This window comes from Lactuca serriola, chromosome 2 (genome assembly GCF_051521515.1).
Source record: "Lactuca serriola cultivar US96UC23 chromosome 2, Lser_US96UC23_V15, whole genome shotgun sequence".
Taxonomy (NCBI): domain Eukaryota; kingdom Viridiplantae; phylum Streptophyta; class Magnoliopsida; order Asterales; family Asteraceae; genus Lactuca; species Lactuca serriola.
This window is the reverse complement of record NC_136409.1, coordinates 178949053-179005514: the sequence shown is the minus strand read 5'-3', so window position 1 is coordinate 179005514 and position 56462 is coordinate 178949053. Positions and strand designations below refer to the sequence as shown.

The following is a 56462-nucleotide window of genomic DNA, read 5'->3' as shown; positions in this document are numbered from 1 at the left end:
TGTAATGTTAATAATCCTCGGCTATCATAGTCAAAGGAGGAAACCTGACCCACCACACGCTCGCTCTTCCGATGTTCCTCCTTGATAGCCTCCTGCTGAGCCTCCCGAATTTGCTCCAACAGGGGAGTCACCACGGTCATCCTCAAGCAAACATCCCTGATCGCCGCCGCCTTGTGGCTAAGCGCATCGGCCACCACGTTGGCCTTCCCCGGGTGGTAAAGGATCTCGCAATCATAATCCTTCACCACATCCAACCACCGACGCTGCCTCATGTTCAGATTCGGCTGATCCATGAGGTACCTCAAACTCTTGTGGTCCGTGTAGATGGTACATCGAACCCCGTAGAGGTAATGTCGCCAAATCTTGAGGGCAAAAACCACCGCCCCCAACTCCAAATCATGCGTCGGGTAGTTCGCCTCGTGAGGCTTGAGCTGCCTCGAAGCGTAGGCAATGACATGCCCCCTCTGCATTAGTACCGCGCCCAACCCAGAAATGGACGCATCACAATAAACCACAAAATCCTCTACGCCCTCTGGCAGGGCTAAGATTGGCGCCTCGCACAATCTCTGTCTCAGCGTCTCAAATGCAGCCTGCTGCTCGGGTCCCCACCGAAAGACCACGACTTTCTTCGTCAGCCGCGTCAGGGGCACGACTATCTTGGAGAAATCCTGAATAAATCTCCGATAGTAGCCTGCCAATCCCAGGAAACTCCAAATCTCAGATGGAGACTTCGGAACCTCCCATCTCATCACGGCCTCGACCTTGGCCGGATCGACCAGAATCCCGTTCTGGTTGACGAGGTGTCCAAGAAATTGCACCTCGCGCAACCAGAACTCACACTTGGAGAACTTGGCATACAATCTCTCCCTCCTCAGGGTCTCCAACACCTCCCTCGGGTGTTCCTCATGCTCCTCCTGAGTCTTGGAATATACCAAGATGTCATCGATAAAGACTATCACAGACCGATCCAACATCGGTCTGCACACGCGGTTCATGAGGTCCATGAACGCGACAGGAGCATTGGTGAGCCCAAACGACATCACCACAAACTCATAGTGGCCATAGCGCGTCCGAAATGCTGTCTTCTGCGCATCCTCCTCCCTGACCCTCATCTGATGATAACCCGAACACAAGTCAATCTTGGAGAACCAAGATGCTCCCTGAAGCTGATCAAAGAGGTCATCAATCCTCGGGAGTGGGTAACGGTTCTTCACCGTTACCTTGTTCAGCTCCCGGTAATCTATACACATCCGATGTGACCCATCCTTCTTTTTCATAAATAGTATCGGGGCTCCCCAAGGCGAACTGCTCGGACGAATGAATCCCTTGTCTAGCAGCTCCTGCAGTTGCGTAGACAACTCCTGCATCTCGGGAGGAGCCAACCGATACGGTGCTTTGGCTATCGGAGCCGCACCGGGGATAAGGTCAATCCTGAACTCCACCTGTCGCTCCAGAGGTATCCCAGGTAGCTCCTCCGGGAAGACATCTGCAAAATCTCGAACCACCGGAACCTCGCTCACTGTCGCCTTGCCCGCCTCCCGGGTATCCATCACATACGCGACATATCCTGTGCATCCCTGCTGAAGATAGCGCCTAGCCCTCGCTGCTGAACATACAATGGGTCCACACTGAGGCCTCTCACCATGAATCACTAACTCTCCCCCGCTTGGGGTCCTGACCCGCACTAGCTGCTGCGCGCAATCTATCACCGCCCTATTAGGGCTCAACCAATCCATGCCAATGATCACCTTGTTCCCGCGCAACGGAATGGGAACCAAGTCTACCAAGTAACGCTCCTCAAACAAACGCAGCACGCAATCTCGAAATACCATCGATGCTCGCACCGATCGATCATCAGCAATCTCTACCTCTAAAGGGCAATCTAATTCGCCCGAAGTCTCATGAAACTTCTTGCTAAGCGCAAGAGAAACAAACGATCGGGATGCACCCGAGTCGAACAATACCTGAACTGGGATGCCGTTCACATGGAACGATCCTAATGCATACATATACATACGGAGCACATATCAATATCACAACATCATAAAATAAAAATAGAGGGAAAGAATCATACCCGTCACCACATCGGGTGCGGCGCGTGCCTCCTCGGTAGTCAACTGGAATGCTCGGCTCCTCACCACCGGAGCCTCTACCTTGCCCTGCCGGCCATCTGTGATCCGCAGGGTCGCTGGAGCTGGCGCCTTTACCGGCGCTGAAACTGTCAACTGGGGGCAATTGGCCTTCTTGTGGCCCCTCTGGTTACATTGAAAACACAACAACTTTGATGTCTGAATGACTGCTGCCGGAGCAGTGCAATCCCTGCTGATGTGCCCAGGCTTGCCGTACTTGTAGCAGCCTGACGATCCCATCCTGCACGCCCCCTCGTGCGGCCTGCCGCATTTCCTGCAGCGGCTCGGTCCTGATTGGCCTTTCGGCCTACCATCTGATCCCTTGGGCTTCTTCCCCGAAGCCCCTTCTGCCTGTCCCTCCTCTAATTTCCGTTTCCGGATGTGCTCCAAATCTATCTCCCTCTCCCGCGCCCTGGAAATCATAGAGTCCAAGGTAGGGCAAGCAGAAAAGCTAACATGCTCCCTGATGTCAGCTCGTAGCATATCGTGATAACGAGTCCTCCTCATATCCTCGTCACCAGCATACTGGGGCACCAACAAAGCCCTCTCCCGGAACTTGGCGGTGATCTCCGCCACAGTCTCCGTCGTCTGTCTCATATCCAGAAACTCCCTGGCCAGCTGCTGAAGCTCGACAGCCGGTGCAAACTCTGCCCTGAACCTGGTCACGAAGTCCGACCAGGTCATAGCCTCGATAACTGAGGATCCCAACGAGTCACCCACTGACTCCCACCAATCCCGGGCTCGGTCCTGTAAACACCCTGCTGCATACCTCACCTTCGACCCCTCGGGGCAGAAGCTAGTCAACTGGGCAGACTCGATGTCTGCAATCCATCGCCTGGCAGCAATGGGGTCTTTCACCCCATGGAAATCCGGCGCACCACTGCCCCGAAAGTCCTTGAAGGACAGTGTGCGAGATCCTGACTGGCTAGATGCCAAATCACTCCTAAATGCCCGCAGGCGATCCTCCATCAACTCCATGATCCCTTCCTTGATCGACCCAAAGAGGATGGGGGTCGACTCAAGGGTGCCCCTGGTGATCTCTGACGCGATGAACTCGCGTAGTCCCTCATCTAACGGCTCGGAACTTGATCCCGAACCTGATCCCTCTCCTGAACCGCCATCTACCGGCCTCGATCGAAGTACCACCATTCTGCAATACATCACAACAATAATTAGAGATACTGATACTTCCTGAGGGATCACAACTACTTACAAGTTCCCTGGTCTTGTCTTGGCCTTCCTTGGTTCGGGTACGGATCCTCTGCTTTTAGTAGTACGGGCCCATACTACCTTCCACATCTATCCGTACCTTCTTCAAGGACTGCCTCGACTCCACCAGATCCCTTTCCCTATTGCTGATCACTACTATACTCATCCCAGGATCGCTCTAGGAAATCTCCGACTCTACTCGATCCAGTCCTCAGCTGCTGCAAACCTCCTCGTAATGCCAATTAGCCATCACCTAAATACCATCACATGCGACGAGACTCAGATAATCCTTCGAGTACCCGACTCGTCCCTACAACGGTTGGACTCAAACAAGAGCTGCGCAGTAGGATCAAGTCCGTCACTCTAAGATTATTCAACTCTGATCGCATGTGACGTGACGTATTCGTCTAATGGCTAATTCCCATTATTCGGAGTCCCACATAGCACAAAGCAAGCAGCATCCAGACAAGGGAAACAACCTCAAGCAACTCCGCTCTCATGGAGGGAAACTGAACTAGCACACAGTGCTAACTCACACTATCGGGCACAACCCTAACAGGCTACCCTATTGCTGTCTACTTGATACTAGCATGCAATTCTCATACAGCTGGAACACATAAAGCAGGCACATAAGGCATCACTCCTAGATCCTTAGTCCTATTCTAGCACGCTGTTCTACAAAAACTGATAAACATAACATAAACTTATATGAGTACTTTGGGGAATACTTACTTGAGCTCGGTCGGTCGCGCACATCACACACTTCGTTCTTTCTTAAACTCTTTTCTCAATTTTTTAGGAAACATATTCTTTTAGAAATTCTTTTAATCCCTCGATTTGAGTTCAGACACCCCCGAAGGTGAGTCCGAATCCCTCAAACCAGGGCTCTGATACCAACTTGTAACGACCCAAATTTCACGTCCAAAAATTTCGTTTTAAAAACATTACTTTAGAAAATATTAATAGTTAAAAACATTGTTTGATCAAACCATAACAAAACGTAAACCATGTCTAAAAGTCAAATCATACAACCATCAAAATATCAGAGTATAAATCCCAGAGAATCTCGTAAGTGCGGAAGACAGTGTGTGTGCATGATGTGCCGCTACCGCGCCGGCTCCTTCCCCTTCGACGAAGAGGTACCTGAAACCAAAACTGCAAACTGTAAGAACAAAGCTTAGTGAGTTCCCCCATCGTACCACATACCCTACAAACAAATAACACGCATACTGCCAGGCTATTCTGGGGTGCCTGACTACCCGGTACGACCATTCTGGGGTGCCGACTACCCGTGTCAAGCCATTCTGAGGTGCCGACTACCCATGTCAAGCCATTCTGGGGTGCTGACTACCCATGTCAAGCCATTCTGGGGTGCTGACTACCCATCGGTCCTAACAACCGACCTGCGGGGACTAGTCCCCTCCTACTACCACTATCGCAAATAACATAACAGGCCAGCATGCAACCATATCATCACGTACTGTCAGACGTTTCTGGGGTGTCTAACTACCCTCCGGTCCTAACAACCGAACTCTACTATTATCACATATAACATATCATGCTAGCATATAACATATCAGATAGTAGCAACCTAGATGATATCACAAAGACAATCATCTAACATACGACTCCTACTGGTGGGCCGACATTGTGGTCGTAGACCCACCGCTACTGGAAGGTAACTCACCCCGAAGTAGCTGCTGATCTGAGCGGGAACTGACTGTCTACTATTGCTGCTGCTGCTCCGGAAATCCTCCGGCTGCAATTCCCACAACATACTCAATCAAACACTGCTAACTGTCCTTTGGGTAAAATGACCATTTTACCCCTGATCATGACCTAAGTCAAAATCAGAGTCAACTTTCAGTTGACCCGACTCGCCGAGTTGGCTTTCCAACTCGCCGAGTCCCTACCTAAACGTTTGCCCTGAATCCCGTTCCTACTCGTCGAGTTAGGCGACGACTCGACGAGTTCTCCTTCTTAACAGATACTCAAGTCCTTCATCCTACTCGCCGAGTTGTATGAACAACTTATCGAGTTCATCTTCATCCGATGAACACTTATGCTAAGACTCGCCGAGTTGTATGAACAACTCGCCGAGTCTGTTCTTGATCTAAGGAGATTGCCTTGAACTCGCCGAGTCAGGGCATTGACTCGCCGAGTACCTCCATAGATGAGTTCAGATTCCGACTCACTGAGTCACACCCCGTGACTCACTGCTCACTCGACACTACGAAACGGGGACAAACTCGGAGACTCGCGAACAGACTCGCCGAGTCGTTGCCATGCACCCACTGAATACACAGATTTGCTCGATTCCAGTCCATGCCATTCACAGATCTGGGCTTCTAGGACACGAATCACACGTAAAGTTTCCAACTTTACGTGTAGATATTCACCAATATGGATTTTAGGGTTCAAAATGCCTCAAAAGGGTAGCTCTAGGGTGAACAAGCAACATGGGTCCATAAAGCTAACAGATCTGAGCTCCTGGAGCTCAATCTTGCCTAGATCTAGAAGCCAATCGACTTATTACGAAATATTATGCACATACAAGCTTGGGGGATGGCTCAAGAATGTCTTAAATAAAGCCTTAAGCATAGAAACAGGGGAAAATGGGATATACCTCAATGGAACTGCTGAAATAACATAATGATGCTTGGATGGCTTCCCTTCTTCTGGATCTACTTCCCTTCTTCTTCAAAACCTTCAAGAGCACACAACAAATGCTTCAACTCTTCAAAGAACAAGCTTAAACGAGGGTTGGGAGCTTTGGGGGGGGGGGGAATGGGGGCTGGCCTGGGGCGGATGTGTTGCTTAAATAGGGTGCAAACCCCTGAAACTTAGGGTTTCATCCAACAGCTGTGACTCGCCGAGTCCAGGATATGGACTCACCGAGTCGACAACTTAAACGTGTCCCGGGTCCTGCATCTACTCGGCGAGTCGGACCTGTGACTCGCCGAGTCCAAGGCTAAAAGAAGAGAAATACTCAAATAAGATTTACGTACCAGGAACCAGGTGCTACAACAACATCCAAAGGGATTTCTTATACTCAAAACTTGTTAAAACTCTTTTAAATCTTTTATAAACTTCTTTTATATTAAATCATATTTGTCTATCTATTTACGTATAAGTATGCTTTAACAAACTTAGGACTATTGCTAGATACCTTGACTCCTATTCCTTGTTTGGTTGTGGGCTTGGGGTAGGATGACTAGTCTGAATGTCGGTGAAATCATAGTTATACTTATTAAATACATATATGAATATTAAACCCATTTTTAAGGATTATAATTAACTTAGTTACTTATGTGAGTAATTGAGTCTTTCCTACAATCAGTAACATTTCAAACAATCATTCTAGTAAACTATAATAGGTATAGTTTAGAGGATTTATACTTACTACTTCTAGATCAGTGAAACTTACATGAGTCAGTTCATACATGAGTCGGTTCATACATACTATAACAAGAACAGGAAGGAACATACATACTATAACTAGAATAGGAAGGAGCATACATGCTATAACTAGAATAGGAAGGAACATATATACTATAACAAGAACAAGATAACAATAATGCGAGACACTACTGTAACGACCCAATTTTCACATCCAAAAATTTTTGTTTAAAAACGTTTCATTGTAAAATATTAATAACTAAAAACATCGTTTGAACAACCATAACATAAAATGAACCGTGTCTGAAAACCAAGACATACAACTAATCAGAATATCAGAGTATCGATCCCAGAGAAACTCATAATGCAGAAACCGGAGAGTGTGTGTCTGTGACATGCTGCTACCGCGCCAGCTCCTTTCCCCTAGCTGAGGAGGTACCTGAAACCAAAACTGAAAACTGTAAGCACAAAGCTTAGTGAGTTCCCCCATAATACCCCATACCATGCATACACATAATCAACCAATGTTCAGCTATGAGTTACGGGCCTTGCCCACACTCGGGAAGATACGGGCTCTGCCCACGCTTCGCTAGCCGGGAGATACGGGACTCGCCCACACTTGTGAAGATACGGGCCCTGCCCACACTTCGCCATCTGGGAGATACGGGCCTAGCCCACACTCCAATCCTCGGAGAGATACGGGCCTTGCCCACACTCAACCGCTAACCCATAATATACAAGTATCACACAGACAACAAGTATAAGCAACTCTATCATACTAACGCATATATCGTACTTAACTACAACAGAGATACGGGCTTGGCCCACACTCTAGTACTAGCATCTCGTCTACACGGGTCGGCCTTGGTGCCTTAGACCCGTTCCTACTGGAAAGGAAACTCACCTCGAAATAGTTGCTGGTCTGTGTGGGAACTGATCACCTACTACTGCTGCTGCTGCTGCTCCGGAAACCCTCCGGCTGCAATTCCCACAATATATTCAATCAACACCTTGCTCACCGACTTTTGGGTAAAAATGACCATTTTACCCCTGACCTTGCCCTAAGTCAAAGTCAGAGTCAACTTTCAGTTGACCCGACTCGCCGAGTTGGCCTCCCAACTCGCCGAGTCCCTACTCAAGCGACTGTCCTGAATCCCGATCCTACCCGTCGAGTTAGGCGACGACTCGACGGGTTCGCCTTCATGACCAATATTCAAGTCCTTCATCCTACTCGCCGAGTTGTATGAACAACTCGTCGAGTTCATCTTCATCCGAAGAACACTCATGCTAAGACTCGCCGAGTTGTATGAACAACTCGTCGAGTTCATCTTCATCCGAAGAACACTCATGCTAAGACTCGCCGAGTTGTATGAACAAATCGTCGAGTCTGTTCTTGATCTAAGGAGATTGCCTTGAACTCGCCGAGTCAGGGCATTGACTCGCCGAGTACCTCCATAGATGGGTTAAGCTTCCGACTCATTGAGTCGCACCCTGTGACTCACCGCTCACTCGACACTATGAAAAGGGGACAAACTCGAAGACTCGCGAGCAGACTTGCCGAGTCACATGAACGACTCGCCGAGTCGTTGCCATGCGCTCCTAAAATATACCGATTTGCTCGATTCCAGTCCATGCCATTCATAGATCTGGACTTCTAGGACACGAATCACACGTAAAGTTTCCAACTTTACGTGTGGATATTCACCAATATGGATTTTAGGGCTCAAAATGTCTCAAAAGGGTAGATCTAGGGCTAACAAGCAACATGGGGCCAAAAAGCTAACAGATCTGAGCTCCTGGAGCTCAATCTTGCCTAGATCCAAAGGCCAAACATCTTATTACGACATATAATGCACATACAAACTTGGGGATTTGACCAAGAAAGACCCAAATGAAGTACTAAACATAGAATCATGGGGAAAACGGGTTATACCTCAAAGGAATTGCTGGAAGAACACAATAATGGCCTGGATGGCTTCCTTTCTTATGGATCTACTTCCTTCCTCCTTCAAAGCCTTCAAAAGCACACAACAAAACCTCAATCTTCAAAGAACAAGCACAAACGAGGGTTGGGGAGCTCTGGGGAGAGAATGGGGGCTGGCCTGGGGCAGATAAGTTGCTTAAATAGGGTGCAAACCCCTAAAACTTAGGGTTTCATCCAACAGCTGTGACTCGCCGAGTCCAGGATATGGACTCGTTGAGTCGACAACTTAAACGCGTCCCGGGTCCCGCATCCACTCGGCGAGTCGGACCTATGACTCGCCGAGTCCAAGGCTAAAAGAAAGGAAATACATCAAATAAGATTTACATACCAGGAACCGGGTGCTACAACTACTTCTTGGCATAACAATATACTTGTTGTGTCACGTTTTGTAACCAGAGTCTCCTGGATGGAGAGCGTGAGTTTGTGTATAAATTTATACGAGATTGACCATCCTACACCTTGCTGCTAGGTACAGTGGGACCTGTAGGTCTACAGGTGACAAATGTCATACCATTTCAACGTATTTTGATCGTCATGGTTTATACTAGTCAATCAAGCATGGTTATAACCTCATCACATTTTACCTTAATTTAACTTATTGGTTTTAAGGTAGTTACAGTTAGTACTTCAGTAGTTATTTTATTTAATACTACTGCACATCTTCATTTTTCCCATTACATTCATATAGTGATATTCTCACATCGAGTAATGCAAACTATTTTCTAGTAAAGATAGTCATAAACTTGGGAAAACATACATTCTTACGAAAGAACAAACATGCAGAACAATCGAGTCTTGGTAGAAGACTACTTTTCATTTTAGTAGAAAATATAGGATTTTCTGGAAAGATACAAACCTTTTTACTACATATACAAACATATGCATCAAAACTAATACAAACAATTGACACAAAAATACGTATGAACTCACCAGCTTTAATGCTGATCTACTCTTTCAAAATAACTTGTATTCTCAGGTCACCAGTAGACAGGTACCGATGACCAGCTTTTGAGAAGACGGAGCATATTCAAGACTCGTCTTTATTTTGATTACATATTTTTGGTGTCTTACAAACTTTATACAAAACACACTTGTATTAACTATATTATTAATGCAATGGATGATGTTGTTGCTTGTTTTACTATTATGCATTGTTATGATGCTGTACATGACGTCCTCTGCCCTCGAACGTTTCCGTTGTTCCGGTTTGGGGGTATGACATGTACAACTATGATGCATACACCAAGCAACTACAATAATGATGTTAATTTCATATAAGAAAGAACCCTAGGCTATCAAGCATCATATAATCAGACAATTATATCATGAAATTCCTAAAGATCCCTAACCTATCACTAGCATGCTATTCTAACATCTCACAATATCAAATAACAATGTGGTAATTTGGGGTCTACTTACTGGCTCCGACTGATCGTACACATCACATCCTTTCTTGATTTTTTGGAAACAATTGTGAAAATTATTTTTAAAACCTTTTCATTTCCTTAGTTTGAGACTATATTCACATAAGTGTTCCTCCAATCCACTCAAACCAAGGCCCTGATACTAACTTATAACATCCCAAAAATTTCAACAAATTAAAACCTTTCAAAACAACCCATTTACTAATAAAAGTGTTTATATAATTATTGTTTCCAAAACACTATTTAAAATCAGAGTCTCCCAAGATCCGATCAGTAGTAAAACCAAGGAAGTGTACAATCATGCCTTCGCCTCAACACTGTCCTCTGAAGAACCTGAAACCATAAACTAAATCTATATGCCCAAAGCTTAGTGAGTTTCCCCAAAGTCCCAACACACAAACAAAAAACATATACAAATAATAGCATGTCGGGTCCAATCAACCATCGAGTTGGAATACCCCCAGGCCCAATCAACCATCTGGTTGGAATGCCAATATACTATGGGTCCAGTCAACCATCACGTTGGAATACCCTAGGCCTAATCAACCATCAGGATGAAATGCCAATATACTATGGGTCTAGTCAACCATTGTTGGGTTGGAATGCTAATATACAATAGGTCCTGTCATCCTCAGGATGGAATACCCTCGCGCCCATTCAACCATCGGGTTAGAATGCCCCCGACCTGTTGGCTCATGCACAAAGCAGTAAAGCCTCAACCACCATCCAGGTATGTGCACATATACATAACAGATAACATATAATCAGCCAACAGACGAACAGGTAGATCTATCGATCACTAAACATAACAACATCCTATATACCAGAATACCAATCAAACAGATCACTACAACATGATAACATACTATCACATAACATAATATCATATCCAAAGGGCTGGTCTTGGTGCCTTCGACCTGCAAGTACAGTGAGGAAAACTCACCTCAATCCGCTGATAATCAAATAACTTCTCTGACCGCTGAACTGAATAACCTCGCACCAACTAACAATAAATACAATCTTAATCAATAATTAACCCAATAACCCAAAATCCGATGCCCACTCCATAAACCAACATCCTAAAGGGTAAAAGACCATTATACACTTTTCTTACTTGTTACATAACCAAAGCCCATCCCAAAGGCATAAAAATCCCAAAACCCAAAATGGCAATCCAAAACCCAAATCAAAAGCAACAAAAGCCCATTATGCCCCAATAACCCGATTGGGCCCCAAAACCGTCATGGACCTACTTCCAAGAAAACCCTAAGTCCATCTATGGCCTAAAGTCAGAAGTCCAATGACCCAACAAGGCTCAAATCTCAAAAATCCCAAAATGGTAAACTGGGGAGTACGATCCGCACACCAGAATGGTATGCCCAACGTACTCACCCTCAAAGCACATAGTACAAACGATTGATGCACAAAACCTTCATTACGTTGAGCGTACTTCCTATGTACGCCCAACGTACTCACTAGGGACGAAAATATATATATTAAGCTCTTAATGGTTAAGCGAATGACTTCCAAACTCATATATGACCCTAATGAGATGTCTTAACATGTAAAGTTGGCAACTTTACTCCTTTGCATGGCTTAATGGCACCAGAATCCTTAATAACATCCATAATAAACATCCAACTCATGTATGGTCCAAGATAAATCACCAAGATGACATTTTTATGAATAAGGGACCTCCCAAAAGCCAAGATCCATCATTCTAAGCTCTTAGAGTAGCTTATAATCACAAGGATGACTCTAAGGGCCAAAATGAACCCAAAATACACCTTAGACTAGATCTAACACCTAGATTCATCAAGATAAAACTTTATACCTCAAAAGGGTAGATCAAGATGCAACAAGCCTGGATCTAAAAGCTTCAAGCAATCCCACACTTCTCCAAAAAGTTCATTCTTCTTCTATGAACACCAAAAAGCGTGAAGTACCACCAAAAGCTTAAAAACCACTCAAATGGGGGCTAGTGTTTCGTTTCTAGGGTTTAGAGGGATGGAGGCTAAAACTAATAGGGTTTGGTAGTGAGTTAAGGAGCTTAAATAGGGTCCAAGATCCTAAATTAGGGTTTGGATCTGACTGGAGTACGTCTAACGTACTTCTGGTACACCCAACGTACTCCATAAGGCATGCACGATCAAATTGCTTAGTACGCTCATCATACACCAATGTACGCCCCGCGTACTGGCCTCAATACTAGTATGCCATGCGTACACATATGTATGCCCCGCAGACTTCATACATTTTCGTTTCGAAAAAAATTAGGCACCATAGATGATCTTGTAACCACTATTTAAATATTGTAAGAACATAAATGATAAAGCAGAAAAAAGTAAGTGATATACATGAGTTTTTATTTTTATTTTCGGCAGCACCAAGCAATATTCATAATGGAGGGGTACATTTGGTCCGATTGAATTGACATTTAGTGGTATGTTCCTAACTCATGGATCAATAACCTAGACGGTGGTGAATATTGGATTTGTAACATGTTTGGACTTTGGTGCACTTCTTTCGCTCTCGTAAACGGACAACAATTCTGTCCAAAATAAAAAAGTAACCCAAAAGTGATAATTAGATGGGCCGAAGTAACAGCCCATGTAATTTAATAAAAAATTTAAGGCCCTGAAATCTAATTTTTTTTTCTTAAGTCTACGTATACGCACACAACATGAATTAAAAATAGGCATAGGCCCACAATCAAATGAGTTTTTAAACAACAATAAAGGGACATGTATCAATTTATTTGGAGGGTTACACACTTTTTTTTATAGGGAGGACCGGAGGGATGAGAAAAGAAGGATATGAGAAGGATTTGAAAAGAAGGATATACAAAGATCCAAGTATAAAAAAAGTGTGTACCCCTCCACATGTCTATATTGGTTTATTTATGAATTAAAAAAAGTCAAAAGATCGATTCTTTCGCTGATATTACTTTTTAATCATACAAGTGCAAATATGATTTAAATTTTTATTGATTCTAACACCTATCTTAGTATCATTGTGGTTCTAACTTGTAAACTAATCTTTGATTATTGTATTGGATTTTTTTTTCTAAAATTTGGGGAAAAAAGTCTAGATTTTATTTTATTTTTCTTTTGTTTTTGAACTGCATTTATTAAAGGAAAAACATCTAAAAACCATCACTAATTGATTTTGTTGGAAACATTCGAAAGTGACACATTGGTAAAAATATATGTCGGTAATTTGTTGGAAACAGTTAAGATTGAAATCCAGGTCTCTGTCGAAACGTCACATAAATGTTTATGTTGGAATTGCGTTGATAATTACTTACTGATGGAATTTTCTATCGGTAAATTGTTAAAGGACCTGTTAGATATATTTATGTATGTTAGAATTCTGCCAGTAATAGACGTTTTCAACACATTATTTGGCCATCGAAATTCCACCATTTTCATAATAGTGTATAGTTTGTTCTAAAAATCTAAATATTTGAAGCAAATAGCTAAACCCCAACTATTCCATTAAACAATTCAGATTAATATGACGATTGACAAACCCTAAGTATAATTAACTGATATACAAACAAAAACAACTTCAACCCACTTCAATCATTGTTTGAGTTGAGATGGTCAAACTTTGAGTTTTGCTTGCTTTTGTCAATTAAGGGAAATAATAGGGAACTATTTCCCATAAAAATGAAATAAAAAAGGTGGATAGTAGTTCAAAATAATCTGAATCAAAATTAAAAAAATATGACCACTAAAGTCTTTTATATAAGAAAAAGGTCTTCAATGCATCCATGCATGTACCAAATATATTAAGAGGAAACTACTTGTATATTAAAAAAGTCATTTTCCTATAAAACAGTGACATCAATATGGTATTCATAACTAAAGTGTTCTCTATGATGGTACTTATATTACTTATATTAGTAAAAAGTTAAAAAATAAATACTAAAAATATGAATTCAAACTAAATTTGTATTATATTAATTAGGATTTTGAAAGACATTTGAGGAAAAAATAGGTTCCATAATTAGAGTATCTATTATACTTCTACTTCGTTTTTCATCTACGTCATCGCCACATTAATCACTCTCTTCCTCCATCTTTAGAAATTAGAATCATGCATGTTATATATCTATCTTTTAATGCACAATGAAAAAGACTTTGATGCAGCATCTCCAAGAGAAAAAAGAAATGGGCAAATGGTAGTAGGGGAAAAAAGATGGAGGGCAATATTTATATATCCTTTCAACTAAATTGATACAGTATATAATTTTATTATAAAAAATAAAAATAAAATAAAACAAGTGGGTTTTACCAACTCTTGGTTTCCAAAATGGTTGGCGAAGTCCACATCAGCAACGAAAGCTCAAGTCTCACCAACCCCACCAACAAGACCACAACCGCACCACTCCACCACCTTCCGATACTCCATGCCCACTCCCTATATAATCTCATAAGCCCCATCCTTCCATTTCAAACCCACCATTAATAATCACTCTCCATTTCATACTCACAAACCAGAGATTCCTCATAAGTCATAATGGCCGCCACCGGAGAAACTCAGCCTGCAAAACACCAAGAAGTTGGCCACAAAAGCCTCCTTCAAAGCGATGCACTTTACCAATACATTCTTGAAACCAGTGTTTACCCGAGAGAGCCAGAATCCATGAAAGAGCTTCGTGAGGTCACTGCTAAACATCCTTGGTAAGTCATAATCAAGTGCATGCATTTCCTAATGTTATAACATATTATGAGTACGTAACAGGATTACCATTGTGGGTGCTTTTCGTTGTCTAATCTGTTTTACTTGTACTACTAAATGCAGGAATCTTATGACGACATCTGCTGACGAAGGACAGTTTTTGAACTTACTTCTTAAGCTCATAAACGCTAAGAACACGATGGAGATCGGTGTTTACACTGGTTATTCCCTTCTTTCTACTGCGCTTGCTCTACCAGAAGATGGAAAGATATTGGCTTTGGACATAAATCGTGAAAATTACGAAATTGGCCTTCCGATTATTGAGAAAGCCGGTGTTGCTCACAAGATTGACTTTAGAGAAGGCCCTGCGCTTCCTCTTCTTGACCAAATGATAGAAGATGCAAAATTCCATGGATCATTTGACTTCATTTTTGTGGATGCCGATAAAGACAACTACCTTAACTACCACAAAAGGTTAATCGATCTTGTTAAAATTGGGGGAGTGATTGGCTACGATAACACCCTTTGGAATGGGTCTTTGGTGGCACCTGCAGATGCCCCACTTCGGAAGTATGTTAGATATTACAGAGACTTCGTGTTAGAGCTCAACAAAGCCCTTGCTGCTGATCCAAGAGTAGAGATCTGTCAGCTTCCTGTGGGTGATGGAATCACTCTATGTCGCCGAATAAGCTAATCACACATCAACATCACAGATCATCCGAAATAAATATACTTTTTAATTATGTTTCATAACGTCAAAACTTGTAAATGAATCATATGTTTTACTGAATTACTTCCTTATTGTAATGCGACAATTTGCATTGTTGTTTTTAATTGCATATATAATCATGTTTTCAGATAAACATTTTAATTGTATAATCTAAATGTTATTGTATATTTCTATGTCATATTCAGTATATGTTATACATCTGTAGACAACAAAAGTTCATCACGTAAAAGCTATTTTTATTTTTTATTTTTAAATGGAGTTAGCGGGCCTTTAAACATGATGAAAATTTCTAGATTTTTTTTTAAAAAAAAAAGTCATGATTTTATTTTATCAATTTAAACACTCCTTACACTTTTGACATAGTGACAAACATGATAAAAAACTATTTTTTACATACATGGCGGCAACATCTTCGATTCCGACTAACTTCTTCCTCAGGGGGATGGAGGTTAATCTGATTGCTATGAACTACAGAACTAGACTGAAGGCTGCAATTGATAGACTGGTTCACGTTGTGGGGCTGATGAAGATAGGACAAATGTACCATACAAGAGGAAGGAAAGTGTTACTCGAGAATCAAAGTTGGGTCCTCAAGGAGGATCATCAGGACATGTTCCTTTAAGTTCTCAAATTCACTCGATTTATATTCAAATTTCCCATTTCCGTTGAATCCAATGAAAAATGACTGCTATGTGGTAGGATTGGAAAGACATTTGACATGTTTATTGCAATAAAGATGTCAAGGATATGCAAATAATTTGGTTTTGTTCGTTAGACAGGGGTGCATGACTTGGATAAAGAATTTTTTGACACATCATTTGGGTTTCACAAATTGTTTGCATCTACTCCTCTATTTTCTAGGGTCATAAGTGAGTGGAAAACAAAACCTAATGAGGTGAGGATGTCATATCTGATGCATACAATGGAATAGACAAACATTCATAGTGGTTCCTATGCTAATGTTGTCAAAGGAGTAAATGGTAATGATTATGAGAAGGTTTAAGAGGGATCGAGTGTTGTGGTTGATCTAAACTTTAACTAATTCTGGCGGAAACATGCAAAGGTGACATATATCGGTAAGGACATTCGTTCGTAGTCCGTGATTGTCCGTTGGAAACAGTTAAAAGCTGAAATCCATCTACATTCCATTGGAAAGGCCACGTAAATTCTGTCCAAATGCTCCGGTGAGGGTAAAGGAGGTTGGTACAACCTCAGTCTCCGATGCTTACATCCACCAATTACACCGTGTGGGCAATGCGTATGAAAGTTGTCCTGCGTATCCATAAAGCCTGGACTGTGATTGATCCAGGAACCGAGGTTAATGAAGAGAAAGATTGTCTCGCTGTGGGTCTACTGTACCAAGCCCTACCAGAAAACCTCATAATGCAAATCGGAGATCAGGATTCAACCAAGAAGTTGTGGGAAGCGATTAGAACACGTAATATGGGCGCTGATAGAGTCAAAGAAGCAAGATTACAAACCTTAATGTCGGAATTCGATCGATTGAAATCAGAGACAATCGACAGCTTTGCTGGAAAGCTGTCTGGAATCGCATCAAAATCAGCGGCTTTGGGAGAATCGATTGAGGAATCCAAGTTAGTCAAGAAATTTCTGAAATCGGTGCCAAGGAACTTCATCCATATTGTCGCTTCCTTGGAACAAGTACTTGACTTGAAGACAATCGGGTTCGAAGATGTTGTGGGACGACTCAAGGCGTACGAAGAGAGGATAAAAGAAGAAGAGGACGACGGAGGAGAAGGTCACGCGAGGGTGATGCTCACGAAATCAGCGTCGTCTGGCAGTGGTGGGTCTTCTGGATTTCATGGAGGAATGACAGGGAAGGCAAAGGGAAAAGGCTTGTCAAGTGGAACTATTCATGGAGCAACCGGGTCGAATGGTGGATCAAGTGGATCAGGCCCAAATATGTTTAAATCAAAACAGGCACAAGATGGGGAGCCCAATTCTAATTGCAAAAATTGTAATTGTTGTTGTCACAAGAATCGGAAAAATAAGGAAAAAGACCGATCTAAGGTAATTTGTTTTCGGTGTGACAAATCGGGTCATTTTGCTTCTGAATGTCCGGAACGACTCCAAAAATTACAAGAAGGTGATTTTTCGGAACGTGATGACATCGATGAATCCGTTTTTTAAATATGGATTTGGTTGAAGAATTCTCTAGAAGGACTTAGAGATTCGGGGGTGATTGTTGGAATCCTAAGTCGAGTAGGACTTGAAGACCAAGTAATAGCAACCTAGTTTTTAGGAAATTATAAACAAGTAGGTTTCTAGTTTTCTAATTGTAATCTAATTACAAGTCGGTAGTTAGGAGTATATATACACATGGTTTTAGGTCGAGTTATGATCATTGGAAAACATTGTAATATCGTGAGTTTTGAGAGAGTTTCTCATATAATCAAAGAGTTATTTTGATTAAAACAATCGTGTTTACATATTCAAATCTTTAAAGAACCCATCTGAGATATTTAGTCACAATTACATATGAAATTTTTTGTTGTCACAAATATTTAACCACACCTTAGTTTATGATATAGTTATCTATTTATTTATTGGGCTTTGTTGGAATATTTTTGGAAAGCGTTTTGAATATATTACTAACATAATTGAATTTCGAAATCTAATCATAATTCTAATAGCACTACTAGAAAAAAATGATTTTAATGACAAACAATTAAACAAATTATAACATATATCATTGTTATGACAGACAAAAAGTCCGTCCTAAATGATATGTCATCTATTATTGATATTTCTGATTTACGATAGAAATAGTTGTTCGTCATAAAATTATGTTATTGATATATGTAAGTTGTAACTATAGGAATAAACCTCTACAGAGACGAAATCTATAGGGACGAGAAATGTTGTCGCTATATAGGACACTATGGGGTCAACATGTCGTCGCTATAGGGTTGACAAATTAAGTTTGACTTTGGAAGCTAAAACGACGATAAATCATCTCTATTGGTTGAGCGGGAACGGAAAAATGTTTTGCGGTATCCGAAAATTTGTAGGGATGACATATTGTCCCAAAAATTAATAAATTTAAATATATATTTTTTTAATGTATTTATCTGGAAAACACCGCACAAAATCATTTTGTAGAAAACTATAGGGACGATAAGTCGTCTATATAGGGTTTAGCTGAAGTGAAAACAAGAGAAAACTCTCTTTTTCCCATTAGTCAAACGACAATCAATCATTTCTTGTTTCTTTCTCACCCGAGCTCTCATGTAAATTCGTCGGCACCAACATGTTGACCAGGTAACGCGGTCGCTTCTTCCTTTGTCTACTCCTTCAACCTTTCACTCCGACATTTTCCTTCTAGCTCCGATTGATTCAGTTTTCTGAATATCTCATCATCAATTGGAGGTCGCCAACACCCTCCCACTTCAGGTGAACGGTGGTTTTATGCTTCCGACGTTCTACCCTTGTTCAACATGTAGAACGGTGGTTTGGCTGTGTTTATGTACTGTGAAATTTGATCTATGATTTTTGTACTATGAAAGTTTATCAATCAAATTTTTTTGATTTGGATATGTTTTTTCATAAATATTTTGTCTAAACGTGTTTGAAACTTTTTGAAACTTTAAGGCTATGTTTAGGGTTATCGATTTCTATACATAGAAGCTGTGAGGTTCTTGGTTGCGTATGATTTTGTTACCCTGGATAGTATTTATGCTAATTACTGTCTAATTTTAATTGTTAAACTTGAAAGTTATTCTGTTTCAAACATGTTAATGTGGATATATAAGCTTTTATATTTTGTCCCTTTTTTTTTTTGTCTAAAATTGAATTAGAATGTTATAAAAAGTAATGCAATACAAGTAGGCCAATTGATCTGTATATATAAACTATGAAATAGAAGTAGAATGTTTGAAACTTTGTGAAACTTTAGGGTTGTGTACATACAAGCTATGAAGTTCTTGGTTGTTTATGATTTTTTTTGATGTGGATAATACTTATGCTATTAACTATTTGATTTTGTTAAACTAGAAAATTATTGTGTTTAAAGCATGTTAATGTGGATTTTCTAGTTTTGTATAGTTTGAGCAGGGATTTTTTTAGCCGTTATGCTGCCAAATTTTAGTAAAATTAACTAATAAATGTTAATTGTACGGTAAAATTAACTAATAAATGTTAATTGTACGGTAAAATTATGGAAGAGTGTAGGAAAATGTTTGAAGATGTTGGTGGTGATAATTCATTGGTTGATCAGACACACTGCCTCACGTGTTCACTTGGAGAAAAAAGCTGTCATATAAGAGATGTTGGAAGAAAAGTGAAAAATATAACACCATATTACGTGCCAAGTATATCAACCAATTGACTCAACAATTTATTGAACAAATGCAACAAATGTTTATATCTCAAAATTCAAATGTCCAACCACCACAATTTCAATTTACTTTTGATCCTTCCTGACTACAAGTTCCAAACAATCATGTTATCAACGAAGAAGATGACGAAAGTGGAGAATATGAAAATAAAGAAGGTTAATGTGAAAAATAGGAATGTAGTTCTAGTGGATCTGATCATTAGGTTGTTTGTGTTGGTTTGGTTTGTGTGAAACATCTAAACAATTTCAAATTAGGTTGTTTGTTTTTGGTAAGCCGAGCATGTAAAATATTCTAGAACTTTGGATTGTATGGTATTTTGAATGTTTTAGATTTAAGTTTACTATATTCGATTATATTTTATATGAAAATTTTATTGTATATAATTTTTTTTAGGAATTTAACAATTCATTGGGGTATGGTAAATGTAACATCCATAAAAATCATGTCAAATTTAAACTTCTTCAACCAATTAAAACCATTAATTATTACAAAGTGTTTTCAAAATAGTTTAATGTTAGAGCATCCTAGAAATAAAAATCATAAAATGTGAGGAGTTGTACGATCACGCCTTCGCCTTCCTGCGATCATCCGAAGTACCTGAAACCAAAACTGAAACTGTAAGCCCGAAGCTTAGTGAGTTCCCCCAAAATACCCATACACACAACAATATACATATAATCACAAACAACATACTATGGGTCCGGTCAACCATCGGGTTGGAATTCCCCAGGCCCTCAACCATCAGGTTGAAATGCCAACATACTATGGGTCTAGTCATCCTCGAGATGGAATACCCCAGGCCCACAACCATCGGGTTGGAATGCTCACATACTACGAGTCCAATCATCCTCAGGATGGAATACTTATGGCCCGCAACCATCTGGTTGGAATGCCCAGGTTTGTTGGCTCTCGCACAAAGCATATAAGCCTCAACCACCAATCAAACATATGCACATATATTAGATAATCACATAACATTCTATAGACAAACAAACCGATCTAACAGATCATAACAACATAATAACATCCTATCTACCAAGATACTAATCCAACAGATCATAACAACATAATACCATCCTATCTACCAGGATACTGATCTAATAGATCATGCTATCATAACATATCAGGATAACAATCTAAAAGGGTCGGCCTTGATGCCTTAGACCCTTGAGTATAGTGAGGAAAACTCACCTCACAACTGTCGAACTGTAGTGATAAGGTCAAACTCTCGAATCACAGCCGCGAACTCCACCACCTATATTCACCGTAGAACCACTTCCATAAATTCCCAATTTACTAAAATACTCCTAGAAGTCAAACTGGTCAACCCTTGGTCAAAGTCAAAGTCAACGGTCAAGGTCAACAGTCCATGTTGACCAACTCGTCGAGTGTAGTTTACTGACTCGTTGAGTCATCCCATAACTCGAGAAACCGTGAAAACCCTAGTTGACTTGCCGAGTTTCCAGACAACTCGTCGAGTCCATGCGTGTCCAAAAGTCGGGAAAACCCTAACTGACTCGTCGATTCGTCTTACTGACTCGCTGAGTTCATGCAAAAACTAACCATTGTCAATCTTCATCGGACTCGCCGAGTCATCTATGCGACTCGTCGAGCTCATGCAGTCCATTTCTTATCCAAATGTTTTTAAGCCACCCCAAAGCTCCATAATGCAGATCTAACCTCCTAGGGCGTGGTTTCTCCGTAAAGTTGCAAACTTTATGTGCATGCATGGTCCTAAATGCCAAAACCAAGCTAAGGGAAAGGTTTAACTCAAGGGGATATGCCCAATCTTGCTAAATCAGATAACTTTATGGCTATAAGGATCAAGAGGAGTCCAGATATGAAGTTAATGCCTAATACACGAAATGACTCCCAAAAATGCTAAAGATGACCCTAAACCTAAACCTGAAAAGATCTAGCCAAATATAAGCTAAGGTAACGACTTGTTACCTTCAAAATGATGCCAAGATTAAGTATAATTAGATCTACAAGGTCCTCTTTGCTCCAAGCTTCTTATACTTTACACCTTCTTCACAAAATGCACCAAAATCACTCTTTAAGCCTCACAAACACTCAAGAACAAGGTTAATAGCAATTAGGGTTTATTCTGGCCGTTAAGAGGTGATAAGGGACTGGAGGTAAGGACTTAATGTCCTTTAAATAGGGTGAAAACACTAAAAATTAGAGTTTCATCTCCCAGCTCCTACTCGCCGAATCTGGGTCCTCCGATTCGTTGAGTAGATCCAATAATCCACGCGGGTTAACCTGCCTCTACACGACGAGTTGGGGGCGACCAACTCGTCGAGTAAGTCCATAAACATGTATATAATGCTTTAAAACTTATACCTGAGAGTCGGGGTGTTAAAATAATTTTTTTTTGTAAAACCGCAATACCTATAGGGGCGACTTAATGTCACTATAGGTTTACTTATGACGACAATATGTTGTTGCTATAGGGGTAACTATAACGATAATATGTCGTCGCTATATTGGTAACTACGACGACAATATACCATCTCTATAGGTCTTTCTATAGTGACACTTTATCGTCTCCATAGGTTTGGCTATAGCAGCGAAGGCTATGGAGATGGCAATACGACCTAAAGCGACAAATCTTTGGCGACAATGTCTATTGTGACGACATGTCGCTGCTGAGGTCAATAGCGACGTACACTTTGTAGCCATGATTTTAGTCGTCCCCATAGGTCGTTAATCTTGTAGTTATACCGTGTTCATCGTTACAAAACGAAAACATAAATAGACGATTGAATTAGGATTCCATTTCTCTCTCGCATTCTGAGTTCCGTCTCCCTTCTCCACCACCTACTTCGGTAACCACCATTGTCGCTGGTGACGACATGCTGCTCCAATGTCACCATGTGTGATTGATGGCCGATTCAATATATTCAAGTAAATAATTTAGTTCAATACTAATAGTCAACAAACCATAAATATATTGAATTGAAAAAAAATCAAACCCACCTCAATCATTGTTTGAGTTGAGATGGTCAAACTTTCGAGTTTTGCATGCTTTTGTCAACTAAGGGAAATAATAGGGAAACTATTTTCTTAAAAGAAAATAAAAAAGGGTCGACAATAGTTAAAATAATCTGAACCAACATTTATTAAAATTATAAAACAATAAAGCAAGTGGTTTTACCAACTCTTGGTTTCCACTATGGTTGGCCATGTCCACATCTGCAACGGAAGCTCAAGTCTCAGCATTCACCAACCCTACCAACATGACAACACCGGCACCACCCCTCCACCTTCCGATACTCCATGTCCACTCCCTATATATTCCCATACACCCTTTTCTTCCATTTCAACTTCATTTCAACCTACCATTAATCACACTCCATTTCATACTCACACACCAGAGATTCCCCACAATGGCCGCCACCGGAGAAACTCAGCCTGGAAAACACCAAGAAGTTGGCCACAAGAGTCTCCTTCAAAGCGATGCACTTTACCAATACATTCTTGAAACCAGTGTTTACCCGAGAGAGCCAGAATCCATGAAAGAGCTACGTGAGGTCACTGCTAAACATCCTTGGTAAGTCATAATTAAGTGCATGCATTGCCTAATCTTATAACCCTAAAAGCATTTCTAATTCCTTTAACTTGTAATATAAATGCAGGAACCTCATGACTACGTCTGCTGATGAAGGACAGTTCTTGAACTTACTTCTCAAGCTCATAAATGCTAAGAACACAATGGAGATTGGTGTTTACACCGGCTATTCTCTTCTTTCTACTGCCCTTGCTCTACCAGAAGATGGGAAGATATTGGCCTTGGATATAAATCGTGAAAATTACGAAATTGGCCTTCCCATTATCCAAAAAGCCGGTGTTGCTCACAAGATTGACTTTAGAGAAGGCCCTGCTCTTCCTCTTCTTGACCAAATGGTAGAAGACGTAAGTACTTACAAGCTTGGTTTACGAGACATTTATATTGTTATTTTCTATTTTCTGCAAATAAAATTTAACATTAATTTGTAATCTATTTTCTGCAGGTAAAATTTCATGGATCGTTTGACTTCATTTTTGTGGATGCCGATAAAGACAACTACCTTAACTACCACAAAAGGTTAATCGATCTTGTTAAAATTGGGGGAGTGATTGGCTACGATAATACCCTTTGGAATGGGTCATTGGTGGCACCCGCAGATGCCCCACTTCGGAAGTATGTTAGGTATTACAGAGACTTCGTGTTAGAGCTCAATAAAGCCTTGGCTGTTGATCCAAGAGTGGAGATCTGCCAGCTTCCCGTCGGTGATGGAATCACTCTTTGTCGTCGTATAAGCTAATTAATCACACATCATGCACAGATCTACGGAAATAAACAATATTTAATTATGTTTCAGATCGTCAACACTTGTAAATGAATCATATGTTTGATTTATCACTTCCTTTTTGTATTGCCACAATTTGCATTGTTGTTTTTAATTGCATATATATTCTTCAGAACATTTTAATTGTGTAATCATAATGCTAGATTTCTATATCATATGCTGATATATCTCTCGATTAACAAAATTTCATTACGTAAAAGCTATTTAAAAAAAAAACGGAATTAATTGGTGGGCCTTTTAATAAACATGATGAAAATCTTAAAAAAAAAAATAAAGAAAAAATCAAATGTCATGATTTTATGTATCAGTCAAGCTTTTATTACAGTTTTGACAAACCGACAAACATGATAAAATAGATGGACTTGTAAGTACCCTAACTACTTAATATAATATAACATGTTTGACATTATAGTACGAGATAATCGGTCTGACTTGGATAGTATCGGACCAAAAACTGAAAAACTGGGAATCAATTTAGTGTTGAGAACATGATCGACTGTCTTGGTCCCAGTTCCAACCAAGAATTAAATAATCGGAAACCACTTTAACAGAAAATAAAAAATCGAAAATCAGACCGAATACCATGTTCCAATTCCTCCCGGACAAATTGTCATCTCTACGTATCTAAACATCAAAATGAATATCCATCAAGATAATTGGCATTACATTAGATAAATTTAAAAAAAAATTAGGATGTAACAAACAAAATTTTAAATATACCATTGCATCATTCAGATTTAAATCGAATGTTACCACTTGTTATATCCTCATTAGGCATTGTAGAAGGATCAACACTAGTCCATAATATTGTTATTTACCAACCTTTGCATATAGACTAGAAAATGGCTAATCGATGGAGATTATCCCAACTAAGTGATACCTTGTATTTCTCAACAGTGCTCACCGGAACCTAAATATACAACAAGCAACACAAGCTTTCTCATAGTGAAAAAGAGTAAACCACATCCTCTGAATGACGCACATCAAACCTACCCCAATTTTCATCACGTGGGGCTAAACCGTAGAGCACTAACGACAATTTGGACGCACAAAGTTTGAAATGAAAGTGGGTCATTTTTCGTTTGAAATGACATCGCCGAAAAGGATTGAGTTCAGATGTTTGTGAGGCTTGTGGATATTGATTAGAGATGATAACCATATACTTAGAGAGTTCTCGGTAAATAAAGGAGTCCTAAGTTAGTTTTCCAAAATCATTTAATGGTGTAGAGACTTTTACATCAAACACCGGCTGAAAATTTTATAAACATGAAAGGAGTCCCTAATCTCTTCTTTTCTTGTTGTGTAAAGGGTTTCCGATAAGTGTAAGATCCACCGAAAATTTTATAAAGATTGGAGGAAGGTGGGGAGATGGGCTTATAACAAAACGTGGCCACTTCAGTTCCAAGAACATGGTTGCATGGATGGTGTGTGTGAAGACTAAAATAGTAAAATATATTATTGTATATTTTGGAGATCAATTAGAAAAGATGTAATCTCTAGCTGTTGACGAAGTTAAAGGGTCTTTTCGACGAAGAAGTTAAAGGGTATTCTCAGAAGATGGATGAGGAAGTTCAAGAGACATTACTTTTTATGCCTCCTCCTTGTGAACTAATAATGATCTATAAAGAATTGATAGGATACTGTAGAGAGAAAACAACTAGGGTTACATTGTAGATGGAAAATTGATAATACAATGAAAGATAAATAAGAATATAAATACGAAATCTATCTAGGGCTCACCTAGCTAAAGGGCTAATATAAGGCCCAATACAAAAATGGACTAAATTAATTATTATGTTAACATCCCCCGTCAAACTCATAATATGACGGAAACAAACATTGAGAGTTTGTATTCAAAGAAACAAAAACAAGAAGCTGTATTTGTCATTATAACTGGGTCACTACAATTGGTATTAGAGCGGGTGCTTGGAGTTTTCAAGAAATTGATCTATGATGACTTCATGATTTGGTGAATCATAAATTGTTGTAAGTTTTCGTGTTTTAGAGTATTTTTGGTTCTAGAAATCGAACTATTCTTTGATCTTGATTCAAATTCGATTTTCTCTCTCTAGAATTCATGTTGAAATCATTTTTTCTCTCTAGAATTTTGATCAATTTTGCTTTCTCTCTCAAGAAGTTCATTCAAATTCACTTTCCTTTTCTATAGATTTCTTTAAAATTCACTTTCTCTCTCTAGAAATATCCAAGTTCTTGAGATCTTTTTGTTAATTGATCAAAGATAATGTGTCTCGATTATGATTCTTGGATCGTGATGATTGAAGATGTCAAATACAAAGTCAATGAAGAACAATATTATGGATTATTGTTGAAAGGTGGATTAATTACATGAAATACATTGATTTCTTATGGGAATAAGAAAGATAATTATGAAAAATTGATCTTTCAACCTCTTTGTAGATCAAAAATCTAATTGATATAACAATGGATATGTTAGTTTGGAATGGAAATAAAAAGGAGGAAAGAGAAAAAGAATTGTTTAGAAAGCAATATGTTTCTCTAATTGAAGATCCAAGTGATCTTCATGCTCTTGAATTTGTTGAAGATGTTCTTGAAGAAGTTTATCTTGTTCATGTTGTTCAAGACAAACAAATTCAATGCGATTCTCATGAAGTTGTGAAAGTTTTTTTTTTGTTCAATTAGAGTTCAAAACGATGATTGTTTGTATTATTGTGATTCGTTTGAAGGAATGGTACCATATAGAAAGCCTTCAATCCAAGAAGTTCAATGTATCAAAATCCAAAACATTTGATTCTAAAATGCAAAGTTTAAGTTGTGAAGAATGATGTTGTTTTTGAATTCAAATCTTCAAGATCCAAAAAAATGAATAATAATAATAATAATAGTAATAATAAAATAAGATCAAAAACAAGAAAATTTCGGTTTCTAAATAAAATTCTTCAAATGCTGTTTAGATGCCGAAATCAATGAAGAAAAATTGGGTTCCAAAACAAAAGTCATCAATTCTGTTATGAAATCGAATTCAAAACCCAAAATTGTTGAAGATTCTAAAATTCAACCTGATGATGAAGTTAGATCTTGGAGAAATGAGAAGAAGTTCCATGGATGATACAATGTGTAAATTGGAAATTTTCTAATTCCAGCCAAGGAACCTAGATCTTCCATGTTTGATTCATGCACTGTAAATGGGAAAAGAATTTTCAAAGAGGTTTCACAAATTCTCAAATGGATTCCTAAATGACCATGTTAATTCCGATACCTCATCAAAATCAAAAATTCTTTTGACATTCACTGTTCATAGGTTTTTGTTAAGCTAAATTACATTTTCTTTCAATAATCTATTCGATTTGAGCCCAAACTAAATTCAATTACCGTTCACTTGATCCATTATTAAGCCCAAAATTCTCGATCTTTCATTATGTCAAACCCCCGGCCAAGGCGGCAGAATATATCGGACTGTGCGACTAAGTTCATGGATCACATATAAACTAAATATATAACATAAGTACAACATTAAACAAAACAACATTTGTAAGGTTCTTACAAATAATAATATAATATATGAATTGCCTTAAACAGGTAGTCAGATATAAGAAAAGTAGTAAACTAAATTGCCTAAGATCCATGACTATCTGTCGTCTGATTGAAGGTGGATTAATTACATGAAATACATTGATTTCTTATGGGAATAAGATAGATGATTCTGAAAAATAGTGTGCATCATGGATGGTACACCATGTAAATTGGAAATTTTCTAATTCCAGCCAAGGAACCTAGATCTTCCATGTTTGATTCATGCATTGTAAATGAGAAAAGAATTTTCAAAGAGGTTTCACAAATTCTCAAATGGATTCCTAAATGACCATGTTAATTCCGATACCTCATCAAAATCAAAAATTCTTTTGACTTTCACTGTTCATAGGTTTTTGTTAAGCTAAATTACATTTTCTTTCAATAATCTATTCGATTTGAGCCCAAACTAAATTCAATTACCGTTCACTTGATCCATTATTAAGCCCAAAATTCTCGATCTTTCATTATGTCAAACCCCCGGCCAAGGCGGCAGAATATATCGGACTGTGCGACTAAGTTCATGGATCACATATAAACTAAATATATAACATAAGTACAACATTAAACAAAACAACATTTGTAAGGTTCTTACAAATAATAATATAATATATGAATTGCCTTAAACAAGTAGTCAGATATAAGAAAAGTAGTAAACTAAATTGCCTAAGATCCATGACTATCTGTCGTCTGATTGAAGGTGGATTAATTACATGAAATACATTGATTTCTTATGGGAATAAGATAGATGATTCTGAAAAATAGTGTGCATCATGGATGGTACACCATGTAAATTGGAAATTTTCTAATTCCAGCCAAGGAACCTAGATCTTCCATGTTTGATTCATGCATTGTAAATGGGAAAAGAATTTTCAAAGAGGTTTCACAAATTCTCAAATGGATTCCTAAATGACCATGTTAATTCCGATACCTCATCAAAATCAAAAATTCTTTTGACTTTCACTGTTCATAGGTTTTTGTTAAGCTAAATTACATTTTCTTTCAATAATCTATTCGATTTGAGCCCAAACTAAATTCAATTACCGTTCACTTGATCCATTATTAAGCCCAAAATTCTCGATCTTTCATTATGTCAAACCCCCGGCCAAGGCGGCAGAATATATCGGACTGTGCGACTAAGTTCATGGATCACATATAAACTAAATATATAACATAAGTACAACATTAAACAAAACAACATTTGTAAGGTTCTTACAAATAATAATATAATATATGAATTGCCTTAAACAGGTAGTCAGATATAAGAAAAGTAGTAAACTAAATTGCCTAAGATCCATGACTATCTGTCGTCTGATTGAAGGTGGATTAATTACATGAAATACATTGATTTCTTATGGGAATAAGATAGATGATTCTGAAAAATAGTGTGCATCATGGATGGTACACCATGTAAATTGGAAATTTTCTAATTCCAGCCAAGGAACCTAGATCTTCCATGTTTGATTCATGCATTGTAAATGGGAAAAGAATTTTCAAAGAGGTTTCACAAATTCTCAAATGGATTCCTAAATGACCATGTTAATTCCGATACCTCATCAAAATCAAAAATTCTTTTGACTTTCACTGTTCATAGGTTTTTGTTAAGCTAAATTACATTTTCTTTCAATAATCTATTCAATTTGAGCCCAAACTAAATTCAATTACCGTTCACTTGATCCATTATTAAGCCCAAAATTCTCGATCTTTCATTATGTCAAACCCCCGGCCAAGGCGGCAGAATATATCGGACTGTGCGACTAAGTTCATGGATCACATATAAACTAAATATATAACATAAGTACAACATTAAACAAAACAACATTTGTAAGGTTCTTACAAATAATAATATAATATATGAATTGCCTTAAACAGGTAGTCAGATATAAGAAAAGTAGTAAACTAAATTGCCTAAGATCCATGACTATCTGTCGTCTGATTGAAGGTGGATTAATTACATGAAATACATTGATTTCTTATGGGAATAAGATAGATGATTCTGAAAAATAGTGTGCATCATGGATGGTACACCATGTAAATTGGAAATTTTCTAATTCCAGCCAAGGAACCTAGATCTTCCATGTTTGATTCATGCATTGTAAATGGGAAAAGAATTTTCAAAGAGGTTTCACAAATTCTCAAATGGATTCCTAAATGACCATGTTAATTCCGATACCTCATCAAAATCAAAAATTCTTTTGACTTTCACTGTTCATAGGTTTTTGTTAAGCTAAATTACATTTTCTTTCAATAATCTATTCGATTTGAGCCCAAACTAAATTCAATTACCGTTCACTTGATCCATTATTAAGCCCAAAATTCTCGATCTTTCATTATGTCAAACCCCCGGCCAAGGCGGCAGAATATATCGGACTGTGCGACTAAGTTCATGGATCACATATAAACTAAATATATAACATAAGTACAACATTAAACAAAACAACATTTGTAAGGTTCTTACAAATAATAATATAATATATGAATTGCCTTAAACAGGTAGTCAGATATAAGAAAAGTAGTAAACTAAATTGCCTAAGATCCATGACTATCTGTCGTCTGATTGAAGGTGGATTAATTACATGAAATACATTGATTTCTTATGGGAATAAGATAGATGATTCTGAAAAATAGTGTGCATCATGGATGGTACACCATGTAAATTGGAAATTTTCTAATTCCAGCCAAGGAACCTAGATCTTCCATGTTTGATTCATGCATTGTAAATGGGAAAAGAATTTTCAAAGAGGTTTCACAAATTCTCAAATGGATTCCTAAATGACCATGTTAATTCCGATACCTCATCAAAATCAAAAATTCTTTTGACTTTCACTGTTCATAGGTTTTTGTTAAGCTAAATTACATTTTCTTTCAATAATCTATTCGATTTGAGCCCAAACTAAATTCAATTACCGTTCACTTGATCCATTATTAAGCCCAAAATTCTCGATCTTTCATTATGTCAAACCCCCGGCCAAGGCGGCAGAATATATCGGACTGTGCGACTAAGTTCATGGATCACATATAAACTAAATATATAACATAAGTACAACATTAAACAAAACAACATTTGTAAGGTTCTTACAAATAATAATATAATATATGAATTGCCTTAAACAGGTAGTCAGATATAAGAAAAGTAGTAAACTAAATTGCCTAAGATCCATGACTATCTGTCGTCTGATTGAAGGTGGATTAATTACATGAAATACATTGATTTCTTATGGGAATAAGATAGATGATTCTGAAAAATAGTGTGCATCATGGATGGTACACCATGTAAATTGGAAATTTTCTAATTCCAGCCAAGGAACCTAGATCTTCCATGTTTTGATTCATGCATTGTAAATGGGAAAAGAATTTTCAAAGAGGTTTCACAAATTCTCAAATGGATTCCTAAATGACCATGTTAATTCCGATACCTCATCAAAATCAAAAATTCTTTTGACTTTCACTGTTCATAGGTTTTTGTTAAGCTAAATTACATTTTCTTTCAATAATCTATTCGATTTGAGCCCAAACTAAATTCAATTACCGTTCACTTGATCCATTATTAAGCCCAAAATTCTCGATCTTTCATTATGTCAAACCCCCGGCCAAGGCGGCAGAATATATCGGACTGTGCGACTAAGTTCATGGATCACATATAAACTAAATATATAACATAAGTACAACATTAAACAAAACAACATTTGTAAGGTTCTTACAAATAATAATATAATATATGAATTGCCTTAAACAGGTAGTCAGATATAAGAAAAGTAGTAAACTAAATTGCCTAAGATCCATGACTATCTGTCGTCTGATTGAAGGTGGATTAATTACATGAAATACATTGATTTCTTATGGGAATAAGATAGATGATTCTGAAAAATAGTGTGCATCATGGATGGTACACCATGTAAATTGGAAATTTTCTAATTCCAGCCAAGGAACCTAGATCTTCCATGTTTGATTCATGCATTGTAAATGGGAAAAGAATTTTCAAAGAGGTTTCACAAATTCTCAAATGGATTCCTAAATGACCATGTTAATTCCGATACCTCATCAAAATCAAAAATTCTTTTGACTTTCACTGTTCATAGGTTTTTGTTAAGCTAAATTACATTTTCTTTCAATAATCTATTCGATTTGAGCCCAAACTAAATTCAATTACCGTTCACTTGATCCATTATTAAGCCCAAAATTCTCGATCTTTCATTATGTCAAACCCCCGGCCAAGGCGGCAGAATATATCGGACTGTGCGACTAAGTTCATGGATCACATATAAACTAAATATATAACATAAGTACAACATTAAACAAAACAACATTTGTAAGGTTCTTACAAATAATAATATAATATATGAATTGCCTTAAACAGGTAGTCAGATATAAGAAAAGTAGTAAACTAAATTGCCTAAGATCCATGACTATCTGTCGTCTGATTGAAGGTGGATTAATTACATGAAATACATTGATTTCTTATGGGAATAAGATAGATGATTCTGAAAAATAGTGTGCATCATGGATGGTACACCATGTAAATTGGAAATTTTCTAATTCCAGCCAAGGAACCTAGATCTTCCATGTTTTGATTCATGCATTGTAAATGGGAAAAGAATTTTCAAAGAGGTTTCACAAATTCTCAAATGGATTCCTAAATGACCATGTTAATTCCGATACCTCATCAAAATCAAAAATTCTTTTGACTTTCACTGTTCATAGGTTTTTGTTAAGCTAAATTACATTTTCTTTCAATAATCTATTCGATTTGAGCCCAAACTAAATTCAATTACCGTTCACTTGATCCATTATTAAGCCCAAAATTCTCGATCTTTCATTATGTCAAACCCCCGGCCAAGGCGGCAGAATATATCGGACTGTGCGACTAAGTTCATGGATCACATATAAACTAAATATATAACATAAGTACAACATTAAACAAAACAACATTTGTAAGGTTCTTACAAATAATAATATAATATATGAATTGCCTTAAACAGGTAGTCAGATATAAGAAAAGTAGTAAACTAAATTGCCTAAGATCCATGACTATCTGTCGTCTGATTGAAGGTGGATTAATTACATGAAATACATTGATTTCTTATGGGAATAAGATAGATGATTCTGAAAAATAGTGTGCATCATGGATGGTACACCATGTAAATTGGAAATTTTCTAATTCCAGCCAAGGAACCTAGATCTTCCATGTTTGATTCATGCATTGTAAATGGGAAAAGAATTTTCAAAGAGGTTTCACAAATTCTCAAATGGATTCCTAAATGACCATGTTAATTCCGATACCTCATCAAAATCAAAAATTCTTTTGACTTTCACTGTTCATAGGTTTTTGTTAAGCTAAATTACATTTTCTTTCAATAATCTATTCGATTTGAGCCCAAACTAAATTCAATTACCGTTCACTTGATCCATTATTAAGCCCAAAATTCTCGATCTTTCATTATGTCAAACCCCCGGCCAAGGCGGCAGAATATATCGGACTGTGCGACTAAGTTCATGGATCACATATAAACTAAATATATAACATAAGTACAACATTAAACAAAACAACATTTGTAAGGTTCTTACAAATAATAATATAATATATGAATTGCCTTAAACAGGTAGTCAGATATAAGAAAAGTAGTAAACTAAATTGCCTAAGATCCATGACTATCTGTCGTCTGATTGAAGGTGGATTAATTACATGAAATACATTGATTTCTTATGGGAATAAGATAGATGATTCTGAAAAATAGTGTGCATCATGGATGGTACACCATGTAAATTGGAAATTTTCTAATTCCAGCCAAGGAACCTAGATCTTCCATGTTTGATTCATGCATTGTAAATGGGAAAAGAATTTTCAAAGAGGTTTCACAAATTCTCAAATGGATTCCTAAATGACCATGTTAATTCCGATACCTCATCAAAATCAAAAATTCTTTTGACTTTCACTGTTCATAGGTTTTTGTTAAGCTAAATTACATTTTCTTTCAATAATCTATTCGATTTGAGCCCAAACTAAATTCAATTACCGTTCACTTGATCCATTATTAAGCCCAAAATTCTCGATCTTTCATTATGTCAAACCCCCGGCCAAGGCGGCAGAATATATCGGACTGTGCGACTAAGTTCATGGATCACATATAAACTAAATATATAACATAAGTACAACATTAAACAAAACAACATTTGTAAGGTTCTTACAAATAATAATATAATATATGAATTGCCTTAAACAGGTAGTCAGATATAAGAAAAGTAGTAAACTAAATTGCCTAAGATCCATGACTATCTGTCGTCTGATTGAAGGTGGATTAATTACATGAAATACATTGATTTCTTATGGGAATAAGATAGATGATTCTGAAAAATAGTGTGCATCATGGATGGTACACCATGTAAATTGGAAATTTTCTAATTCCAGCCAAGGAACCTAGATCTTCCATGTTTTGATTCATGCATTGTAAATGGGAAAAGAATTTTCAAAGAGGTTTCACAAATTCTCAAATGGATTCCTAAATGACCATGTTAATTCCGATACCTCATCAAAATCAAAAATTCTTTTGACTTTCACTGTTCATAGGTTTTTGTTAAGCTAAATTACATTTTCTTTCAATAATCTATTCGATTTGAGCCCAAACTAAATTCAATTACCGTTCACTTGATCCATTATTAAGCCCAAAATTCTCGATCTTTCATTATGTCAAACCCCCGGCCAAGGCGGCAGAATATATCGGACTGTGCGACTAAGTTCATGGATCACATATAAACTAAATATATAACATAAGTACAACATTAAACAAAACAACATTTGTAAGGTTCTTACAAATAATAATATAATATATGAATTGCCTTAAACAGGTAGTCAGATATAAGAAAAGTAGTAAACTAAATTGCCTAAGATCCATGACTATCTGTCGTCTGATTGAAGGTGGATTAATTACATGAAATACATTGATTTCTTATGGGAATAAGATAGATGATTCTGAAAAATAGTGTGCATCATGGATGGTACACCATGTAAATTGGAAATTTTCTAATTCCAGCCAAGGAACCTAGATCTTCCATGTTTGATTCATGCATTGTAAATGGGAAAAGAATTTTCAAAGAGGTTTCACAAATTCTCAAATGGATTCCTAAATGACCATGTTAATTCCGATACCTCATCAAAATCAAAAATTCTTTTGACTTTCACTGTTCATAGGTTTTTGTTAAGCTAAATTACATTTTCTTTCAATAATCTATTCGATTTGAGCCCAAACTAAATTCAATTACCGTTCACTTGATCCATTATTAAGCCCAAAATTCTCGATCTTTCATTATGTCAAACCCCCGGCCAAGGCGGCAGAATATATCGGACTGTGCGACTAAGTTCATGGATCACATATAAACTAAATATATAACATAAGTACAACATTAAACAAAACAACATTTGTAAGGTTCTTACAAATAATAATATAATATATGAATTGCCTTAAACAGGTAGTCAGATATAAGAAAAGTAGTAAACTAAATTGCCTAAGATCCATGACTATCTGTCGTCTGATTGAAGGTGGATTAATTACATGAAATACATTGATTTCTTATGGGAATAAGATAGATGATTCTGAAAAATAGTGTGCATCATGGATGGTACACCATGTAAATTGGAAATTTTCTAATTCCAGCCAAGGAACCTAGATCTTCCATGTTTGATTCATGCATTGTAAATGGGAAAAGAATTTTCAAAGAGGTTTCACAAATTCTCAAATGGATTCCTAAATGACCATGTTAATTCCGATACCTCATCAAAATCAAAAATTCTTTTGACTTTCACTGTTCATAGGTTTTTGTTAAGCTAAATTACATTTTCTTTCAATAATCTATTCGATTTGAGCCCAAACTAAATTCAATTACCGTTCACTTGATCCATTATTAAGCCCAAAATTCTCGATCTTTCATTATGTCAAACCCCCGGCCAAGGCGGCAGAACATATCGGACTGTGCGACTAAGTTATTGGATCACAGATAAACTGAATATATAGCACAAGTACAACAATAAACAAAACAATTTTGTAAGGTTCTTACAAATAATAATATAATATATGAATTGTCTTAAACAGGTAGACATATATAACAAAGTAGTAAATGAAATTGCCTGACATCCATGACTATCTGTCGTTTGAATTTGCTTGATTACTGATTCACTGAGAATAGATGTAGTTTTGAGGGTCAACACAAGGTTTGTGAGGGTCACAAGTTTTCTGCAAGCAAGGGTAATGATACTTTTAAAAGCGTTCAAAAGGTATTTTCTTTATAAGTAAACCATATTTAAATAAGCTTTGAAAAATCCAAAATGTGTCTTGGCATAAGTTAATTCATGCTTAAAATGATTTGAAAAAAATCAAGTTTATGAGTGGTAGTATGAGTGAGAGAGATTTGAGTTAATGTTTATAGTGAGTTCTATAACCGAACTATGTGACTGAATGTACCATGCTACAACGCTTCATTGGACATCGTAGTAATGATTGTAGACACTTATCACCTGCTTCAATTGATCGGTCGAGGTTGTAGCTAGCAACCGCAAGTGAGGATGTCAACCCCATATAGATCTATACATATGTATCTCGCAACGCGTTCCCGATCGCAGCGCATTCTGCCGTGCGTCATGGCTTACGAACTTCAGACTTGACATGCGACGGGACATGCTCTGGGCTTTGAACGCGGGGCGTTCCTCCTTTGGTAATTGTGCCTCGTACTTCAGAAATTTATATCTTTCGCATACGAGCTCCGTTTTCGACGTTCTTTATATCTACGTGTAGGTGAAATTATGCTCTACAACTCTCGTTTAGACTCCGTCGGCTAATTTTGAATTTATTTTTATTATATTATTTTTAGTAGGTTGGGACAGGAAAGTTCTGTTAGAAATTAATAACTTCTTCATCTGACGTCCGTTTTCGTCTGTATTTTTACTGTTGGATTACTATCGACGAGATATTTAATTCTCGTTTAGATTGTTTCGACTAGAAATCACTTGATCTCATATTCGAACTTTGGGCTGCATACCATTAAGTCGAAACTTCGAAAAATCATAATTTCCTCATACGAAGTCAGATTTAGACGTTCTTTTTATGCACGCCCTTGGTTTAACGTATTCTACAACTTTCATTTAAATCACTAAGGCTAAATATTGCTTTATCGTAAATTCACTATTTACGTCGCGTAGTGTCGTGCCGGTTTTGTCGCGAAACTTCGACAGGTCATAACTCCTTCGTTATCACTCGGATTTCGGCATTCTTTATATTTTCGGAAACCTTTCCATGACTACTACGTCTTCATGTATCGATATCGGTTTTTATCTAATATTTTATTTTTACGCTTATTTTTATTTTTAATTCTTTTAAGCCACACAATTAAGCATAAAACACATAACACTTAAATAATACATTCTTATTATTTCAAAATGAGTTACAAATGTTAACCTAGGCTATTACATCAACATTAATGCCCAGCCCAGAAACACGGGCGTTACATGAAGTTTAGTGTTTACATGGATTTCAAAGAGAGTAATAACAAGGTTCTCATCAGAGAGACACTTCTTGAGATTACATACTTGGAAGGTATCATGAACTTTGTTAAGTTCTTGAAGTAAGTTGAGTTTGTAAGCTACTGGACCAATCCTTTCCAGTATTTACAAAAGGTCGGATGTATCGGGGATTTAGTTTATCTTTTTTTTTCCAAGTCTAATGACACCTTTCCATAGTGCGACCTTTAGTAGGACACGATCTTCTACTTTGAAATCTAGAGGTTTACGTCTCAAGTCAGCGTAACTTTTCAGCCAACTACGTGCGAACTTTAGTCGTTCCTTTATCTAAGAAACCTTTTTCGTTGGTTCATGAATGATCTCAAGACCAGTAAGTAAAGTATCTCCAACATGCTTTCTAGCTAGCTGAGTATCTCTAACTTCTGCCTAGCATATCAGAGAATGGCATTTGTGTCCATAAAAGGCCTCGAATGGAGCAATCTTTATGCTAGTGTGATAACTATTGTTTTATGAAAACTCAACTAGCGATAAGTGATTATCCCTTTCATTAACGAGGTCTATCACACAAACACGAAGCATGTATTCCAAAGTTTGTATCGTCCTTTCACTTTGTCCATCCATTTGAGGATGATATGCAATACGCATCTCTAGTTTGGTTCCTAGGGACCTCTGCAATGATTTCCCAAAATATAGAAGTTAATTTGCTATCTCGGCCCGAGATAATAGATATTGGCACACCGTGTAGTCTGAATATTCCTTGAGATAGGTCCTGGTGCGTTTCTTCATCTTGTCATTTTCTTTGATGGCTAGGAAATGGGTGGACTTGGTTAAACGGTCAACTACTACCTAAATGTGTCATAACCGTTTGAAGTTTTTGGTAACTTCATTATGAATTCCATGGCTATCTATTCATATTTCCATTTCGAGATTGTCAGTTATTGTGATAGTCTTGATGGCTTCTGGTACCTTGCCTTGACTTTGGAGCAGGTCAAGCATTTACTGACATATGTGGCAATCTCCGCCTTCATGTTGGGCCATCAACAAAGATTTTTAAGATTGAGATACATCTATCTGATCAGGGATGTATTGAATATCTCGACTTTTGAGCTTTATTTAGAACTACACTTATTTTTAGAGTTTCAAAAGTTCCTATGTATCGTAACGAGGGTTCCTTATATTATACTTTGTAAGAGGTCATTTCTACGGAAGATCTTGGGCATCATCTCCTTCACCAATCAAGAATACTTTTCCTTGAGTATTATCTGCTTGAATTTTAATCCTCTTATAATTTTGGTGTACCATCCTTAGATAAAGGTTTGCAAGATCATTAAATTGGGAGGTGTAAGAAGTCACCTCAGACCCTTTCATAGTAAGATTCTAAAGCTCTTGTTCCAAAACCTGGACTTCATGCTGGGGATAGTATTCCTTAATCATTATTCTTTTTAGGGATTCTCAGCCAATGGCATAAGCCACGTTGATACTTATGGACTTGACCTGTTTATTCCAAAAAGTTAGGGAGGAATACGTCAGCTGCAAGTGGCCTACTTTACGTGGCAGTCATTAGTACAAGAACTAATGCAAACCATTGCCTCCATTTTCTCTATCTAGCGGGATAGAACAACGAATCCTCCCGTACTGTAGAAGGATTGAGGTTTGCCGGCTAAAAAAATCCTTGTATGAGAAAGATCTAGGGTTGTTTCTGTTCAAGATAAGAATACCGCAACTATTTCTACTTTTTCTGGGAGATTCGTTCAGGGCAGCCTCATATGCAGTTAAGGATGTGTCAATCCCTTGGGCATTCAACGTTTGAAACAGGGTTGAGTTTATTCAAAATGGTGGTAGTTGGGGATGATGTTGGGTCCTGTTGGAGTTCCTCCAAAAGGTGGAGTCTCTCCAGTAGTTTTGCTCACCCTTGGGTTTACCCTTCGGGTTACTCTTAGTGTTGGTGATGGACTAACTCTCAGACTCCTTCGTGGGTCCATCGTTTCCAAATAATTAAGATGAAATGTTAAGTTATTTATACCACTTAGTTATAAATAAGCACGTATGACTCGTATCATATGATAGTACATTAGTGTAACATGTCCCTGAAATCCTATAGACTTTTAAATTTTAGAGAGTGATCGATTCATGAAATCCTACATATTTCCAAATGATAGACATATAGTGATCGATTTCTGAAATCCTATAGATTTTCAAATGATAGAGAGATATTTGAAATATTTCTGATTTCCAATGATAGAGAGATAACTGGAATCCAACCGATTACAGATGATAGAAAGAGAATCATAATCCTACCAATTTTAAATGATAGAGAGAGAGAGAGAGAATTGGAATCCTATCATTTGAAATAAGTTTGATTTTAATTCTCTCTATCATCTGAAATCGGTAGGATTTCAATTATCTCTCTATCCTTTGAAATCGGTAGGATTTCAATTCTCTCTCTATCATTTAAAATTAGTAGGATTTTAGTGATATCTCTATTGTTTGAAATTGAAAGGATTTCAGTTCTCTCTCTGTCATTTGAAATTGGTAAGATTTCAGTTCTCTCTCTGTCATTTGAAATTGGTAGGATTTCAGTTCTCTCTCTGTCATTTGAAATAGGAAGGATTTCAGTTCTTTCTCTACAAGGAACAACCAAAAAGCCCTAGATCAAGAGTTATCAGGCTATCCTACATGACTATATACAAACATGAAGGAACCCAGCTAGACGATCATTGTCCTTTTGTAATCTAAGCAACATACCATTACTCCTATATCCTAACATACAAGGATATACACTGTAACACATAGTATAGTGAGGAAACTCACCTGATACGAAGACCTGAACAAACACAACAACACTAGCAAATCCTCGCATAGATTGGACCTGTGAACCGGCTAATGCTAAAAAAATATCAGCCCTCAATTAACAATCTAAATCCTTAAAGTTTGACCTAAGATCAAATTGGTCAAAAATCAACGGTCAAAGGTCAAAAAAATTCAACGGTCAATAGGTCAACGACCACCACGTCGTGGCAAGCTCTTGGCCATGGCATGGTTTATGGTTGAATGCCATATTCTTCATTAAGTGCTTAATCGTTACATATATAAACCCATAACTTCAGATCTGGTCCTTTTTAATGACTTAATGGATAAAGTTTCCAACTTTATCCATTAGGACTTCATCCCATGGCTAGATCTATAATCCTAAGTCCATTAAGTCCTTAATGTGACCAAAACTTGTGTATGCACACAAGGTGACTCCAAACATTATTCTTTTCTAAATCATCAGAGGTCTATTGACCATAAGAGAGCCATAACAAGCTTTGGAGTTCCTCAAATACTAAGAGCATCCATGGAAGGGACAAAAACACCCAAAAACAAGCTCAAACTTGTATCTAGAAGAAGTGCCAAGGTATGAACAATATACCTTAAATAGAGCATAAATATAAAGAAGATGTTGGATCCAGGCTTGGTCCGTGCTTCCTTGCACCAATATAGACTCCCTCCTTCCTTAAGCTTCACCAAAGTCTAAAGAACAAACCCAAAATTAAGTAAACTTGCTCTCAATCTGCATAGAAGATAGGGTTTCGTGTGGGAGGGTTGGACACTGAAGAGGATACCCTAATCCAAGGGCTTGCTCTCAATCATGCTTAGAGGCTAGGGTTTCGTGTTGGAGCGTTCACCACGTCGTGGTACCTATCTTGTAACGTCGTGGTGAAAAATGAAACGTTGTTTTCATTAACCATGCATCACGTCGTGGCCATCACTCTACCACGTTGTGGTCCCAAATTTTGATTTAAGCCCAATGCCTATCAAAGCCCAAAGTATTACACCAAGTCCAAGAACCTTATTCCTCAAGGTCGAAACTTAATCCTTTGAGACCCATGACCTTCACATGTCAATTACCACTCGAGCCTCCAAGTTTAGGTTATCTCGAAATAGGATGTTACAATCTACCTCTTCGTCTGTATTGTCATTATTTGTACTTCCATCGTTTGTAGTGCCATTCTCAACATATTTATTGCCATTATGTTCATCAGATTCAACTTCATTATCTTCATCATTAGACAAAATGTTCAAGACTGCATCCTTGTACCTGTCCATCCCTTTTTGGCTTGAAATGTTCTTCCACTGTAACATCGATGAGTTCAAAGTCGAGCTATTCCTCTCCGTAATCATCTGAATCGTAATTTGTTTCCTCCATGTACGTACGACACTGCAATAACACATAGGAAAAATATTACTACATTTTACATACATTATAGGAATCAATGAGCTAGAACGTGGTGGAGATTATCTTCTGATGCACGATGCACCGTAACAAGCTATTTTTTTAGATTCTCTCGTTTTTCACCGGGTGCAACACTTTACAAATGCATAAAACTATGTTTTACTGAAAGGGCCATAGTCCACATAAACAAACAAACGTTTCACTAACCGGTTAACCCACTAATAATCCTGTTTTGAGTAAGTTAACCTAATCAGGACTCAATTGACTTAAAAAAAGATAAAGACTAAATCGATTATGAAACCTATAGATAAAGTCTTTCCGGTATTCATATATTTGATTTTATGTTTATTTGAAGTTTTCTATAGATAAAGTCTTCCTTTGAGGGTCTTCGGTTTTGGTTCCATTCGGGTATGGTCCAGTTTGCATCGGGTTTGGAACCAGTCTCCACCCTTAATAAAACCGATCAACTAAATTGGCATATATTTTTATTATAAAAAAACTAGAATTAAACAAGTGAGTTTTACCAACTCGTGGTTTCCACTATGGTTGGCGAAGTCCACATCTGCAATGAAAGCTTAAGTCTCACCAACCCCACCAACAAGGACACAACCACAACCGCACCGGCACCATCCCTTCACCTTCCGATCCTCCATGCCCACTCCCTATATATTCCCATACACCCAATCCTTCAATTTCAGATTCATTTCAAGTTCAACCCACCATTAATCTCCATTTCACACTAACACACCACAGATTCCTCACAATGGCCACCACCGGAGAAACTCAGCCTGCAAAACACCAAGAAGTTGGCCACAAAAGCCTCCTTCAAAGCGATGCACTTTACCAATACATTCTTGAAACCAGTGTTTACCCGAGAGAGCCAGAATCCATGAAAGAGCTTCGTGAGGTCACTGCTAAACACCCTTGGTAAGTCATTAGTGCATGCATTTCCTAATTAATATGATAACATATATCATGAGTACGTAAGTGGAATACCATAAAAACATTGTGGGTTGTGGCTGCTTTTCGTTATCTAATCCGTTTTACTTGTAATACTAAATGCAGGAATCTTATGACGACATCTGCTGATGAAGGGCAGTTTTTGAACTTACTTCTTAAGCTCATAAATGCTAAGAACACGATGGAGATCGGTGTTTACACTGGTTATTCCCTTCTTTCTACCGCGCTTGCTCTACCAGAAGATGGAAAGATATTGGCTTTGGATATAAACCGTGAAAATTACGAAATTGGCCTTCCGATTATTGAGAAAGCAGGTGTTGCTCACAAGATTGACTTTAGAGAAGGTCCTGCTCTTCCTCTTCTTGACCAAATGGTAGAAGATCCAAAATTCCATGGATCATTTGACTTCATTTTTGTGGATGCCGATAAAGACAACTACCTTAACTACCACAAAAGGTTAATCGATCTTGTTAAAATTGGAGGTGTGATTGGTTATGATAACACCCTTTGGAATGGGTCTTTGGTGGCACCTGCAGATGCCCCACTTCGGAAGTATGTTAGATATTACAGAGACTTCGTGTTAGAGCTCAACAAAGCCCTTGCTGCTGATCCAAGAGTAGAGATCTGTCAGCTTCCTGTGGGTGATGGAATCACTCTATGTCGCCGAATAAGCTAATCACATATAACGGATCAACCAAAATAAACTTGTAAATGATTCACATGTTTGATTGATTATTTCCTTTCTGTAATGCGACAATTTGCATTCATGTTTTGAATTGCGTAATCATAATGTTAATTTTATATTTATATATCATTTAACCTTGTTGACAAATATTTGAAGTTTAGAAATATGTCATCAAACACAATAGGAACTCTATTTCGGTAATTGTATCTTGAATTGGTTGGCCTTTAATCTTATTGAAAATATTAAAAAATAATCAAAAGATTTCATCCTATCATGGTATTTAGCGACAGATTAAAAAAAAAAAAAAGACGAATTTGGCGTTGGATACTTCGAAATTCAGTGACCAATAAAGCCGTGCTTCTTCCAATCAAGTTTACCACAAAATTTGAAACCCATCAAATGGCCACAAGCCCACAAATTTATCACTAACTTGCGACAAAATTTTGCAACAGCCTAGCGACCAATGAAATGATTATGGACGAATGTCTATTGTAGGTTATTAACCAGGTCACTAACTGCTACTTACTGTCGCCGCTATTACTTTGTCTGTCGTCGCTAAAGGGTACTGTCGTTGCTAATGTCCGTCGCTGCTAATACCCTTCGCATATAATACCCATCTTCCCTCGTTCTTTCCCCTTCTGTGACATCTTCTTCCTCGATCAATTTCCTTTTCTACCTCAGCAAAACCTCGACTTTCTCCGTCCAAAGCCACATCATCGTCCACTACATCGACAATAAAGCTCATCATCGGCGACGTCACATCAGCAGCGCCGAAGCACCATTTCCGGCGACATTAACAAGTGAGGCTTCATGTTTTTTTTTTTTCTCTTTTTCTTTTCATTTCCTCCTCTCGCCACTGAATATACTTGTTGGTGTTGAAGGAATTTGGAGTATTCTGCCGAAATTTGAGATCCCCACCATGGTAGAAATGTTATTGTCAATCCTCACCAGCATTTAACCGCTACCACCACTGTTCTCGCCGGAATCTACCTTCACGGCCACCACACCACAGGTTTTCGTTTTTCTATTTTATTACATATAATATGTTGATTTTGTGTATATAGAAGTGTATTTATATGTGGATGTGTATGTATATGTGTATTTTGGATGCGTATGATGTATGTACATGTGATTTTATATATTTGTATATGCATCATATATGTGTATTTGAATGTGTATGATGTATGTATATGTGCTTTTGGATGTCTATTATTTTTGTATATGCATATTTATATGTATAGATCATTTTGTATGTAGTTTGTGTAGTTGTATGCAATTTAGAAACTACAATGCTATAACCAAAAAAACTGAAAAAAACAAAATATGATGCTATAATGGAAAGTGTATTTGTATGTATATGTATGCATGTATTGATTGAAACATCATTTAACTTTTAAGGTCTTATGCTATAATGGAAAAAATGAAGGTAAAAAAAGCAAAATGTTATAATGGAAAGTGTATATATATGTATATGCAATATGAAAAGAAAATAAAGAAAGTCACTTATATGTAGATAACGTAGGCAATATTTTAAAGGATGATGCCACATTGTTGGGTAATTAGTTTTAATTTTCAAAAATATTACTTATTTTATTTATTAAAAACCACAAATTATTCATGATTGTGAATGCTAACGACAAATAAAAGATGCTCAATCGTCTAGATCCAGATGATTCACCGATGATTCACACCTCCTTTTTTTTTCACAGTTGCTGCAAATATATATGAAAGCAAGCATCACATAAAAACATTCTTTTTCACAATGTTTTTGATGGAGAAATTTACAAAGGTCTAAAGATAAGAATGGAAATTGATGTGTGCGTGTATCACACCCCAAAACCGGAACGACGGAAACGTTCGGGGGTGGAGGACGTCATGTTTAGTATCACAAGACATGTATCATAGTAAACAAGTAATGAACAACTATTTCATTAGAAAGAAAGTGTTTACAATGTGTGCGTTCACAAAACATAGAATACATATGCAAATAACAAAACAAGACTTGAAGCTATACTGCTCCATCTTCTGATTTCCCAGAGCGAGTAGCTGTCTACTAGTTTCCTGAGAATACAAGTTATTTGAAAGAGTTGATCAGCAATTAAGCTGGTGAGTTCATAAGATTTTAGTGATGTAAGTATGTTGTAGAAAGTTTAGTAAGATGTAGTAAGTTGTAAGTTTTGTTTAGAAAAGTTCGCCTGTTCCTCCAGAAAATCCTATATTTCCTATTTTGATGAAAGATAAGTAAAAATGACTCTACAATCCTTTCTATGAGTACTCAATGGATACAGGTTATATAAAACCCAGAGTAAACAAACAATCGATTGAGTGTATCTGCCCTAAGCCCACAATCAAACAAGGAACAGGGAATGAGGCGGATGACACACATCCCATTGGTTGTTAGATCATCGTTGTATATAGCCATGGTGTATTCAATTGGTACTTACGGAGTTAATTGCAATAGTTTCTTATATATTTAAATGAAAAGATCCTTTAAGAAAACCCTTATTTCTTATAATAAAATAGTGACCACAACAGTTCCTTCTATAATCACTTAGTTTATACTAGCTATATATAATCTAATATCGAACAGATAGTTAGTTGTATGAATCTGCCCTAAGCCCACAACCAAACAAGGAACATGGAATGAAGCGGAAGTCACACATTCAACTACCTATCAAATATTAATTATATATAACCTTTGATGTATAAACTAAGGTATTGTAGAGTTAACTACCTACGGTCCTTTAAAAATGATGGTTTAATAAAATGGATTAAACCCTTTACTTGTTAAGTTTCTAGTTTTGTATATCAAAAGTTCTGATTTGAAAAGTATGTTTTGTACTAGAAAACTGTGCATTGAATTAGTGTCCAATGAATTGACCCATACCTGGTACCCCTTATGATGACTTAATGTATACAGAAGATATATATAACTAAGATCGAATAGATAATAGGCTGGGTGAATCTGCTCTAAGCCCACAACCAAACAAGGAACATGAAATGAAGCGGAAAGCACACACCCTATTACATGTCGGATCCTATTTATATATATCCCTTGATGTATACATTAAGGAATCATAAGGTTAGCATTATGGTCCCTTTCTACTGAATGTACTAGACCCGACTGTTCTGTTTGTCACTTTGAAAAGATGTAAGTTTTCCCTGGTTTATAACTATCTTAACTTGAAAATAGTTTGCATTAACTTTCAAGTGGATCTGTCACAATATGAAAGTAATGGGAAAATGTAAGTATCCAGTTGTCTTTTAAATTGACATCCTGACGTACTGATTACCTTAAAACATGTATGTTTTATTAAGGTCATGATGTGATGGATAGTACCCATACTATATGCTCTCCCTGCAAGAGATTCTGGGGACCAAACGCGACTTCCGCAAACAAATTGCTAGGTCGTGTAAATTGACATTAATGTTATATGATCATGTATACCCAATTTAACTATCACCTTTTGTTTAGAACAATGAGTTAGTGATTCATTGGTATAATTAGATCCTGTAGTGTCCCATGCTATAGCATCTTCGTATGTTTATTCTGTTATAGTATCTTAGTATCTTCTCGTTATAGTATCTTAGTATCTTCTCGTTATAGTACCTTAGTATCTTCTCGCTATAGTATGAACTGAACCCCTAAACTATACCCATTATAGTTTATTAGTATTCTACTTGAACTGTTATTGAAAAGACTCATTTTACTACCAAGTTATGCTTCTACTTTAAAAACGGAGTTTTGTTAAACTATAAAGCAACATAACTTTAAAAGAGTTTTAGAAATGTTTTGATTACTTATAAAAGACATAAGCAATCTTTTGAAAGATGTTTATAACAAACATTTACACAATTATCATTGTGTTCAACTTGTATCCCCCCTAAAAGCATTTAAAACAGTTAAAAGATTCATTACGGGGTATGAACTCACTTGATGTGGGTGATTCAATGAATACGCGTGTAAGGATGAGAAGTTCCACGAATGAAGTCCCGAGACACAATAAGTCCTAAATGACATATATTGGCATGAATATAGTGTTTATAAGCAACTTTATGAAATGAAACACCTTCCGGGACTAGGAAACACTTTAACCAAGTGTTGGAATCACATGTGATTAGACTAAGGAGTGTGGAATGGCACTAACAAGAGTTTACTACCATGGGTTTACGGCCAAAGGGAGTTTACGGCCGTATACTCATGGTCAAACATGCATAAGTGTTTGTTTGAATGCTAGGGAACTTGAGGGACTTTTGCTCTACACAAGGATGAGAAAGACCAAACCAATGGAGGCTTTTGATGAGTTTACGGCCCAAAGGAGGTTACAGCCGTAAACTCATGGTCATTATGTATTTGAGAGTAGTTCAAGGTCCTATTAACATCCACTAAGGGTTCAGGGTCAAAGGTTTGCTTGATGGAAGAGTTTAAGGCCCAAACATGCCATAGCATGGAGTTTACGGTCAAGGAAGATCTTGGGCCGTAAACTCATGATCTTCATGGGAAAAGGCATGTTTCAATGTCGTAATTTAAGGCATCCTACTAGATATGAAGTGTAGGGAAGAGTAGTTACGATATAGAGGCTTGAAATGGTTGATTTTGGCCAAGAACACTAGTGTGTGTTCTTGGTGTTTCTTGAAGATCTAAGAAAAGATGATTTCTATGGATGAAATCAATGGATGAAGCGAGATTAAGAGATGTATCAACTAATCAAAGAAGAACACTTACAACTTTTGAAGATCTAGGATGAAAAGTTGGATGACACTTGAGAGGATTTGAAGAAAAATCGGCCAAGGAAGGAGGAATGAGAAAAATGGCCAAGTTATATATATATATATATATATATATATATATATATATATATATATATATATATATATATATATATATATAGTCGTGAGTATACGGCCCCCTTGAGTTTACGACCGTAAACTCATGGTAACTAGGCCGTAAACTCCTCCTGATGGAGTTTAAGGTTTGCATGCTATACTATGGTCCTAGTAGGTACTTCCTTACACTCATTCCTTGAGTGTATTAGGCTTAAAACTCCTTAGAATGACCTTTATCAAGGCTAGAACTCATTACCGAGTCTAACACACAGTTGAGTTGACTGACTGAGCTTTTAAAGCAAAAAATTTTCGGGTTGTCACAGCGTGTGTGTATCTCTGAGAGAGAGAATTTTTATCCTCCTTAATAAATGAAAATAATTTTGTCACATGTCACTCTTTTATTAAATTGGACACATGTCATTTTTTGGTATTTTTGAATAAATGTTTTTTTTCCATTTGTCATTTTCTTATGTTTTTATCTTTTCTTAATTAATACATCATATTTACATCTCAATTTATAATTGCCTTAATTGAAAATAGACATTAAATTACAATATTACTACTCATATAGTATTTGATATGTTTCCTTTTAAATTTTAAATTTTAAATTTCAAATTTAAATAATTTTTTGTTTAAACCTTGATATTTATTATTTTTGTTTTATCCAACCCGTATAACTTACGAGTTTCACAACTAATTTCATAATAGATAGTTTCATAAAATTTCAAAAAGAAGTTAAATAAGTGTTACCTATACCAAAACTACAATGAAGTCTACAAAAATGATCAAATTTTAATTTTGAAACCACATGGACCCATAGCTCAAAAAATGACAAACCACATGGACCAAATTTGAAGTTCTCTCTTAGAATTAGTAGATACTAACTACCTTTTTTTTTTCCTTTCATATACAGATAGTAGAAATAATACACGATTGATAAAGAAATATATAAAGAAATATAATCAATATAACAACGTTTAATTTGTTTTTGGCTTTTGAAAAAAAAATTGTCTTATTGTTTATTTGCGTATTGTTTAATTTTGTTTTATATTGTAACGCCACGAATTTAAAAATATTTTTCGCATTTAATAAAGACAAACTTCATTTAATATTCATAAAAACATCATTGTTTGTAATTCATTTCATAACATATATAAAAACCCCAAGATCACATAATATAAAAATCCCGCGTGTGTGCACTGATCAGGCCGGTGCCTTCCCGCGATCCTCACTAGTACCTGAAACAAATAACACCAACACTATAAGCATAAAGCTTAGTGAGTTCCCCAAAATACCATATAATACATATTAGCCACTCGAGGCTATAACTCTGTGGGTCCGTGCACCCATACTCTGTGAACCCTCAGGTTCTAACTCTGTAAACAAGCATAGCATAAATCACATAGAAGAATGCGGTGCAACACATAACATACATAGCATACAAATACTCTATCATATAACTCTGGTTACCTACTCAAGGTAAAGTATAGTGAGAAGACTCACCTCGCGTGTCTCGATATCTCACAACCTGGGACTCCCTCGTGCCCGATTCTCCGAGCTCTAATCCTCCTATAACATCATAATGTCCCTAGTTAACACTTTATATCTCTAATGTTGACTATCCCTAAGAAGTCAACACAGGTCCACTCTGGTCAACGGTCAACTTTGACCGAACTCGGCGAGTGCTAAGGCGACTCGGCGAGTCTACACGTTCTCACCAATTCTCTAAGATTCCCTTTCTACACGTCGAGTATCCCCCTTGACTCGACGAGTTCCTCTTGGAAGAATCGTGGGGCCACCCCGACTCAACTCGCCGAGTCTGAAGAACAACTCGGCGAGTCCCAGTTAATCTTCAAGCTACTCGCCGAGTCTGTTCATCGGACTCGGCGAGTCCATGCCATGCAACCGCTCAAACTGCTTCCTAAGGTCAGATCTGCTCCGACCATTCATAGGTCTGGCCTTCCTAGACTGATTCATCACGTAAAGCCCTCATTTCGGTGCTCATAATACACCCCAAGACTCATAATTTACATTTTGACCTAAGGCATAAGGATTCCAATCCAAAACCTCCATTGATTCCCGAAATGCTCAGGCATGGGACATTCTGGACTTCTAAAGGTCCCAATATAGGGTTCCAATCGCTTGGGGGACTAAGGAAACACTCAATCTAGCCACAAAAGGGTTTAATAAACCCTAAATCCATATACACATCAACATAGAAGAATGCAACTCGAAAATATTACCTGAATAACGTTGCTCTGTGTCCCCAAATCCTCAGAATGTGGCTTCTCTTGTTGTTCCCTTAACCAAGCCTCCTCCTCCTTGCAAAATAACACTTTCAAGATCAATAATGGTCTTCTACCTTGCTCCAGATGCTCACAATCGAATTAGGGTTTCTCTCAGAGGACTAGGATGAACAATGACAGCCATAAGGCCCCTTATATATGTCCCAAACCTGGACGGTTAGGGTTTCGCTAAACAGCGCAGACTCGCCGAGTCCATATCCGGACTCGTCGAGTCCAGTCGCGAACCCGCGATCAGATCCGCGATCCTACTCGGCGAGTCTGAGCTCCATCTCGCCGAGTCCCCTCTTAAAACACCCAAAAATCATAAATATAACGATACCTGGAATTCCGGGCTGTTACATATATTTTTTTACTTTGAATTATGTAATTATTGTTGTTGGAGTCTCTTGTTAGGATGTGCTATTTGCTATCAACTTTATGTCTTTACATATAAAAGTACTCATATATTTGATTTTATGTTTATTTGAAGTTTTTTATATTTGTTTTAAAATATTAAGGATGTACTTAAGGTAAGTATTCTTAATTCATTATTGGTATATTACTAATATATTTTTTTTGACACAACTAATCTATTCTAAATTATTAGTATACCAGTTATGTTTCAAATAAGATTTGAACTCAAGAGTGTTCAATTGAAATAATTAATCCTTAGTTGTTACAGCTAGGGCAAAAGTATATTTGTTCATAAGCTTTAATAAAAAGGTTACATAAGTGTTATATAAGACAAAATAACAATGAGACATGCTAATAAGGACCAAATTTGCAATATATTTTAAAACCAAATGGGCCAAACCCCCAAAAAAACGATAAATCACGGGACCAAATTTGTAGTCATCTCTTAGAATTGTTAGATACTTGCTACTTTATATATATATATATATATATATATATATATATATATATATATATATATATATATATATATATATATAGGCTTAGAATATTCTATCCAAAGTAATTATTGTGTTATTGTATTTATAAATATGGGCCAATCAAATTTATTTATTTTAACAAAGTGATTAATATATATTATTGAATTAAATATCACTACTAGAAAAATAGCCTTTTACGACGCGTAAACCACGACACTCATTGATTTATGTTACGCAAACGAGAGTGACATTAAAAAAGTGTCATCTACTCAGAAAATTTAAGGGTTTAGGTTACGCATTATTGCGTGCCCTTAAATTAGTGTCATAAGAAAAAAAATTAAAAACACGGAGGGCGCTGTATCTTAAATGTGCGTCCTCTGTAAGTATCGCTTTATAATTTTTATGAACGCGCGTTCCTTAGTTACAAGCGGGAAAAGAAAAGCCAAAAAAATTAGAAAAGCCCGCTACCCTCTTTGCCCTAAAGAGTTTTGACGCATCTTTCATTCTCCTTACAATGTTGTGCAACTTCTCAATCAAAGATCCAAGGTTACGATTTCATCTCCATATCTCGACTTCATCATCTCAATCAAGAAAAAAGGCTTCTGATTTCCATTTATCTGCTTCATCTCTGCTGTGATTTCACCTGCTTCATCTCTTCTATTCTTGAAAATACTCGCCAACAGTGTTCTTGCACTATTCCTTGACCTGCTTCTTTCCTTATTCTTTTCTCCACAATATCTTCAAAGACATTCTCACACGCTTTCTCAAAAAATCATTTGTTCTCTCTTAAAAACCCTAGCCGTCACTCACACCACCATATTTGTAGTGTGTTCTGTTCGGATGTATATGCATCGATGAAACAAGGAACCGTGATATGGAAGGCCACCCAAGTCTTAACTCTTCAAGATTCAGATCGCCAAGGGTTCATTGATTTATATTTCTCATGTTAGAGTTTTTGGCCAATGTTTATCATTTTCGGGTTTCTTAATTACCCAGGTCTGGATACTTTAGTATTTCTTTGATTTCCTTTTCCTCTTTTACTGATTTTTATTTATGGGTTATCTTTACACGATGCACACAATCGTTTGATGAAATAACCAAAGCAGGAAGAAACTTACAGTCCACCAATGGCGATGGCAGCTCCAACAACAAATACAGTTCCTCCGCAAGCTCCATTGTACATCACCATCCTGCTACCATACCAAGACAAAAAATACCAAACTGCAAAAATGACGCCTTTGCTGCGAATCGCTATTCCTTTAGCCAAACCTTGCTTTAAACCTAATTTCACAGTACCTTGAAGAGCAACAGAGTACTCTGTTATCGTCTTGTTTTCACCCACAAAAGAATAAACGGTCCTCATGGATGAAATCGCCTGCTCGGCCACTCTACTCCTCTATGATCTTTCTCGACAATCTCATAAGAACCCTTTTGTAAATCAAACTAGGTATAACGAAAATTATAATAAACCGAAGCCCAACAATCGCTAGCCTCCATAGTAATATAAACGCCACAACATACGCCCCTCCAAAAATTGACATGTTCATCGAGAACACAGGTACCTGCATTTTTATTTCCACTTAAAAGTCAAACACTTGTAATGATTTTAGACTCATGGAGTCATGGTCATGAACGCACTCTTCCAAGTTCTATTTTAGTTTTTCTCAAATTAGGGCTTGCCAACTGTATGATGAAATGTCTGAGAGAAAAATTACAACCAAAAGTGCATTTTGATTCCCTTTCAAACACTTCAACCAACTGACCATATTACCCTTGTGGTAGTTAACTTTTGTATCATTAGTGAACTAAACTTGGTTCTCTGTAATGTGCAGACAAGGCAAACTGCTCTCTTTTCTGCAACTCAAACAAAGAAGGTAAAACCTTTTTTTCATACATATTTGTATATTTTAACTATTTATTTCATTGTGTAAATTAAATCATGATAATATTTATTTATTTATTTATCTATATACTTGTTCAGAAGCACTTTGGGCTTTCTCGTTGTGGTAAAAGCTATCGTTTAAGGTGGGCAAATCACTTAAATCCTGATCTCAAAAAAGGTGCATTTACACCAGAGGAAGAACACCACATCATTGAACTCCATGCTAAAATGGGGAACAAATGGGCACGCATGGCTATTGAGGTCTATTCCTCTACTTTCTTTCCCAATTACATTTTTTTTTCTTTTTAATTCCAATCCTTCCTTAGCTGTTATATCCAAGCAAGTTGCATACATTCATATTCTTTTGTGAATGTAAATTGATATTGGTGATCATAAGTTTATGTTTATACATACATACATGCTTTAAAAGTTATAAATGGCGATGAGGACAGGTTGGTCATTTCTATGTAGATAGGATATAACATAATGGTCCTTTAAAACACTCTAAAAAAAAGAAATGCACATGGTGTGTTCATTGAAGGTGTGAACGAGGGAAAACAGTAAATTAGAGAGTATAAATATGAAGATAATTAAATAAAAACTGATGGTTCTTATTGTTCCCTGCATTTATTTCATCTGTTAATTCCTTTTATCTCTTTAAGAGTCTAAAACGTCTCATACTTGAATAGCATTGAAAATGAAGATAACTAAATAAAAAGTGAAATACAACTGTATTATTGTTTGTTTCTCATATTTCCACAACTGATTAGTTTACACAAAACTTTTAAAATTCATCTACACATCTCATTTCATGATCAATTCTTTATCTTCAAGTATTAGTGACACTATTCACATGAAGCTTTGAGATGAAAGCAAAGGCAGCACCCAAAAAAAATTGTTGAATTTCGCCAAAACATCACCAAGGGCAAAATGGTCAAAAGTTGAATCTACTGCCTCCGATGTTTACCCTGTTGAAGGATAGCAATTGAATCTCATTAAACACTGCATCTTGATGGTTAAAAACTCTTGATTCTTTAAAAGTTTTCCTAAAAGATTCAGCCTTGAGGTGGGAGAAGATCACAACTGTTGGTCCTGGAAGATCAAAGGCAGCTTGCATGAAGAGGGTTGCTAATCATAAAAAAGAAAGGCCCTGTCATATTGCAATCATTGAGCCATCTCGATTGAAAAAGTTGTTAAACTTTATATTCTATAATATGATAATTTCTGTCAGTATCTCTCTCTGCTACCGAATCATATGAGCTTAATACCTAACATTCATTATAGACATTCAAAACTAGAATTATTCCTCAATTTTGATGAACACTTATTTGATTACTGCGATCTCTGAACAGAAGAAACTTCGATTAGAATGTTGTATCACCAAAATTTTAACTATTAATATAACTCGTTAACATTAAATCACCTTCAATAATGTGGTATCTTATATGTTAGTTTCTTCTGAGATAGGTTAGTTTGTGTTGTTTGTTGCTGTGTTGTAGTTTTTTTAGCCTCTTACGGACAATTTATTCCATGGTAATTTTGGTCCTAGGTTTTGGCCAATTAAAAGCAACACTTATATTTTGTAGATATAGTTAGTTATGAGAGTTTTCTTTTTTTACTTTTGGTTGTAGATTACTTGTGGATTCTGGACAACATTAGCCGATGGACTAACCCAACCCAAATGAATTTTAAAGTTTAAACAATATAAACTCTGTATCAGGTAGCTTTTTCTTTTCATGCCTATATATACATATATATATATATATATACATATATATATATATATATATATATATATATATATATATATATATATGATACAAATGCTTTTATATATATTTAAATAATATATTCAGTGGTTTTACTTTTATCATTTATGTTGTTTGATTTGGTAAAGGTGCTGGAGGAAAAAGAAGAGAAGATAGCACCAGGTAGGGATGAGCAAAACCGGGTACCCGCCTATTTTCGTTGGAACTGGAGCCGCTCCCGGAACCGGCGGTTCTGAAATTATTGGTATTGGAACCGGAACCGCTTACACCGGTTCCTTGAAAGTTGGAACTGCTCTCGAAACCGCTTAGACCGGTTCCGATTCCATACATGCCATGGAAATTAACTTTTATAAACAATAGGAATACATGATATAAAACTAAATAATTATAAAAACTTGATCTCAAAACAACAAAACAGCAACAAATTGAATTTAGCAAGTAAATATGGCAAAAATAATAAGGTACAAAAGAATAAAATAGATCAAAACAAAAACAGCAAACTACAGATATAGTCTCAAAAAAACAAACTACAAAAATAATCATAAAATTGCAACAACTCAAAACAAAAACAACAACAATAGCAACAACACAAAAAAGCAATAACAACAATCAACAACAGCAAAAACAACAAAAGTATATGTCTTGGAAAATGGCTCTCTGGTCATCCTGATCTGCCATGAATCTGGATAAGAAAAGAAAGGCATGAAGCGACATTACCATATTTTATAGAAAATAAGATAATAAACAATGTTTCTTACATCTCAAGATTGAAAATAAAAAAAGTATGGAAATGAAACCTATAAATAAGATAAAACTCTGCTTTAGATCATTTGCATCTCATCCCTAATCAAAATAACATCACGAAGACCAAAGACTTGCAAAGGAAACCTACAAATTAGAAGCAAATTCAAAACATTATATGATATCAAAGAACAAAACTACAGATTAAAAACAAAATCAAGGGATTTTTTTCACATTTGTACTCTCAAGTTCCAACACATGTACATTTTAAAACATCATAAAACTATTAAAAAAGAAAAAGCAAAAGCAAAAGCAAACTGTGAGTAGGATTATTTATTTGTATCTATTATCTAACTTCTAACCTTGGTGCAAAGCTTTTCAGTAAACTTACATTCTGGTTTAACTGTATGGACGAATTTTTCCCCTTTCTTCATTGTTTTTACAGCCTTAGCCAGAGCCGGGCAGAAATGGCCTGATAAAAACCAAATATGTCAGCAACAATGAAAAAAGATTGTAAGGTCACAATAGAAATGTAACACCCGAAATCAGAAAGGTCAAGAAAGGAAAGGAAAAACCCTAAGTTGAAGAGGGTTGACTCGTCGAGTCCAGGGAGAAACTCGGCGAGTCGGAGCGGGATCCGGATGTAAAGCAATTGACCGACTCGGCGAGTCGGCAAGTGGACTCGGCGAGTCAGGTCTGGGTTTGGAAACCCTAATTTCGGGACTTGGTACCCTATTTAAGCATCTTATTCTCTTTCCTAGGGCTCAGTTGCGGCCCTATAGTCCAGAACCAGAAACCCTAAGCCTCCATTGTTGCTCATTCAAGTTTTCTTGCCATTTTGGGTGGTTTGAAGGAAGAAGGAAGAAGGCTCACATT

At 37.1% G+C, this 56462-nt stretch overlaps 4 protein-coding genes across 4 annotated transcripts; all 4 read left to right on the top strand.

Moving 5' to 3' along the window:
- The first annotated feature begins 14588 nt into the window (after positions 1-14588).
- LOC145087532 (caffeoyl-CoA O-methyltransferase-like) lies at positions 14589-15710 on the top strand. Its single transcript, XM_079025501.1, has 2 exons — positions 14589-14833; positions 14955-15710. Exons 1-2 carry the CDS (start codon positions 14670-14672, stop codon positions 15523-15525), a joined length of 735 nt encoding a protein of 244 aa, XP_078881627.1. The 5' UTR covers positions 14589-14669; the 3' UTR covers positions 15526-15710.
- A 1072-nt stretch (positions 15711-16782) lies between these two features.
- LOC145089822 (uncharacterized) lies at positions 16783-17712 on the top strand. The gene has a single exon (XM_079028214.1). The coding sequence runs from the start codon at positions 16783-16785 to the stop codon at positions 17710-17712; it is 930 nt and encodes a 309-aa protein (XP_078884340.1).
- Positions 17713-23170: 5458 nt separating this feature from the next.
- LOC145087531 (caffeoyl-CoA O-methyltransferase-like) lies at positions 23171-24373 on the top strand. The gene is made up of 3 exons (XM_079025500.1): positions 23171-23475; positions 23561-23837; positions 23936-24373. Exons 1-3 carry the CDS (start codon positions 23312-23314, stop codon positions 24227-24229), a joined length of 735 nt encoding a protein of 244 aa, XP_078881626.1. The 5' UTR covers positions 23171-23311; the 3' UTR covers positions 24230-24373.
- A 17851-nt stretch (positions 24374-42224) lies between these two features.
- Positions 42225-43318, top strand: LOC145087530 (caffeoyl-CoA O-methyltransferase-like). Its single transcript, XM_079025499.1, has 2 exons — positions 42225-42471; positions 42610-43318. The coding sequence occupies exons 1-2, from the start codon at positions 42308-42310 to the stop codon at positions 43178-43180; spliced, it is 735 nt and encodes a 244-aa protein (XP_078881625.1). The 5' UTR covers positions 42225-42307; the 3' UTR covers positions 43181-43318.
- The last annotated feature ends 13144 nt before the right edge of the window (positions 43319-56462 follow it).

Bases quoted from the DNA above. Each gene is read 5' to 3' on its own strand.
- LOC145087532 (XM_079025501.1), top strand. From the start codon at position 14,670: ATGGCCGCCACCGGAGAAACTCAGCCTGCAAAACACCAAGAAGTTGGC. The intron at 14,834-14,954 runs GTAAGTCATAAT...TACTAAATGCAG, and splicing joins GTCACTGCTAAACATCCTTG to GAATCTTATGACGACATCTG.
- LOC145087531 (XM_079025500.1), top strand. From the start codon at position 23,312: ATGGCCGCCACCGGAGAAACTCAGCCTGGAAAACACCAAGAAGTTGGC. The intron at 23,476-23,560 runs GTAAGTCATAAT...ATATAAATGCAG, and splicing joins GTCACTGCTAAACATCCTTG to GAACCTCATGACTACGTCTG. The intron at 23,838-23,935 runs GTAAGTACTTAC...TATTTTCTGCAG, and splicing joins TTGACCAAATGGTAGAAGAC to GTAAAATTTCATGGATCGTT.
- LOC145089822 (XM_079028214.1), top strand. From the start codon at position 16,783: ATGCTTACATCCACCAATTACACCGTGTGGGCAATGCGTATGAAAGTT.
- LOC145087530 (XM_079025499.1), top strand. From the start codon at position 42,308: ATGGCCACCACCGGAGAAACTCAGCCTGCAAAACACCAAGAAGTTGGC. The intron at 42,472-42,609 runs GTAAGTCATTAG...TACTAAATGCAG, and splicing joins GTCACTGCTAAACACCCTTG to GAATCTTATGACGACATCTG.